Below are 72,089 nucleotides of genomic sequence, written 5' to 3' on the forward strand. Positions count from 1 at the left end.
AATCTGTACTAAGTACTTCTTTTTTTAGGTTTGAGACGGCCAATGTTGTAGGGACCCTACTTTTGTTCATACATGGTTTAAACTAGTCTTTAAATGGTTTATGTGAATTTGGTATTTGTGAATAGTTAGGGATAAGTAGTTAAGTTTGGGATTAGCATTCTAGTACTTTATGTATTGCTCAAAGAAAAAATTATCCGCTGCGAATACTGCATATTGCTATATGCATGTTAGGTGCATTGCATCCTTAATTGTCATGAGTGGGGGCAGATAACCTTGTGTTGCATATCCCAACACTTCATAGTTCATCCGATCCTAAGCGGAATCTGGGGGCGTCACAGTGAAGGGAGAAATATAACAAAAGAAGTGAGGGAGTTGAGGTTTTTAAGCATAATGTTGTGAATATAAGAAAAACAATTATTCTTAAGCCGGTGTATAGAGCACACCTAGTAAAGTACTTATTTTGACATTGTTTTATGAGGATTTTCCTTTTGTTCATGACGTGTTTTGCACACCTTATGCGCCTCGCAGACCTGTAAGTAGAAAGAGGAAGAACAGCTCGAGGTTGTGGCGAGTATAGCCTCCAATGCCTAAATCAGTTCTTTTGTATCCTCCTTTGAGATTTGCCTCAATAGGAGAGTTAGAGGGAGGGAGGGAGAGAGAGAGAGAGAGAGAGAGAGTGTGTGTGTGTGTGTGTGTGTGTGTGTGTGTACCTTCTTTTCTTTTTCCCTATTTGTATCTTGTTTGGAGGTGAGCTTTCCTACTCTGGGTAATCTGACAGCACCCCTCCTCTTTAAGGAAGCATCTTGCAGCATTTAATGCGGTAATCCTCATGGACTTCTTGATCAGCATGACTTAACACAAGCATGTCCCGTGAGAGGGTACATCATCACATTTAATGTTATAACCCTCCTAAGTCTGAGGTATGGCGGGCCACTCCGACCTGCCTTGGTCTCTGATTGAGCCAGTTCAAAATGTGTTGGCCAACTTTGACTCTATTTCTTTCCCTTGACTGTACCTTGCTGGGGCACGACCGAAAGACCACCCTGGTTTTTTTATTTCTCCCTCGATGGGCCGATCCTCACCTTTGAAAGAGAGGCTCGTTAGGCCTACCACCTATCCGCCCCTTTTGTATATAGGGCATCTAACAGCGGGTCAATTGGTCTGATAGGGCTAGGCCCTCTATCTAGGGTGGGAATTGGGCCTAACAATTTTAATAAACAAAAATAATGAATGAAACCAAGAGGATTTGAAGTACTCCCTACTGTGGTGCACAATAGAAAAATACATTTACTATTAGGTTGAGTTATCATTCTTATTATATGTATATTGTATTAACTATTCTTTAATTTGTAAAACTAATTTATCACAAAAATTGAATGGGAATTTAAAATGTATACATAACCCTATATAGAAGTAAACGCTTGGGTTGTAATGGGCCTTCATCTATTAATCTTCCGCAAATTTATCTTTTTGTCAAAAGTTTAAATATTATTTTTAGCTTTTAGTTGTATTTGTTTTTTTTCATCAGTAATAGAAGTGAGTATTTAAAGTAATTGGTATATTGATTTGAAAAATATAGATCTATAAGTCTTTAATCTATTGTAGGAGGATATGAATGCAATACCTGTAAACATCATTTATCAAAGTATTAGCAAAAATCATCAGCTTTTTGTTTGCCTCATGTACTCTAGCTCACAAGAGTAAGATGTTCAAGACATTTTTATATGGGAAATACTCTAGCCACAAATGGATTATACAAAAACAATCCTACAAACTGATATGGCTTGATGTGATTCATCAGATTATAAAGTTACTTTTATTGTAAAGTAGATCTAAAGGATCAAATGTAACCACATCAGTTTGTGGGATTACTTTTGTGTAATTCGTTCTTTTGAGATAGTCTACCAAGTGGAATTCGTTAAATCTCATCTATTATTTCCAAATTTAGTGGGATAATATGATAAGTACTAAGATGGTAATTGTTGGGATTTGAAAATGATAAATGCTTGAAATGGAAAAATTAATTGTAATGTATATAAATATTATATAGTCCAGCTCATTATATATTGAGGTCTACCATAAGGCAAAGAGAAGAGGCAAAATAGAGTCTGAAATGAATAGATTTGATATTACATTAAGCTGGGATGTGAAACAAAAGCGACAGGGTAGCAGCTGAAAAAGGTGGGAAGTGACTTGAAGTAAGGAGGCAGCTATACAAGGCAACAAGCAACGAGATAGAGAATGAGATATCTACTCAAATAAGGCATCTAAACTTCATCTTTAACCTATCTTTTCCATCATTTTCACCATTGCAACTAAGAGTATAGTGAATCCATTAAAGCTTGTATAAACATCAAATATAGTGAGTTTCCCCTTACCATTAAGTTCAAAAGCAATTGTTAGAATTTGAAGAAACTCATCCCATAAATTAATCTAAATGCATGTTTGGGACTTCGGTGGTAACGTGGCTTTTAGCTTTAGGGATTTTTAAGTAATATTAAAAATTTATTTACTATTTGGTAACCATATCTCTAAAAAAATTTCAAACATGTTACATTTATTTGAAAACAATATTAAAATGTATTTTCTAAAATAGAAATGATAAACATGGTTATTTTATCTTTTAAAGATCATGACAATATCTTTGATAGAAATCAAATCTTATAATCAAATAACCACGAAAATAGTCTAATAGCATTTTTAGTAAGTATAATGAAAAAAAAAAATCCCTTTAGATGCATAAGTGAAATAACAATACAATTACACTCAATATTCATAGCATTTTTCTCTGTGATAACATTGAAGGCAAAAATTATTTCAAAGTTGAATGGGTATTTCCATCCATTGTCAATCTTCTTTAAAATCTAAACTATGTTTTCCATTATTCAAAAGCACATTTGAGGAAAACATCAAAATGATGCTTTTTTGAAATGTAATTTTATGTCTTTTTAAGATTAAAAAGTATTTTAATATGTAACAATCAAGCAACCTAATTTTATCATCAAAAAGTTTTTGAGACTATTCAAACACTTGCAATCTCTAACGCAACCCCAAACAGGGGCATAAGAAATGTAGATAACTTTTACTTTATCCTTGCCCCCATTGCCTTTATACCAAACACTCAGGTATCGATGAAATGAGATGAGATGAGATGAGAGTTTAATAAAATATTGTTAGAATATCATTTATTTTTATTTTTTTTTTTTAAATTTCAAAATTTTGAATTTTTTATTATATTTTTGAAAAAATATAATAAAAAATTATAATAATGAGATGAGATAAGATGGCTTGTGGAAACAGACAAGGCCTTAATATTAGAAGTGATCTTGAAAGTAGTGACAAATATATATGTTTTTTTTCTTCCAAAGCTCGAAAATGGCTCAATCCGCTACCTTCCAGTGCCCTAAGCTCACACATGCCGCTCCACTACATTCACGAGCCACCAATCTTTTGGAACCCAAGAAAAGTGACACCAAAAAATTAGCACATGTGGCTCACACAGCCTAAGCCGCATGTGAAATCCATACGCCATCACATTGAGACGTGTCTTTTGTTACACGATAGCTGGAAGAAGGGACTGAAGTCTGAAAGGGTCAAAGTGATGAGTTAGGGCTGAGTTTGTAGCAAAAGTGACTTGTGTGGGTTAAAGAAGACCGTTGATCTTGTAAAGGGTGGAGATGGTGCCAACGCATTAAGAGAAAAAGACAAGCTTCTGAAGGATGCATCTAGAAGATATAGTTTGTTGCTTTTCTTTATAGGTCTGTATGTAGCTAATTTCCTATTGATTAATATTCAAGGGCATGTAAGTAATTTCACAAGAGTTTGTTAGAGATGTCAGATACTTGTGATGTTGGTAGGACCTATTTTCATTTTATGCAAATTGTTAATGAAATATCCTTCTTCTTCCTCTTGACTTCTCTTGAGGTTCCCCACCCTCAAAGCTAGGCAATTTCATCTTAATTTCATGTTGAGTGTTACAAAGTGGTATCAAGAGCCTTCAAGTCCTCAATCCAACACTGATGGCTGAAGGTACTCGTTTCACACAATTACAAGAAGGAATTTAATTCCTTAAAGAAATCCACAGAATCCCAATTTAAACATACAGACAACCAATTTAAATCTATTGAAGCTGAGCTGATAGCCATGCGAAGACAATTTGAGGTGGTTTGCCAACGGATGGTTGTGTTGACCCTGGAGCTGCAAAAGAAAAATAGTCAGCAAACACATGGAGAAACTTCATCAGGTAACCATACTCACACTAAGTTACCCTTGGTGCCAATGGGTGACGTGGTGGCTCTCTCTGTTAGATTGGATTTTCCAATCTTCACTGGTGAAGACCCTAATGGGTGGTTGTACAAGGTATCACAATTTTTCTCTTTCCATAACACTTTGCTCCAACATAAGTTATGGTTGGTTTCTTTTCATATTGAGGGGAAGGCACTCACATGGTTTCAGGACCTTGATGAGTCAGGAGTATTGGTGGATTGGGATACTTTTGTGAAGGCCTTATTAATTCGCTTTGGACCTAGTTGCTACAATGACTCAATGGAAACATTAACTAGGCTAAAGCAAACAGGGTCTGTAGAAGATTATAAGACCTAGTTTGAAAACCTTTCCAGTAGATTACGGGTACTATCTGAAAACTGCAAGTTAAGTTGTTTCCTCAACGAACTTCAAGATGAAATCAGTCTCCCAGTACGCATGTTTAACCCACATAACCTACTTACTGCCTATAGCCTCGCCAAAATACAAGAAGAAACTGTTAACCTCACTAAGAAACCCTTCAAATGGCCAGTTACCCTTACCCTTGAACCTGGATTACTAAAAAATCTCAACCACCCCCCTGACCTCCCAAAACAGCCACAAAAGACCCTACCAGTCCAGAAAAGTAACCAACACCAAATGAGAGATGGAAGAGAAAAATGCCTATGCTATTATTGTGAAGCCAAGTGGAGCCTAGGCCACAAATGTCGAAAACCAAAGTTGTACCTAATTGAAGAAATATATGAGTCTCCTATAACTGAAAAATCCTATTGAGGTAGAAGAGGTAGTGAATGAGTCTGAGGTGTTGTTCGTGGATATTGGAAACTGAAAGGAAAAACTTGAGATATCATTGCATGCCCTCACATGATTATTGAATCCTAGAACTATGAGGGTTAGGGCTAGGATTGGAAGCTTTTGGGTTATGGTACTTGTTGACACAAGTAGCACACATAATTTTCTATACCCAGGAGTGCTACAAAAGACCCGACTCACAATAGATGGGGATGTGAATGTGTAGTTGAATGTGGCTAATGGAGATTTGGTGGCCAGTGAAGGATGGGTTTCTAAGGTGCCTTAGGTCCTCCAAGGCATACACATTGGGCCAGAAGCTTATATCCTAAGCTTGGCTAGATGTGACATGGTTCTAGGGGTTGCTTAGTTGCAAACACTAGGACCCATTTTATGGAATTTTCAGGAATTGACCATGTAGTTTCTGTTAGCAGGACAAAATGTGACATTAAAGGGTATGACTAACTCAAAATTAATAGAAGAAGGGAAAATACCTGATAGCACAGTCTGGAGAATAAAGGTGTAGTTTTGCATCTGTTGGAATGCATTAGGGCAGGAAATGACCAGCTACCATTTGAAAACATACAAACCATTCTCCAAGACTCCATCAGTTTTAGGATGTATTTTCAGAACCCAAAACCCTCCCTCCCCGCAGGTCACATGATCACTCAATTGTCTTACATCCTGGAACTAAACCCATCTCGGTTAGACCCTATCGTTATCCTTTTTTTTTTCATAAGGATGAGATTGAGAAAATAGTAAATGAGCTACTAGCATCAAGTGTTATCCAACCAAGCCAAAGCCCATACTCCTCACCTGTTTTGTTAATAAGGAAAGCTAATGGGTCATGGAGGCTTTTTGCATGTGTACTTATGAGGGCCACTATGAGTTTTTAGTCATGCCCTTCGACTTGACTAATACTCCCTCTACATTTCAAAGTTTAATGAATGTTGTTTTTAAACAATATCTAAGCAAATTTATCCTTGTGTGTTTTGATGATATATTAGTCTACAGCAAAACAGAGGAAGAGCTCCTCTTGCACCTAACAGTGACTTTGGAGATCCTAAAGGAGCACCAGCTTTTTACAAAGAGCTCCAAGTGCAGTTTTGAAAGTCAAGAAGTGGCCTATTTAGGGCATGTCATATTTGCCAAGGTGTCAAGGCTGACCCTAAGAAGCTAAGAGCCATGGTTGAGTGGCTAAGGCCCTCTAATCTCAAGTCATTGAGGAGCTTTTTGGGGCTTACGGGCTATTGCCGTAGATTCATCAAGGGGTATGGGGGTATTGCAGCCCCTTAATTGACCTATTAAGGAATGAAGGATTTCAATGGAACCCAGGTGCAAAAATGGCATTCCTACAGTTGAAGGAAGCAGTGATGAACCCCCCTGTGCTAGCACTTCCAAAATTTTCCCTACAATTCTACATTGAATGTGATGCATCGGGAAGGGTAGTGGGTGCAGTCTTATTGCAGCAAGGTCACCTCATTGCCTTCTACAATCAAGCTCTAAAGGGTAAGGCTTTACTACTATCTATGTATGAGAATGGTTGTTTGCCTTAGTATCGGCTGTAAAAAGGTGGAGACCCTACTTACTAGGAGCTTGGTTTGTAGTAAAAACTGACCAACAGAGCTTAAAGTTCTTCCTGGACCAAAGGGTGAGTACGCCTATGCAACAAAGGTGGATTTCTAAGTTGTTAGGCTATGACTTCCTAGTGGAGTATAAAAGGGGCAAGGATAATAAGATGGTTGATGCATTATCAAGGAGATTTGAAGAAGGAGTTACAAAACCTGTGGTTCTTACTATGATCTCTGTCCTTACTTTGGAGTTAATGGATGAGCTCAAACAACTGTGCTAGAGTGACACAGAAGTTCAAGAACTACTAAAGAAACTGAGTAAAGGGGAACTAGGACCCCAGTACAACAGCAGGTAGGGGTTGCTCTATTATAGGCACAGGTTGTATATAGCCAACTCTAAGCCCTTCAAACTCAAGCTATTGGATGCACTTCACAATAACCCTACAGGGGGCATTCTGGTTTTAGATAAAATCATGCACCAAGTGAGGAGAGAATTTTTTTGGCATAAACTCAAGTCTGATGTGAAGGAATACATTTGAAGTTGTGATGTGTGCCAGCGTGTGAAACCTGACAACTCCCTACCCAGTGGGCTCTTGCAACCCCTTGCAATACCCTATAAACCATGGACCAACATCACTATGGACTTTATAGAGAGTCTACCTACTTCTCAGAGATACAATTGTATATGGGTAATGGTTGATCGAATGACAAAGTTCAACCATTTCATTCTCCTCTCCCACCCCTACATAGCAACCACCTTAGCACAACTCTTCATCAAACATATATTCAGACACCATGGACTTCCACAATCTATTGTGTCAAATAGGGACAAAATCTCTACTAGTAGATTTTGGGTAGAGTTGTTTAAGCGGCAAGGAGTCAAGCTGGCATATAGTACAACCTATCACCCACAGATAGACGGCTAGTTTGAGGCTGTTAACAAGGCCAGGGAAAATTATTTACGCTGCTTTGTGGGATATCGACCTAAGGACTGGGCTGTGTGGAATCGTGGATCCCTATGGCCGAATGGTGGTACAACACCACCAAGCATGCCTCTACCCAACTCACGCCCTTTGAAGCCCTATATGGCTACCCCCACCCCAAGTTAGTGAACTACCTGTCGGGAGCATCTTCTGTAGAGGCCATTGACTCCTATCTTCGATCCTGTGACCGGATCATGCAATTGTTGTGCCAAAACTTGCAAAAGGCCCAAAATAGGATGAAAATGTATGCTGATTTAAGGAGAAACAAGAGAACTCTAGATATTGGAGATTGGGTTTATGTTAAATTACAACTATATTGGCAGAAGTCTTTGGCCCAACGGAGGAACTTGAACCTATCGCCCAACTTCTATAGGTCGTTTCAAGTGATTGGGCGTGTAGAAGAGGTGGCTTACGGAGTGGATCTACTCGAATCAACCTAGATCCACCCCGTATTTCACATTTTGTTGCTGAAGAAGAGGCTGGGTCACAACATCATAGCACAGCTCCCACCAGTGGATGCACTAGGAATCCTGAGTCTTGAACTCGAAGCAGTGCTCGACAGGAGGGTGAAAAAGAAAGGGGCTTTTCCCGTAACAGAGGTCCAAGTTCGTTGGCAAGGGTAGAGGGATGAAGATGCAACATGGGAGATTTTTCACAAGCTGCGAAACACTTACCCACACCTTGTGGGAAAGGTGTTTTGAATCGAAGGGGCTCTTTTACACAACGGCTGGAAGAAGGGGCTGAAGTTTGTGTTGCACGACGGCTTGAAGAAGGGACTGAAGTCTGAAAGGGTCAAAGTGATGAGTTAGGGCCGAGTTTGTAGCAGAAGTGACTTGCATGGGTTAAAGAAGACCATTGATCTCGTGAAGGGTGGAGATGGTGCCAACGCATTAAGAGAAAAGACAAGGTTCTGAAGGATGCATCTAGAAGATATAGTTTGTTGTTTTTCTTTATTAGTTTGTACGTAGCTAATTTCCTATTGGTTAAAACTCAAGGGCCTGTAAATAATTTCACAAGAGTTTGTTAGACGCGTCAGATACTTGTGATGTTGGTAGGAGCTATTTTCATTTTATGCAAATTGTTAATGAAATATCCTTCTTCTTCCTCTTGATTTCTCTAGAGGTTCTCCACCCTCGAAACTTCTTCATATATGTTTGGCTCCAGAAGGCTCAGCCGCGTCAAACCTCTCTATTCCACCACTATGCACACCCGCTCCCCTACTTCCCATCCGTCTCAAGATCATCAAGTTAAGGAAGTAGAATTCTCCATCAACTAACTCAATAGAGTCAAAACGGCAAAATAAAGCGCACCCGAACTGCCATAGATCCTAGCCGTGACAATGCAGTCCACCAGTTAGACTGCTCAAAAACTACAAATGGTGACTATCCCTTAGTGGGGATGGGTAGGGGTCAATCATATTCTATTCGTCTCATAGCTTTTTTTTTCTTTTTTTAATAGTGATAGGGTCAATTTGTAACCTTTCTTTATTAACATACATATATATGTTCACCCTTACAAGAGACTGGCTCACGTTTCCTGAATGTAGTCCTAGATCATGAAGCAGACCAACTAAACAGCCCCTTTAAATGATCAAATCAACTTCAACAAACGGCTTCTTAACCCTTTTAATTATTATTATTTCTACAAAGCCAACAAAGCTACATAATCAGAGGAATAACATAGCACGAGAGTTAAGCTCATAGGAATGTAACAAGGTAACCAGGAAACTTGACATTGAAATTGCAAGTGTGGATATAATTACGGTCATGTTAAGTGACAAACAATATGTTCTTAAAAAATGTGGCAAAAAAAAAAAAAAAAACACTACATTCCTCGTTCTTTCTACCACAGTCGCAAAGCATTTGCCAGAGAGGAGTGGATCTGGGCTTAATTCTTGATGCTGACTAAATAAATAGCACTTGCCTCTTTACTCTCTCAGTAGCCCTGCCCTTATTACATGAACATTGAAGTATCCTCATCCCACGATATCTTCAACAGTCATATTGGCTCCCCTCATAATCCAAATCAATCGAATATTAACATGAATTTATTGATCTGACATTCGGATCATCTCAGCTTGTATTAACCATGCAAGTGCATCCAGCATGTACTCGCTCACAAATGATTCTCCTGGGAATGCCTTCTGTGGTCCCTATCTGCATAACCAACCCGGCTCATCCTATGTCCATCATCTATATAGTCATGGTGATAACTCGGCATATAGTCATGCCGCTTCTTCCCCTCCAATTGCCTGTCCCGTGGGCTGCCAGCTTTTCTCTTACGGCTGCTCAACATAGGTGAAGCATCATCCAACATCTCTCCCTCTTCTGCATTCTCTCCTTCCAATCCCCTCGACAATTGCCCCTTCAAGTGGTTTCCAACTCCAACATCCTCATGGCCCTTCCCATGATCTAAATTCTCAGATTTTGACCAGCTTTGCCTTCTATCACGTTTGTTTTTCTCATCCTCAGCTGCCAATTCGACCCCATCTTCAAGTTCCCTCTCAATGAGATCCTCCTCATCCATCACATCTTTCTTCCTTGTTATTTCCCCACGAGACTTCCTTCTTTTCTCAAGTGCTGCCTTAACCTTGACCTTATCAATCTTTATAGCTTCTTTAGGCGACTGGCCAAGGGGGCCTTTCCGAAGGTCCACACTTCGACCAACCAAACTGCCAGACTTTCGTGAGACACCCTCATCCCTCCACTCTCCTGGTTCAGCAGTCTCATTTCTCCCACCGTTCCTTTCTTGGTCTTCACTACCAGCTCTCTCTATTCCCACCTTGGATCTATTCGGTACTTCTCTCATGTTCTCCTTTAAGGGAAAATTATCAAAATGTTGATCATCTTTAGTTTCTACATCCACCATGTGCTCAGTAATAACACTATCCATCTCTGCACTCCCATTTTCATTACTTCGATATTGAGTGCTTCTTGCTGGCATGCCATGATTGTCAGCAAACGAATAATCAGGCGCTAGATGAGATGAAATTTGCTTCGAAGCCTGTTCCTCATTCACATATGGAGGTTTTGCCGGGGCCTGATGACTCAGCCCACTGCCAACACTTCCTTCCACTTCACTCCCTTGCGATGGGGGCACCCTGTTTTGCTCATAGAGTTCCAGCATTTGATTACTAACTTCTGCAAGACAAAATAACCAAACTGATTTAAGAAAATATTTAGAGATGGACACAAAAGGACAGCCTGCAATTTGAACGACAATACCCATGGCACAACATTCAATGTATGGCACCTTGTGGCTGAGATAACATCTATCAGGTGACAGAAGCCATTCCTGTCACTCTTTCCATACTGGTATAAAGGAATGATATATAGAACAGCTAGAATCATCTGATTTTCACTACTCAAAGGTCAAATTCTACCAGAAAACAACAGAAAGCATTTGGCTCACAAGAAGATTCAGGCTGTCCATTTGGTCCAAATAATATATCTAAATACCAAATGAAGGGAAGTAGACCAACCCTCCAATTGCCGAGGGGTGACATCAAATTCTTGCCACCAGACCTTCTCACCATCCGATGGAAGCTTCACTTTGAGGAACTTGGCAGCAAGGAAAATGGCACCTGCTGCAATGTGATGAGGCTTGAATTGCAGGCAGAGCGATGTTCTCAGACTGCAAGCCATTTTCCAGTATTTAGCAAGGGAAGTGAAACCATTGATCTGGAAGCATTACAACTTTGAAGAAAAACCAACACTGGGTCATACCCGTCATTAACAAAGTTCCACGCAACTTGCGCTAGGGCATTCTGAGCAACCTTAAATTTCTTTATCGCTTCAACAAGGGGCTTATATGGGTGGTGAACATTGAGGTCAAAACCCAAAGTGGCAAGTACGACCCGTTCCCCCAATAAAATTAGCTCTTTTTGTTGTTCATATACTTCCTGCACAATAGATGGGGATCAATGAGACTATTACAAGAAAAATAATTTAAATACCATAAACAAAGAAAAGCAAAGGAAAAAATTGAAATGGGGTAGGGATATAGTTTACCCATGGTACAGCTGTTGATGAGAAAGTAGGGTAGCTGAGTAAGTATCTATTAGTAAAGGAGAATAACGGGAAGAAATACTGATAAATGACTGTATTATGGAACCTAAGCAATATTGTCTGCTGGGTGAAATAATTATCAAACCAAAAAATTCCTTTACAAGTGGACAGCAAGCACAGACTCATGCTCTCCACCACGAGTAAGTACTGATTCATCCTTCCAAAATCAAATTAGTAGGTTTACCACTGGTTTAGATGGGTGGGTATTTCTGTGACTCTGTCATCGTGAGAAAAAAGATAGGGGATAGAACTTCTATTTAAATGTGAGAGTGGGAGAAGGAGAGAGGATGAACACAAGAAGTACTGGAAGTAACAACTCAACTAGGGAAACATCAATCTGAGGTACAATACAACTAACTGACGTAAGCACCATCAGTAAGTGAACACCTTCTGTTTGATCCTCTGGGCTGCAGCAGGATCTTTTTTGTGTATTATCTCATAAGAAACGAGAATAACATCCTTGAGCGGACGAGGGGTTTCTTCTACCTTCCCAGCGAGGAACATACACACAGTTGCAATTGTCTGCCAAGCATATTTATAAAGTTAGCCACAAAACTGAAAGCAATCACTTTAACTGAACTCTATAATTTCTTAATTCATCCGCTCACACCTAAAGTTACTCTATCAAAAAATCCATAGGGGAAGGAGCCAGGCAAGAAAACATTTAAGGGTCATCAGAATCAAAACATGAATATTCAATATTGATCTGCACAACTTACCTCAACACAAAAAATATTCATTATGCAATTGCCAGGCATAAGTTAATGCAATTCTTATGAGACTAATGGTTCTTCGGACTTTAACAAGTTTTCTCCAATTTGTAGCCCACCACTTTGGATCTTCATAAAGAAGACGGGAAGGAAAAAAAGAAAAAGAAACCGGAAAAAGAAAAGAAAAAAACAACCTTTAGTTTACTTATAAAAAAACAACCTTTAGTTTAGATCACTGAGACCAAAGGAGAGAGAGACTGACAAGAAGAAAGACTATTATTTATAGCAGCTACAGAATTTCAATTTTTACAAGATGAAAAAAACTATATGCAAGTCTCCTTATTGACACGTCACACATCCAACACCCTGCTGATGTGGAAGTCTTTCACATAAACCACCATAATGTTTTTTTTTTTTGGATAGGTAATAAGAGATTTTATAAACCACCATAAAAAATTATTGGTGTTTTGACTTTTTTTTTTTATTAGTAAATGGATCCATTGCAAGTAGTAGTGTGTTTACACACCAGCTTGTATGTAGCAGAACTCTTACAAGAAAATGTGTGTATGAGTATATATATTTATATTTGCACAAAATCCATGTCATTATTATCAGATTACTATGCAGTTAGTTTTGTTCGATCCAACATTAGACCAAACAATTCTCACACGTGCCTCCCTCTATTTACTTTAGAAACACACTACAAACTAAGTTTATATCTTTCTATTGTCAGACAGACAGTCATCTACTGAGTTATGGTTGATGGAAAATTATAGGTAAAATATTTGTCTATAAGATGCCCAGTCCGTCTTCGATTAGAACCAAAGGCGATTCACAATGATTCTTAGGCACAAACAATTTACCCTAGGGGTTGGCTCAAGTGTTGGCTCAAGTGGTAAGAGCCTTGGCCTTAGTGGCATGCTCCCTCTAGATCTAAGGTTCAAACCCTTGGGTGCAAACAATTTCTAGCGGCAATCATATTGGGGGAATTTCCCTTTAAATTACCAAGGTGCACTTGCGGGAAACTTCTTGCCGAGGGCTTGTGCACCCTCAAGATTAGTCGGGACTTTGTTCTGGACACCCGGTGCCAATAGAAAAAAGATTCTTAGGAAAACACAATTAAGCACAAACAAATATTCCTGCAGCCCCCCTGTATCCAATACAAAAACAACACCAAATTCCACAACCATGCTTGAAAAATCTTAAAACTGTATCATCAGATATTAAGCATGTTAAATCCTTCATATGATAACCTCGCACAAAGGCATGAACACAAGAGATAGACTTCACACAATAAGGAAACCCCGAAATGCCCAATTAATCAGTTGTATGATTGCGTTTCACCTATGTAACATCTCACATTTCTACTAGGCAAAGTTGAATAAGTAGCATTTATTTGCAGAAAGGTTAATGTCCCAAAATCAAAGAAAATATATCTGGTTTACACATCAATGATATATCTAGCATATGTGCACGTGTGTTGCACAATTTGTTCAAAAAGCTTTGATATCCGCATCACACTTTATGCCATTTACTCGTGTGATTCGTCACTCATACAAGAACCAAATTAAATAAAGACTAATGCATGACAAACTAAAAAACTTTAGATGGCTTAATTGCAAATATAATATCCAAAACAAGTGTAAAACAACCTACCCTTCTGTCATTCTTGGCATGCGATTGACGAAGGAAAAACCGATGACAAAATATTATTGCTGTGGCAATGGTTACCTGGGGCCTGCATTGAGAAGTTCAGTCATCATGTTATTCTGGGCATGTTCTAGTGAACAACACACTAGCATTTGTATTTGGGTTGTTTTTGTAGTTAAATATTTTACCAACAGATCTATCAATATAATAACTTCTATTAGTCTTATAACAACTTTTCACCGTTGATTACAGTTATTGAATTTCCACAATGCGCACACGGTTCGCTTTGTTTCCAAAGAAAAAAAAAAAAAAAGCAGTCTTTGACAATTAAATAATTTGGTGTTTCAGTCCACATTATGTCTTTTGGTAGGTAGCGGACTTCTACAAGTAGTCTTAAGTTTACAAAAAAATCAGAAAATGAGTTACAATGAACAATGCCTAGTAAAGTGTCCAATCATACAACAATCATAAATGCGAAGGCAGATGTAATTAAGCTCACAATCATTAAAAGTTTAATAATTACACTCTTCACCATGTTCACATGATGCAAAGTAGGACTTTATTCCAAATCTAGCAGTCAGCATTATGACAAATCCTACGACATCATATCCCTTGGCACTGCAAAACGTATAGCACATAATCTAATGTCTCAGCTATTTTAAGTAATAACAGATATGAAACCCCCCACAATGAAGCTCGTCAGGTTATCACACTTTCTCTTTCTGTTCCTCTTCATTTGTCTTTCCTCTCAATGCTAATAGAGTTATTTCAGCTTTCTAGAATGTGATTAGGAGTCCCTTTTGTATACTTCCTGTGTACATGGGCGTTGACTAGTTTCTTTCAATCAATAAATTTCTTACTTATCAAAAAAAAAAACAGATGAAAATACATATCTACGGTTAACCCAAATGCAACAAACAATCATAGTGGTGTTTGCTGTGAGATTTTCACCTATGGTTAGCCTTTAAAAAGAGGTCAACCCCTATGCTTTTATTACTCCCTCAATCCCAAAATGATTGTCGTGATTTCCTTTTAGGGATGTCCCGAATGAGAGTCAACACTTTCAAAGCATTTACTCCTGCAACCGCTTGTAATACCATTGGGCATCTTAGCAAGATCATATATTCTTTAATTGACCATGCTGCCATTTCAGTCCCAGACAATGAATGTAGGGTTAAGTACCTTCTTGTCATGACACCCCTAGGGATTAACAAAATCTCTGTAGATAGACACTGTAATCAGAATCTAGATATGTGATTCGCACAACACGGAAACCAATAACAAAACTATGGTTGGCGATGTAAGCAATATTAGAGGGTTGGCGAATATTTTGGGATGTGGGGTCTCTTCGTTGCCATTGAAGTACCTTGGTCTTCCGTTGAGGGCTTCTTTCAAAGCTAAGACAATTTGGGAGGTGGTGCTGGAAAAATTTGAGCGTAGGTTGGCCGGGTGGAAAAGGTTGTATCTCTCTAAAGGGGGGCGGATCACACTTATCAAGAGTACCTTATCCAACCTCCCCACATATTACTTATCTTTATTTCCCCTCCCCACTAGTATTGCATCTAGAATAGAGAAGTTCCAACTTGATTTTTTGTGGAGTGGGCTAGGAGACGAGTTTAAATTTCACTTAGTAGGGTGGGAAAATATATGTTCTCCTTTGAGAGACGGCGGATTGGGGGTCCAGAATGTGAGGGCTTTCAATAAGGCATTATTAGGAAAATGGTTGTGGCGTTATAACCATGAGAGGGGAGATTTATGGAAAGGAGTGATTGACATTAAGTATGGAAGTGAAAGGGGGGGTCGGTGTTCTAAAGAGGGTAGGGGGACATATGGAGTTGGGCTATGGAAGTATATACGGAAAGGTTGGTGCTCTTTTGCTAGTAATATTCGGTTGCATTTGGGGGATGGTAGTAGGATTAGTTTTTGGCAAGGCGTGTGGGTGGGAGACATGGCCTTGAAGGATGCTTATCCCACGATTTTCAGAATTGCACAGGAAAAAGAAGCTATGGTGGCTAACTTGCGGGTAATTAATCAAGGTTCACAGGAGTGGAACATCAACCTTACTCGGGATGCACATGATTGGGAAGTGACTATTCTGGTGGAATTTCTAAACTAGTTGTACAACACTTCTACTGCTGCCACAATGGAAGATATGATGGAATGGCAACCCTCTAGGAAAGGGAAATTCTCGGTATGCTCTTTTTATGACTCTAAAAGCACAATTTCCCTTGGAAGAACATATGGAGGACTAAAGTACCTACAAAGGCCACATTTTTTGTCTGGACAGCAGCTTTAGGGAAGATTATGACCATTGAGAATCTTAGATGACGTGGCCTTATTATCATGGACTGGTGCTGTTTGTGCAGAAATAGTGGTGAAATGGCGGACCATCTACTTTTACATTGTGAGTTTGCTCGAGATATCTGGAATTACTTTCTCAGCAAAATGGGTATAGCATGGGTGATGTCGGGTAGGGTGGTTGAACTTTTAGCAAGCTGGAGAGGGATCACAGGGACACCACAGATTGCAGCCGTGTGGAAGATGGCCCCTATATGTATTCTCTGGTGTATTTGGAATGAAAGAAACGAGAGACTTTTTGAGGATCATGAACGTTCCTTGGAAGAGTTTAGGAGTTTTTTCTAAAGACTTTGTTTTTGTCGGCCATTGCTCTTGATTTGAATGGTCTCAGCTTCCATGACTTCCTTGTAACTATTTCTAGTTCTTAAATAGGTGTATTCACATATATACTTCCAGTGTGCCTAGGCTATGCCTACCTTTATATCAATAAAATAACTTATTAATTATCAAAAAAAAAGTTTTACACCATAATTACCTTACGGGATCTTCACCATACATAACAAAAGAAATAAGAAAAATAAAAGTGGGAAATACTAACTATATATAAACAATTATATAATTTGATCCCACTTGAAAATGGAAAATATGCTGCATAGAGTATATTTGTGTTAAAAGATACCGTCTGCTTATACAAATGCCGATCTATCAAATTTGTTTTTTGGGCCTTTTTTAGTCTCACTTAATTTAATATAATGTTGCATTCAGCCACCAATATTATTTAAAAAAAATTAAAATATATTCTCTGCAACATGGAAAAATATTTTGCAAGAATTAGAAATATATTTGATAAGTATAGACTCACACTTTTAGCCTCATGCCCAAATCCTGCAAAAATGTGCAGTACGACTTGCGTAAATATGTTTCTTTCTTCAGGTCAATCCCATCCCTTCTTGATGGGGAATGTTCTTCAATTTCCTTTCTTGACAGATACCAACGACCCACTTCCTCTTGCCTGTCTTGAGAATTTCTTGAAGACCCACCATCAGATGTGCCATGATACGATGACTCCCCAGGTAAAATTCCAGCCATCTGTATCTCTATAAAGTACAAAAAAATGGACAAAGATGCTTCTACTGCAGCAAGAAAATGTCCTTTCCTGCACATGAAAGAGAGAGATCAGTAACAAATTAAAGAACACCTGAATATTATTTAATAAAATTACCACAAATGCTACTACTTGCAAATAAAATTGTAAAATCGCCATGAATACGAATTTTAGAAATTAGTGACACTGAAATCATTTACAGAAAATAGTAAACTGGAGCCTGTCATGACTTTTCCATCATGCTAATCCAATATCCTCCATGAATCCATCCCCAATTTGACAACTATAGTCTTTCAGTACTAAAAGATTCGATTGCAACAAAGAATTTATGAAAAGCTCAGAGTCAATGATATATCCCTTTTCATAACCCCTAAAACGAATTAATCCATTGATAGTAATGTGAGGCAAGCCTCAAGCATGCCACAATTTGAGCTTTTTTTTTATGGGTAATCAAGATGTTTTATTCATAAGATAATAGGTGTAGCCCAAGTGCAAAGGACGTCTACATAATTCAACATAAAATTGTGTTGCATATTTAGGTTCAATTATATCTACCAAAAGAAACAAGGTGTATAACATAATGATATAATTTTTTTTTGATAGGTTATAACACAATGACATAATATTGGTGAAAAATAATAGGCATCAATTAGAGAACGACATACTTAAAACCGAATTGAAAATAAATGAGCTCTGTGGAGAGTGCTATTTCAGAGTAACATAAGCAGCTGTGGCTTTTACAGCATACTCCATCAGAATAACTTGTTGCCAACCTATTCCAAAAAAAGTATATAAAAAAGACGGAACCTAATGTCTATTACCAACTCATGAAGCTTAAGACGATAGAAATCAAAACTCGCGAGACAAAATACCGAAAAATATAGAAAGAATGAAAGAACAAGAAACTTTTGAAAAACATCGAGAACTTACCACCTAAACTATTCAATAAGGCACAGAACTAAAATCAGGATTTCAACGTCAAAGAAGGGGGGATTATTTGAACTGATCAATACAGTCACGAATTCAAAACAACGTACAGGGCAAAGACAAAATTAATTTGCAATTTCTCATGTTTTCCAAAAAAAAAAAAAAGATAAAAGAAACACATCCAGACCTAGTTAACGCAATCCTAGCCTAATTCCCAAGAGAATCCTCCACGGGAACCAACGCGAAACTTAAATTCGAAGCAAAACGCGTAAAAATCCGCTTCTTTGTGAATTGAAGGGGTACTAAAGGGGATTTCTCTTTCCTTTCTAAACGAAAAAGGAGAGAAGGAAGAGAAACATAATCAAAATACTTTTAGAACAAAAAGGAGAGAAGTAGAGAGAAAGGGCGGCCACCTGGTTAGATGGTGAAGGCGGCGTTGCTGCCGCCGCTGGTGCGTCTTGGCTGCTTGATGTTGCCGACGCTGCTGCAGATCGCTTATCGCGTTGAGGGCTTCTTTTCTTCTTCTTTTTTTTTCTTCTTTTTTTATTTTTGGGGGGCTTTCCTTTGCTTTATGGGCGTCCTGCAATTTTTGGGAGGTGAGTCAGGTGGCTGTTGCTGGCGGACCAAAGTCTTGTTTTTGCACTGGTAATTTGCTTGTAGTTTATTTTTATTTTTATTTTTTACCCTTTTCTTTTTCTTTTTAAATTTTTATTTTTATATGTCATGAATAAAAAAAAGTTGCTCTTTCGAATGGGATATATCTAATAATCTTTCTTCTAACTTTTTTGATTGATTCCTTAAGTTGGCGATTCTTTATTAATGAACTTTAATTGCTTTGTAGAAGAATTATGGTTTTTATTTAATAAAACGAGTCACAAAAGGCCATCGTTTGTTTTCACAACTCTTCTTAACTTATCACATCTCATCTCATCTTATTTTATCAAATTTTCATATAAAATAAAATAAATAATTCTAACTTTTTAAATTTCTAAACTTATATCATCTTATTTTCAAAAATAAACAAGGTAGAACTTTTTGGGACACTTGAAATATCTCAAAATTTATTAATAATAATAAAATAATTTGAATTAATATGTTTTATTGAATTTTAAAAGATGAGAGAGAGAAAAGTAAATAAGATTGTTATAAAATTAAAATTTTGTTTGAATGTAATTTTTTAATATTATTTTTATTTTAAAATTTTAAAAAGTTATATTGATTTTTGTATTTAATTTTAAGTTTCTAAAAATTGTATTAGTTTTTATATTTGGATAATAAATAGTTGAAAAAGTTGAATAATTAAAATTAAAAAATATTTTATATTTAAGTGATATTTAAGAAATAAATTACGAAAATTTTAAATCTCATATATGTGTCCAAACGTCTCTCTAGGATTCATGTTTGAATTCTAAATCCTAGACTATAATAAAGATAGATAAATAAAGTGAATTTTACAATATTTATAGATGTTTATATTACGATTTCAACTAATATTAATTGTATAATATTTACATATTTTACGACTGTACATATTATTACTGTTTAATCAAAGTACTATCTCTTGAAAGAAACCAAAGAGCCAAAAGTTGTATAGGAAAGCCAATGGGCATTGAGTACATGATTGGAGGATATTTCTGAATCCCCCCCACATTGAAAGTTGATATTTTTAAAATTAAAAAGAATGGAAAGTAAAAAGGATAATGAACAGAAAAGTCGGTCTCGTTTTACTTGGCATCAAGTCAGGAAGGTGCCCCACCATTCCGGTGATCTGTTTCAGAAAAATTCAATGATAGATTGTCGTCAAGTGTGTTTTGTAAGATCTCAGTTGAGACAAATATCTTACAACGCCAGACCCCGAATTTTCATAAAGATAATTATTTGAAATGAAATGAATTGAATTTTTTTTTATGAATAATAATTAATTAAAATAATAAAATAAATTTTATAAAATCTATTTAATATAAGTTTAGATGTATTTAAATGTTAAGATAAATTTAGATATATTTATAAAAAATTAAAAAAATTTATAAATCTTACGTATAAAAATGTATTAAGTTGAAAAATATTATAAATTTTACGTTTTAAAAAATTTTGAATTGAAATAAGTTTAATAATTTAAGAATTAGATATTTAAATTTTAAATTTAATTTAAAATTAAACTGAAATTCCAATTGAATCCAACAAAAGATAATAGAACTGCGACATGTGGCATACAGGGGGTGGGGTGGGTTGTTAGGTGGCATGTGGGAGGTGTTAGGTGGTTGTTTATGATATTCGATCGAGTCTACGATTGAAAATTAAGTTTTTCTATTAGATTCTATATTTATTTATTTATTTTAAGTCGTGGAGTACATAATTATTATATAATTTTTAAAAATAAAAAATAAAATATCTAAATAAAAAAATTAATTTTTTAATAGTAAATCCTACTTTTTTTAAAAATAATTTTGTGGTGCTTGCACGCTTCACGGCTATACATAAAATTATTCTTTTTTAAAAAAGAGTGCGTAACACTTACACACTCTATAACTGTAAATATAATTTTTCATATTTTCCTATTCCGTTATCCCACTTGTATATTATGATCCAACTAGATACATCAAATCACTATTAGATCGTTGAGGATTAATTTTCTTACTCCATCAATATGTGATTCATGGAAATTAATATTCTAAGACATCTCTAAAACCTTGATCTATGCATCATTTTGATGTCGAGATCTTAAGATAGGATGAAATGAAAAATCTATAAATAATAATAAAATAATTTAAGTTAAAATGTTTTATAAAATTTTAAAAAGGATACTGCTGCTTAGTCCCATGAGTTTGCATTCTCAAACGAGAAAATATACTTACAACCGTGAATTGCGTAACCGCCGCGTAATCGCTTTGAAAAAAATGAATAAAACATGGGACCCACATGAAAAAAATTAATTTTTTAATAGTGGACCCCACTCTTTTTCAAAGTGATTACGCGGCGGTTACGCACTTCACGGTTGTGTGTAGAATTACTCTTCTCAAACTTACCACTAATGCAATTATACTTTTTTTCTTTTTATTTCAAACATTTTTTTAAAAATAAAAAAATATATCACTTTACTAATAATCAATTCCTTAACAATTAAGAAAAAAATAAAATAAAATACCCGAGTTTTATCTTTGAAGAAACAAATTCATGGACCATATATCATTTTCCCTTTTTGTAGACGAGGCTTTCCCCCTTTTTTGTTGTTTTATATAACGTATTCTCATCATCAGTTCAGTGCATTATAATTGTAGGGTGTCTTGTATCATTAGATACCTTACAAAATTGTCATTTTTTTTTTTTATATATATGTTTCATCATGAAATTAGAGCAAACAACCATTGAAAAATACACATAATCACCAAAAGAAAATGACTTGTCGCTATCTTGGAATGCATAATGTTTTTAAACTTACATCGACATAAAAGCCACTTTGAGTGCATTATCCGAGTCCCTTTTAGGACCCTTTTAAGGGCACATCGCCAACTACACGACCTTGAGAGAAATATAAAGTGACCAAGAAAAGCCATTTTGAGTGCATAATGTCCACATGGCTGTCGCAAAGAGTTATGAGCTTTGACAAATCACATTTCAAGCCTCAATTTGATTTAGTTGTTTGCTCAAAAATAATTAAGAAAACGTCGATCAAAATTGAAAGTTTCAGCAAAGGACAGACAAACTTCAAACATCCCTTCTGAAGTACACACTCCACAACTGAACTGGCAAGTGATTGATCAATTTTCCCCCTTTGAAAGGCCGGCCTCGAAGGAGGCCTCGAAAATTTGAGGTTTCAAAACTCAATAACCTTGCTGAGAAAAGGTGACAATAGCGCTTAGTAGCCTTTGTTTCCACGAATCCTAGCTCTCATATCAACCTGGTAAAAAACGAATACATATATAGTGCGTTAATAAACATGCATGACTGATTTCATATTACAAAAATAAAGGTAATTACCTAATAAATTACTGATAGTATCAATGGACATAATGAAAGTCAACTACAGATTTATTCGAGTAATACTACATACAGTCGTGGAGTGCGCAAGTGCCGTTCAACCGTTTTGAAAAAAAGTAGGATTCACTATTATTTATTTTTTATTTTTATGTGGGTTCCGTATTTACTCACTTTTTTCAAATCGATTGTGCGGCGATCACACACTCCACGACTGCAACTATCATTTCTCCTCCTTTAAATGACAAATGATACTAAACAGGTGTGCCGCCCGAACAGAAAAACCATGGTCAATATGGAAGGGGGGGCGCGGGGAATCAAAATGAAAGAGGACAATTTCTATACTTGAGAGCAAACTGTGAGCTGTTTTAAAATATATAACTGGAAAAATAAAAATGCCTTTCAAGGTTGCAACGTGATAAAGATCAATTGCTCAGAAACAATAACTCCTTCCCCAATTCTAATGACCAATACAATAGGTGCTAACCCATTTATAAAATGATTTAAGTATGCACCTACTAAAATGTATTCTCATATTTTATTCGCTTCGTAGTGGGATTAAAAGAACAATTTGAAAAACCCCAGAGAGAGAGAGAGAGAGGAAAGAAAAGGTTGGGAAAAATGAGGGGGAGGGGGTGTTACACATTTACCAATCAAAAGACAACGGAAAGAAAAGGTAGGTACGTAAAAAGAGAAACAACTACAAAAATTGGAAAATAAATATGAAGAATGAAGAGCGAGAGAGAGAGAGGAAAAAAAACATGCCTGGCCCCTCTTGCAATTGAAATATGTTTCCCTAAGTCCCACACACTCACTTGCTATCGATGGGCTCTTCTCTCCAGCACATTCCCTATATGATCGCTTTTCAACCTATAGTCAATGCACATATCAGATCAAACAATTTATATACATATTCCATGTACTTCATGAACATTCTCAAATCCTCATTAGAAGAATTCGGGCATGAAATTAAAGACCTTAACGCAATCTGATTCACTCAGGCACTTCACCAGTTCCATTGCTAGGCCTTTGCAAGATTTGGACATTTTGCCCTCCTATCACACCAATGACTTCTCCAGAAGTAGTTTTAAGCCCCTCTTTTACGGCTTCAGCAAAAGATTCAAACCGAGCTCACTGGTTTCACACAAGACAATACAAATTGATCAAGATAATCGAAATCGATCAAACTCAAGAATTTGGAATTGGAAAAGCCTAAGGCCATTCAACCAACCACCTAGGCAAAACCTGCAATCATTGATATCCCAACATTGATAAATATGGAATCAGGATTGTTGTATCATGTATAAACATGTTATGAAGTATGACAAGAGCATCTGTTGCAATCCAAAATTTAACTTCCCCTCATGAAAATAGAATTGAAACTCATGCACCACTGAATGCATCATCCAAATGCCAATGCTAAACTTTGGTCAAAAAAGTATTCCAAAATTTTAACTACCAAATCATAAAAATCTGAGTTCCTCTTTAGACAGGATGTGGTGTTAATAGAACACCCTCCAATAAGAGGTTTATATGTCACCCTCCCTTTACGCTACAGACCGCAAAGCAGCAGGTCAAGTCTATGTTTCTGTCAGATCCCCCATTTTCGTCCCTCTTTCAGCCTCCAAACCTCCCATTTCTGTTCCCTCCATCGCCCTCTCACCCATTTTTGCCAAAATCTCCCTCTGTTGTGAAGCATTGCTGCAACTCAATTTGGATTCGGTCTCTAAGAGGTGGCTGGTATGTCTCTCTCCATTTGGTCTCTCTCATTCTCACTCCGCCTTGAGCTAGTCTCTCGTTCTCACCACACCAGAAACTCATTGACAAAGAGAAATCATGGAACTGCACCATCACCAAGCCATTTAAGGACAAAATGCGGAAAAAAAAAATGCAAGGCAGCTCAGGTAGTTTACTTCTTGGTCTTCATTGGATCCCAAATGCAAAGTGAGACTAGCCTCGTTTGGTTACGCAATTCAGATGAGATGAGATGAGATGAGATGAGATGTTTTGTTAAAAGTTGAATAAAATATTGTTATAATATAAATTTTTAATATTATTTTTGTTTTGAGATTTGAAAAAGTTGAATTGTTTATTATATTTTGTGTGGGAGTTTGAGAAAATTATAATGATTATATGAGATGAAATGGTTTGGTTTTGTGTAACCAAACCAGCCCTTAATTCTTGGACTAGAAGGTTTCCCAAGGTTTATTCTTGACGCAGGTCAAGAAATTGACTTGGGGTCACCTAAGCCATTATATTGTACAACTCCACGGGCCTTATGTCTAGGTTTGCAATATGGGGTCACCCAAAGCAAGTTGGATGAAGATTGTTCCGGGTTTCCTCAAAAGATTGTGCTAGGACTTGGCATAGGTCTTATGTCTAGTTTTGCGGGGACACAATCTCTGAGGTAGAAATGGGAGACCGAAAGAAATCGACAGAGATGCGAGGGAAACGGAATGGGGCAAAAATGGTTTAGGTTGTGTGAAACATAGACATGCTTTGCTGCTTCTCAGTTCACAGTAAAAATAATGGGAGTCAGCCTCATATTGTGTGAAAACCCTAACTACACCACATCTGCTGCCCAGGTTTTCTTTGATAAGATACGGTGCAAGTGCCTCACACAGCATCAACAATCTTACCTATAAAAAAATATACATTAAAGAACCTATTAGGCTCATACCGAGAGAGAGAGAGAGAGAGAGAGAGAGAGAGAGAGAGAAACACACAAAAAGGAGCAAATCTCCAAAAAATGCTTATAAAGAGAGAAGAAATCTGTAAAAAACTTATCAACATTGAGGTATGATGTGAAGACTAAATATCATGCATATGACCCATAAATTCATTCATCAAATTGCAAGCAACACAATATCATTGCAAGACTAAGTAGCATGAAAATTTGGTATAATCATTAACATTAAAATAAAATAAAATAAAATAAAGGGCAATGGACTTTGAGAGAGAGAGAGCAAGAGAGTGAAGAGGGAGAAGGGAGGGAAGGTAGGAGGTAGGAAGCTATAGCTCATGGCTGATTGAAATGACATCATTAACAAATTAGTCTTCATTCAGGCATTTTTCCGAACATTTAGAACACATAACAAAACCCTTTTTAACCACAATATGCACTTATAAACACAATTAAATTTCACATTCCGAACATGAAATGGCATCATACTTTGTAAATTCACTTGAATACGGTCCAGTTCACCCAAGAATAAATTAGAAAAGAGAACCAATGAATATTCTTTTCATAAAATTATCGGAGGTTATTTCAAGGAAGCAAACATGATATAACACAAAATAGAGAACAAAACTTTAAAGCGGGAGCTGTAGCAATGATTTGCCAATCCAAGATTATTACGAGAAGTATGATCATCACCAAGAGTTTTGTGGGGATGGGGCACGTTTAATAGTCTACATGAGGTTGATAGGAAATGAAAACCGCATCAGAGTTCAAAAGCCCTTCCCTCCGTATCTTCAGTTAATTTTGGACAGATATTCTTTTCTCGTCTTTTGTAGATTCATTGAGTTCTTGTTCTCCCTCATTTCCTTAATTCGGTACTATTCTTAGTAACTCCAGATGTAAGTGGATTGCACCCCTAGAACTCTTAAATAAACTTCGGTATTATTAATTATCAAAAAAGAACTCCCCAGACCACGCATGTAAAACAATGATAGAAACCAAAACTCGCAAGATAAATACGCTGATAATAAACAAAGAGGAAAAACAAAGAAACTTTTAAAAAACCCTGGAGAACTCACCACCTAACCCATCAGTAGGGCAAAGAACTGAAATGTGAATCTCAATATCAAAGAAGGGGGAACTTATTGCAACTGATTGATATGATCATTAATTCTGAACAACCTATGCTACAAAGACAAATTTAATTTGCAATTTTTCATGTTCTCAGAAATAGAAGAACATAAAAGAAACACACCCAGACCTAAATAATGCAATCGTTTCCTAATCCCCAAGGAAATCCGCAATCCTCCACCGAAACCGACGCGAAACTTAATTTGAAGCAAAACACGTAAAAATCCGCTTCTTTGAGAACAGAACGGGTACTAATTTCTGAAATCGAGAAAAATCAAAATCAAGAGTGATTAAAGGGGATTTGTCTTTACTTTCAGAATGAAAAATGAGAGAAGGAAGAGAAACATAATCAAATAACTTTAAGAACAAATAGGACTAAGGAGTGAAGAAGAGGGAAAGGGCGCCCACCTGGTTAGGCGGTGAGGGCGGTGCTGCTGCGTCTTGGCTGCTTGATCTTGCCAACGCTGCTGCTGTTTGATTATGGCGTTGAGGCCCCTTTTTTTCGAAGGGGGGGTTTTGCTTTATGGGCGTCCTGCAATTTTCGGAGTGACTGTTGATGGCGGACCGAAGCTCTGTTTTTGTACTGGTAGATCTTGTTTGTAGTTTCTTTTTTTAAAAAAAAAAACTGTGACAAAAATAAAATTAAGGCCCCGTTTGGATAAAGAGATAGTCTCATCTTATCTCATCTTATCTTTTCTCATTTCATCTTAACATCCCAACATTACTCAACCAGAACATAGTACTCATAATAAACATTGTTTGGAAAGGAGAAGTTTTCGCTCTTTATAAGGTTCCATCGGGGCATTGCAGTGGCATTTCAACCAGAAAATAGTACTAATAAACATAATTTTTTAAGCAGTTGTTAGGTTTCAAACAAAACATTGGAGGGAGAAAGTTTTAGAAATATTACAAACACACTCATATAATTCTGATTAATAATTATAACACTAGACTGTAGATCAAAAGCTCCTCATTACTCCTCATTGCCTATAATAATTATGACTTCTCATCTTTGAAGGTTCACCGAATGCTAATCCAACATCCTCCATGAATCCCTCCCCAATTTGACAACTATAGTCCTTTGGTACTACAATGATTCAATTGCAAGAAACAATTTATGGAAAGCTCAGAGTCAATGATAAATATCCCTTTTCATAGACCCCTAAAACGAATTAATCCATTGATAGTAATTTGAGGCAAGCCTCAAGCATGCCACAATTTGAGCTTTTTTTTATGGGCAATCAAGATGTTTTATTCATAAGATAATAGGTGCAGCCCAAGTGCAAAGGACGTCTACATAATTCAACATAAAATTGTGTTGCATATTTAGGTTCAATTATATCTACCAAAAGAAACAAGGTGTATAACACAGTGATATAATTTTTATTATAGGTTATAACACAATGACAGAATATTGGTGAAAAATAATAGGCATCAATTAGAGAACGACATACTTAAAACCGAATTGACAATAAATGAGCTCTGTGGAGAGTGCTAGTTCAGAGTAACATGAGTAGCTGTGTCTTTTATAGCATACTCCATCAAAATAACTTGTTGCCAACCTATTCCAAAAAAAGTATATAAAAAAGACGGAAACGAATGTCTATTACCAACTCATGACGCTTAAAACGATAGAAATCAAAACTCGCGAGACAAAAATACCGAAAAATATAGAAAGAATGAAAGAACAAGAAACGTTTGAAAACCATCGAGAACTTACCACCTAAACTATTCAATAAGGCACGGAACTAAAATCGTGATTTCAACGTCAAAGAAGGGGGGATTATTTGAATTGATCAATACAGTCACAAATTCAAAACAACGTACAGGGCAAAGACAAAATTAATTTGCAATTTCTCATGTTTTCCAAAAAAGAAAAAGATAAAAGAAACACATCCAGACCTAGTTAACGCAATCCTAGCCTAATTCCCAATAGAATCCTCCACGGGAACCAACGCGAAACTTAAATTCGAAGCAAAACGCGTAAAAATCCGCTTCTTTGTGAACTGAAGGGGTACTAATTTCCGAAATCTAGAAAAATGGAGATCAAGAGCGATTAAAGGGGATTTCTCTTTCCTTTCTAAATGAAAAAGGAGAGAAGGAAGAGAAACATAATCAAAATACTTTTAGAACAAAAAGGAGAGAAGCAGACGGAAAGGGCGCCCACCTATGGTGAGGGTGGTGTTGCTGTTGCTGCTGCTGCTGGTGCGTCTCGGCTGCTTGATGTTGCCGATGCTGCTGTTGATTGCTGATCGCTTATCGCGTTGAGTTCTGTTTTTTCGTTTGATTCCCTAAGTTGGCGATGGTTTTTATGAATGAACCTTATTTGCTTTGGAAAAGAAGGAAAACTCTGGTTGCAATCGGCTGGGGGAAGCGCCGCACAGTCGGTGTCTATGTGGAAAAATGAAACGATTCGTTTCATTCATTTTAATCAAAACAGTGCTTTCGTCTTCCTCCCTCGTTTCTATTTTTCCCTTCTCCTCCCGGGTTTCCCTTCTCCTTCGCTGAGTTTCCTTCCTCCCACGTAGCCTTACAAATATTAGGGACTTTTTCTTCCTCCCTCGTTTCGATTTGTAAAGGAAACAACATCGTTACCACGCTGCCGACTCAAAGGGTCTGACCCAAGACCCAATTACAAGCTATCAAGAAACGAAATCCATCTACAAAATGTCGGGCTGTCCTTGAAGCTTTTTTCCTTCACATTCCTGGCAAAGCCGCAACTCTTTTCTTGAAGCTTTTCTGGGAATTCAGAAATAGTTGTCAACTTCAAAACCCAAAAGCCAAAACAAAAACCATGGATTTGGTTTATTTGGGTCAATAGTACTGACCCATTAGGGCCGAAATTGCGAGATTGAAGATGATAGAATTAACATCTCAATGAAGGACATTCTGAAATGGGATTCATTAGTTTGTCGAACCTTCAATGAAAGCACAAAAAAAAATGTGGCCATGGAGGACAAAATTGCTCCCGGAGAAAGTGCTTGTGAGGCAACCTATTCTTGTTCTTGTAATGGTAAGCCTAGTAGTGCGATTTGGTTCGAAAGTAATGAGGAAAAGTCTAAGGACATCGATTTCTCAAGTAGTAGCCAATCCGTAGACTCTGAAGAGCAGATAACTCGGTTACACATGAAGAGAAGCTCCAAGAAGACGAAGAGAAGCCCACTCGATTTGCCAACCCTCTTTCTTTTATTCTTTTCCCTTTTCGTGATTTAAAAAAAAAAAAAAGAGAGAAGCCAGGCGTAGAGCATGCTAATCGATCCCAACAGCACGAAGCAACCCAAGAAGAAAAGGAACCCAGAGGAGAGGAGGCAGTGGTGACCACCATGCTGGTGGTCCTTAAAGTTCCATTTGCACTAGCACCTCACGCTCATGTTGCAGCAGTTACCACTTGCACCCCGGCCATCGGCCATTAGCCCCGCCGCCACAACTGGCCGCGTCGTTGCCATCATCGTCGAACTCAAACCACCCATACCGGATACACCCAAGACAACCTCCTCGTCTCCAAACTCCCTTAAACCAAGACGACATCACTCGATTGCACAATCACCTGCATCTGAATAGACTCACTCAGCTTTTTTTTTTTTTTAATTAATATCAGCTGCCACGTTATCATCCGACTGCACGCCGACTGTTGTTGGCGACTGTATGTAGCGGGATTGGGAAAAGAATTATGATTTTTATTCAGACTTGTTTGGATTTGGAAATTGTTTTATCTTATCTCATTCTATTATATCTCATTATTATAATTTTTTAAAATTTTTACATAAAATATAATAAATAATTTAATTTTTTTAAATTATAATTTAATTTTTTAAAATTTTAAAATAATAATAATATTAAAAAATAATATTTTAATAATATTTTTTTTTTAACTTTTATCTAAAATTATCCCACCTCTCAATCCAAACCAGCACTTAATAAAACGGGCTAAGAGCGCAAGGCCAATTACAAAGAGGGTTGGAATGTGCCAAGGCATAGGAAAGAGAGAACTTAATTACCTTGGCTTGCAGCTAGAAGATCCATAAGATAAAATGGAAGATTTTCAACAACTACTTCTCTCGTATCATAATCTGATTCTTTTGCATATAAATAGACAGATTACATGGCATGCTCGAGGTTTACGAGAAAGTATTGGGCTAGCTAGAGATTGAATAGATACAATTCATCTCTCTTTCTTTATTAAGAACACATAAGAGGTTAAAAGTGTTAAGATAAATATAAATGATTAAATTTATATCTTTCTATTAATTTAAGCTTTTATCACAAGTAGAAATTTTACATGATACCAAAGATTGTAACAGATTCTTAAAGGCCTACCAACATTGACCGGAAAATCAAGATGACAAACATTTAGGGTGAGTTTGGTTGTCAAACTCATCTCAACTCATCATTATAATTTTTTCAAATCTCAATACAAAATATAATAAACAATTCAACTTTTTCAAATCTTAAAATAATAATAATATTAAAAAATAATATTCTAACAATATTTTATCATCTCAACTTAACTCAACTCACTTCAACTCAACTCACTTCAACATCCAAACACATCCTTAGAGGCGTAACTATGAAGACCCCCAAGTGCATATTTGGAATTATAGTGGGAAATATAGCTTATAGGTTTGGAGTTTATAGCTTATAATTTAAGTAATAAATTCTATTATTAAAATTTATTTACGGTTTGATAATCATATGTTTAAAACACTTTCAAACACGTTATGTTTGTTTGCAAACAAATTTTAAAAGTTCTTTTTGAGGTAAAAATGATGATTATTTGAATTTTTAAAATTATGAACATATCCTTGAAAAATTGAAAGTTGTAATTATCTAAAAATTGTATGAGTATTTTTGTCCATTGTCAATCTTTTTAAAATTTGAATTACGTTCCGTATTATTCGGAAAAGCACGTTGGGAGAAAAGCATCAAAATGATGATTTTCCTCAAACATACTTTATAACTTATTTGAGATTAAAAGTACTTTAATATGTAACACTCAAACAACCTAATTTTTCTATTAAAGAGTTTTTAAATCTATTTAAACACTTTTTAAGACTCCTATTGCAACCCTAAGCAGGCTCTAATAATTGGAAGTAAAAAATTTCTATCACAAAGTTGACAAATAAATCTTGCTAAAAGCAGTGTTACAAACAATCCCAACATATTGAATAGAATAATTTTATTTTAAGGTATTTATTGCATACATCATCCACGTGATATAATTATTGTAACACCCGGGATCAGCACCAAGCTGCTTTCTAAAATTTTTGAATTTATACGTATGGAAAGCTAGTTGATTTGTCAAATATTTATATGGGCCGATAATTATTTTTCAAGAGACAAGTTGGAATATTGCAGAGTTTGGGTTGAGGCCCAAAACTTAGGGAAGAGTCCATTTATTTATTTTTACTTACTACCATCCTTGGACCTAAAATTTTGAAATTGACTCTACTAGATCACCCAAGGGCCCACACCCGTTTTTATTAAAAAAAAAAAACTCCCCACCTTTACACGCCTCTTTCCGTTAGTCATAAGAATGCACGTCTTTAATATATTTATCCACTCCCTTGCACATGCATGTCTCCCTCATCCCTCTAGGGTTTGATTTGGTTTTTCTTTGACTATATATACGTTCCTAACCCTTCATGCATGAAGAAAACCCAAGAATAGGGTTACCGTCTCCTTCCCTCATCCTCCATCGTACAGAACCTCAGACACCCCAAACTGCCAACGCAACCCAGCCTCACGAAGACCCATGCCACAACACCTGATGAGTCCACGTCCAGCAATCAACCGTAGCCTATCTTCACCATGGAAACTGCCCAAAGCCAGCTTCAACTCCTCCACTGTGATGCACTGCAGTTGCACCACACTAGAACAAGTTTAAACCACTATGAAGCCCTCTAGTAACCATTACACATACACCACTACAAACCTACAACGGAAGCAACCATGCCGCAGCGCCTGAAACAGCCGTATCCTTCCTTTTTACCCTTAAAAACAGCCCAACCAGTAGCCACCATCACCAACTTCCGTTGAAAGCGAAAACTGGAGCTGCTCTGCTTTGAAGCCATGGAGACAGAGCATCATCACCCAAACCAAGAGCCATGCCCTACCACAGTTGGGCAGCGACGCCGCCGTCAGCAACAACAGATGACTCCGGAGATCAAGCCTCCACCGCCCAGTGATGTCTAGCGCCACCATCCGAAGCCTCCATGCACACGGCATAGTGCGTAAACTCCATCTCCATCTCTCTATCTCTCGCTCATCACTCACTCACACACTTTCTCTCTCTCAGTGCTCCACCGTGATCACAACCGTTCGCCTAGCCCCTTGCTCCCCTACATGTTTTTCATAGTTTTCAAACAGATACATTCTTGTTGCCTTTCCGTAAGGTTTATAGGGAATTTTTTGGAAATTATGACTTTGCCATCTTAGTTTTAAAAACAAGGTTTTAAAAATGGGTTGTTTTATTTTGGGTCACATGGACTTGTTTTCTACGGGGCCTTTTAATTTTTGAGTATTTTAGGTTAAGTTATTTTGAAGTTAAATGCTTTTTTGTTGGGCTTGAGTTCTAAATTATTTTTGGCCGTGTAATTTTTTATTACAGCGACTTTTCATTGTTTTAAGTGGGTTGGGTTCGTTTTCTTAAACGGACTGGGGTTTGTGTTGAAATTAGATAAGCATATTAAGTAAATGTTGATAGATTTGGAAAATGATGGCATTTTATGATTATGAGAATTTTAGGTTTTGAAGAATTAAAAATAGGACAATTTTTTAAAATATCGGAATATGTGTTCGGTTTTAAATTTAAGGAAATTACATTATTATTTTTAGGTGATGACTTATATTCGTTCGACATTGTTGAAGAAAATTTATGAAAAGCTAAGAAGTTCAGGTAAGCGGGGTTCCTATACTAAATTTTGCATAAAAAAAAATGAAATAAGATTGATTTTGAAAATACACGCATGTTTGTTTTGAAAAGAAATTTGAAAACAACTATAGATATGTGTTCTGTATATGCATGAATGCTATATAAGAGAAAGTATTTTCTGTCATGACTGGTGTAGATATGAGTTAATTTTGTGCATTCTGTTTCTGATCTATGCAAAAAGAGCAAATATGAAATTTATGAAAAAATTGTGCATATGATGTGAAAATATTCTGAAACTGTTTTTGAATATGTGAAAAAATCTGAATTTGTTCGGTAGTCTATTTGGATATATTGTGACATTCGAAAACCTTGGCAAAAGATTCTAATTCTGTATTTTGATTAAGTCTGATTATGATGTTCTGTTCGATTTTCGTTACGGCCCAGTCACAAGTGATAATAGTAGCACACGACTCAACTACGGGTTATAATAGTGAATACGGCCCAACCACGAGTGATAATAGTGGATACAATCCAACCACAAGTTATAATAATGAATACGACCCTTCCATGAGTTATAATAGTGGTTTATAACTCTACTACAGAGGTTAAACATGATACGGCCCAACCACGGGTTATAATAGTGGATACGACCCTTTTACGTGTTATAATTATGGTTTATAACCCTACTACGAAGGTTAAAGTATTTGTCCCGATGTGATACTTTGATTGATGAAGATGAGGTCTCAGATTTTGATATGCCAACGAATTTTTGAATAAAAATGTTTTCTGAAAGTTTCGCACTGATATTTTGGTAACATGTTTTGATTTTGCACTTGGAAAGTAAATGTTTCTGATTCTGCATATTGAAAGTAAATATTTTGTTTTACATTCTGAATTCTGAAAATGCTCATATTTACATACTAGTATATATTCTCTGCTTACTGAGTTGTTAATAACTCATACTTTATTTTCACAATATTTTTTAGATGATTTTGGATATTTCAGCTGAGGATCAAAATTATGAAGCATTGAGTGAGATGATTTATAAATAATGGATTAAGTATAGAAAGCTTTCGATGAGTATTGGCGATTTTTATTAAAAGAATTTATTGTATTCTGATGACTTGACATTTTGGAAACTTGATTATATTGAAAAAATTAGTTAGAATCAAAATTTCTATATAATATTGGGAATTTTGGAGTCTATAATTATATTGTTGAAATGTGAGTTTAAGTGTTAGGTAGTAACTCTCCAACTCCTACGGGATCAGGGCGTTACAATTATAATTCGGAAGATAAATTTCTAAAATATCTAAGTGAGCAAGTTAATAGATTGATGCAAGGTTTTTCTTATAACGTAGGAGTTTTATGTAGGTAGGGAATGGACAAAAAATTTGAATTTGAAAATATAAATGTATCCCAAGGTCTGCTTCTATCGCTAACTAAAATACTCAGAGAGGATGAAAGTCTAGCCACTTCGATTAAGGTGGAATACCAATTTAGTTAAAAAGATATGATTTAGTGAGGATGAGTCAATGACATAGATGAAGTTCTAAGATGGATAAATCTATTTTCAAGCCCTTTTTTTTATAGGAAAAACTTTCATTAAAGAATATCAGCATTAGATTAAACTCTCAACCCAAATGATTGGAGCAATTACATTAGGGAAAGATCCCCACCACAAGCTAATATCACTAACAATCCAAGCGTGCCTCGCAAGTTTATATTCAGCTTCATTGCAATTTCGTCCAACATGTCTTACTTCACAACTCTGGAAGCAATGCATAAGTTCCTTAGTATCCTTAATGACATTACCAACTAAGGCCATAGGAGGTGCAGATTTTTGCAATTCTTCAACTAATGTTGAAGCATCACTCTCAATAATGAGATGATGAATTCCCATATGCATGCTCAATTGCAAAGCCCTGAAGATTGCCAGCATCTCAACCCCTGTAGGATCACTTACTTTTGTCTCCTTTTTACTAATTGCCATTAGAACTTCACCTTTACAGTCCCTCAAGACAGCACCTATACTAGCACTATGTTGGTTCTGAAAAATAACCCTATCAACGTTTAATTTGAACACTCTTGGAGGAGGGTGCTCCCATCTGTAGTGGTGCCTCACCACTTTGAGAGGTTGACCTTGCATCTCCTTGTAGGCCTTCTGAATTGCCAAAGCATGACTAATTGCATGTTCATGTGTATACACTTGTCTTCAAATGTGTCTGAATTGCGTATATACCAGCAGCTCCATGAGATCAAGAAGAAAAGCTCCAGTTTATCCTTCTGGTTCAATCCACTTATGCATTCTGCAATATCTCCTTATGTTGGTAAACCTGGTGGTAGAACAAAAGGAAGGTATTTTTCCCATTCCTCGCTTAATGAAGGGCAGAGACAGGGCATGAGCCACATCCTCTACTACATTTGTACAAAACAGACTTGAGTCTTCATTTAACACCTGTTTCTGCATTAAATTGTACTTCGTAGGTAAGACTTCTATGCAAGCTTTCCAGGCAAATATCTTAGTCTTGTTTAGCATTTTCACGTTCCATAAATCTTTCCAAAGTTTATGTAGAGCCATGTTCCTCGAGCCCTCACCCTTCTGTCTATTTTTCTTAGCCTCTCTAAACACTGGATAAGCATTTTTGATAGTAAAGTGACCATTTGGTTCATGAGCCCAGATGATCTTGTCTTCAGGATTGCTTTGACTAAGGATTATTTTTAGGACTTCATTAGTTGCTTGTACAGGTAGTAGGGTTCTTACCTTCTCAATATCCCACCAGTGAAAGTGAGGATCAATTAAGCTGTCAACTGTTATAGCAGCATCACAAACTTCTACAAAAGGCACATGGCTGGCTAGATTAGATGCCAGGTATCCAATTGTCCTTCCAGACCTTAATGGATTGACATGAACCAACTATCCATTGGCATCCCAGAGCCAAGTAATTTTTTGTCGCCCATATACCTTTCCATACAAAACTAGTAGTATGGCCTAGCTTGGATTCCAGAAAAGATGTTTTTGAGAAATATCTTGCTTTAAACACCTGGTGTAGCAAGGTAGTAGATTCTTGCATAATTCTCCAACCCTGCTTGGCTAAGAGAGCATCATTAAAGGTCCTTAGGTCCTTAAATCTCATTCCTCCAACCTGCTTATGGTCACACATTTTTGCCAAACTCAGCCAATGAATTTTGTGTTCCTCTTTCCTCTTCCCCACCAAAAACATTCCACCATTTGCTCTAGTTCGTGGCATAAACTTCTAGGTAATTTAAAGCAATTCATCGAGTATGTTGGCATTGAAAGGGTAACACCTTTAATGAGTACCTCCTTCCCACCATGTGAAAGCATTTTCTCCTTCCAACTTTGCAGTTTTGTCCAAACTTTGTGTTTGATGTCAGAAAAAGCCCTTGTTTTAGCTCTACCAACTAGAAGGGGTAATCCCAAATACTTCTCATGCTGTTGGAGCTGTTGCACACCCCACAACTCCATTAATTCCTTCTGTTTCACAAAGTTCACATTTTTACTAAAGATCTTAGTAGTTTTATCAGTGTTCACCTTCTACCTTGAAGCCTCTTCATATTTGCTAAGTAGCTGCTGGATGTGATGGTTTTTTGCACAAGTAGCTTTACAGAAAAATATACTGTCATCAGCAAACAACAAGTGAGAAATTTTTGGTGCCCCTCTGCAAACCTTGATGCCAGCTACATTTTGAAGCTTCAGCTTGTTTCAATAGGGAAATTAAGCCCTCAGTGCATAACAAGAAAAATGTATAGGGACAAGGGGTCTCCTTGCCTTATCCCTCAAGAAGGAATTATTGATCCCTTAGACTCCCCATTTATTAAAACTGAAAATGACACTGTTTTAATACACATCATCACCAACTGAATCCATTGAGTATGAAAGCCCATTCTACCCATCACAGCTTCCATATAGTCCCATTCAACTCTTTCATAGGTCTTACTTATATCAAGTTTGATGGACATGTACCTTTCCTTTCCTTGCCTCTTGTTCCTTAGGAAGTGAATCATCTCATATGCCACCAATACATTGTCACTAATTAGTCTGCCAGGAACAAAAGTACTTTGGGAGCTAGAGACAACATCATTGAGAATAAGTTTGAGTCTATTAGCAAGCACTTTTGAAATTAGTTTATACACCACATTACAAAGGCTAATGGGCCTAAATTCAGTGATTTTTTTCAGGCCTCTTTTTCTTTGGGATTAGAGAGATGAGGGTGTGATTAAGGGAAGGAGGAAGTGTACCACTTTGTAGAGCTTGCAAGATTGCATCTATAACAACATCACCAACAATATGCCAATATTGTTGGAAGAACAAGGGTGACATGCCATCAGGTCCAAGGGCCTTCATGGGATGCATTTGATCCAAGGCAGCTTTCACTTATTCCCTTTTTAATTCTCTCAAAAGATCTTGATTCATCTCTTCAGTAACCCTACTTTCCATATCATTAAGGAAGTCCATACTACTCGACTAATGTGTGTAGAAGTAAAGAGGTCCTGAAAGTAAGACAGAATCACCGGGTCCCTACCTTCATCCCCCTGCCAGACCTCATCTTCATCCTTCAAGCCATTAATCCAATTTTTTGTTTTTCTTTGAGAAGCCTTCTGGTGGAAAAACCTGGTATTCTGATCTCCCTCCATCAACCAGAGTGCTTTAGCTCTTTGTTTCCATAGTATCTCTTCTCTCTCGAGCCAACATTGCAGGTTATGCCTAGCCTCTTGATGAGTATCCAGGCTAGCATAAAATGGGTCAATATTTTGCACATGTTGCAAGTGTTCTCGAGCTTGTTTGATTTTCTTTTGGACATTGCCTATTCCAACCTATGAGAGTAGGCTTTAATTCTATGGGTAATTTTGGACATAGGCAGTCCAATATTTCTCCCATTCCATGAGTCTGCAACAACTCCTTCACAGGTATCATCTTCAGTCCACGTAGCTTCAAACCGAAATAGCTTCTTCTTCCTTGGCTTCCTCTCATTATTGGTACTGAGAATTATTGGTAGATGGTCTGAATAAGCTGCCAGACCATGCACCACATGAGCCTTGGGGAACAAAGCAAGCCAACTCTGGGATGCCAGGTACTTATCAATTCTTTCACTGATACTATTTTGCAATCCCTTTTATTACACCATATGAATTGAGGTCCCTCAAATCCCAGATCAAACAGTGAACATTCATCAATAAGTTGTCTGAATCCCTCATTTGTCTCTCAGGTCTCTCTCTACCTCCCTTTTTTTCCTATTAACATAAGATCTCATTAAAATCTCCACAGACTATCCATACTTTATAATCCAATCCCTTCAATGACTTTACTAGATTCCAAGTCCCACTCCTAAGTTTAGTTTCAGGATTACCATACACACTAGTGAAGTGCCACTCCCTATTATTATCCTCATCATGAACCATGGCATCAATATGGTTCTTTGAGTAGCTTCTAATACCCACTTGGGCCTCTCTCTGCCGCAAGAGTGCTAAGCCACCATTTCTTCCATCATAACTAACTGCAAAACAATTGTCAAAGCCCAATTTCAATCTAATGCATTCCATCTTCTTTACTTCTAATTTAGTTTCCAGCAAGAACACTATCATAGGAGCTTCCTTCCTAACCAAGTGGGTTGCTAAGCCCACAAGAGTTTCAACTTAAAATTCTCATGGTTGTTGGCAGGGCTGATCAACAACCTCCACAATTTGTGCTTGTTATTCAAAGGCATTGCGTACTCCCCTTCTCTGGACCTTTCTTCTCTTCTGGCTGTCCAATTGCTCATGTTCAGGTAACTTTCTTTTTACCTTCTGCCTCAACTGGACTATGTTAATGGTATCTGAGGTTGAGGGGGTGATCATGCTGCGTTGCCTATTTGTTTTGGGTGTCATGGGCCTTGTTGGTTGGGCTATACCAGCCCCTGAAACTTCCTCTCCTGAGGGGGCCCATCCACATGGCTCGCATGTGCCTGTGGCTGCTGCATATTCTCACTTGACTTCCCATGTAGGTTCTCACCAAAGGTGGACTCCCTTTGATCTGCTATCTCGAGGTTGTTGAGGAAATCCAGCCCTATTTTGCTCACATTTCCCTCTGCTACTATCTTTGACTTCCCAAGCATGACATCTCTTTTTGGGATAGCCTTCTGAGATCCCGGTATTTCGCATTAACTCTTGGATTTATCCTTGTCCTCCGCCATAACATCAGCAACCCTCCCCTCTCCTTTGTCCAGCGAGGAGTTTCGATCAACAAGCTCCTTCTGAGGCTTGTAATCCCTTTTCTGTCCCATAGCACTACCAACACGCATCCATGGTCCAAATGGCAGGTTTTCTTCCTTCAGTAACTCATCGTGAGGTTGCTTTAGTTTGCATTTCTTATGGTGGTGACCCAACGTGCCACACACATAACAAAAGTTTGGCATTCTCTCATAAGCAAACCGAATCCAGCATGATCCAAAAGGTCCTAGGTTGATCATCTTACCACGCATAAGTCGCTGAGTAATATCCAGTCAAACTCTCACACGCATGTATTCGCCCCATGCAATCTCACCATGGTCAACATCCACTTCCTCTACAACACCAATTGCACCACCTATCAACCTGCCTACACGTTCATTCATGGCCAAAAGAGGCATATCCAGTAGTCTAATCCAGAAATAGGCTTCTCTTATTCAGATTTTAGAAACTTGCATGTCGCCTGCGATCTCTTTCAAAAGAATCAGGTTCCTATCAAAGGAACATAGCCCCTCATAGATAACATGTAGCTTGTCTCATTTATCTTTGAATTCGGCTAACAATAAGTTCGACCCCAACTCCTTGAACACAAGTTTTCGTACTGTTGCCATATCTTCCTCATTGTGTTTTTTAAAGGCCTCCCGATTATAATATTTCTTAGTAAAAAGAGAAACCACCAAACATTTGTCTCTACGTGCCACATTTGATTCAATATCTTGTGCCTCCACCACCAGCGCATCTCTCTCCCTTCGGAAAGAGGGAGGTTCTAGTACATTGCTTCCAAATCATCTGCCATTTCCAAAATAGCATAGAAACCTGTACGAAGACAAGGAAAGGAGTTAATAAAAGGACCCTAGTGTCTAACTTATTTCTATTTTCAAGCCTTTTTATTAACACACAAACCACACCATTGATATAGAAGCCTATCACATCATCTTATGAAAAAGTTTTTTGATTTCTTTAGCTCGTTTAAACTAATATGGAATAATATTAAAAATGCAGTTTTCTCTGTTAAAAGTGCTTATAATGACTTTCAAATAAAGATCCAGTCCTTTTAAAAAAAGTAAAATTCTCCCCTTCCATTAGATTCACACTCTCGTTAAAACTCTCTCCCTTCTCTCTAAACTCTCCAAACAACCGATTTTGGCTTGAGGGGGTGGGAGCTTTGGCTCCTCCCCCCTTCCTTCACCTTTGTCCTTTTTCCTTTCCGTTTGTGCTTTGTTTTTTTTGTTTTATTTTTCAGGCCGAATAAGGGAGAATAATTGATTTGGGACTTTCTAGAGAACAAAAGACTACAAGCACCCTATCATGGTGTTCTCCATCCGCCAATCTACAAGACCACCAAATGTGGCGCCAAATGGAGTGGCGCTTAGCCCACACACTCGGGTTGAAGGTTGGCGCGTGTCTCTCACGTGCCACCACGTGAGCATTCTGTCGACGCCAGGCACGGCGTTTTTGGGGCTTGCGACTCCAGGACTTTCCAGATCTATCGTCGGTCTTCCTCCCAGCGAGGTAGATTTGTTGTTTTTTTCAGTTTGTTGGTAGATCCGATTTTTCCTGTTCTTCTATGTATTTTGCAGTTTCTGTTGTTTTTTTTTTTTACGCAAAGATAGTAAAGAATAGGCTATTGGACTTGGTGTACATAGCAGTAGAGTCCCGTTCCTCCTTTGGGAGGAGTCAAAGAGATAGTAATCCTCATTTTGGGGAGGATGAAGATAGTTCTTCTCTTCTTTGGAAGAGGGGACATTTAGTTTTGTCTTTACAGAATGTTCTTTTCTGTTAGGAGAGAGTTTATAGAAGTTAAGACAATACCCGTCACAAAGAAATTTGTGTGTGGGGTGCCCTAGGGCAGATGTATTAGTTTGGCTTGAAGTCTAGGTTTTTCACTGTATTGATGAGGCACAGTTGTAACTTCGAATTTATTAAATGAAATGAAGTCTATTTCTAAAAAAAGAAGTAATAACTAGTCCTTTAAAAAAAAGTAATAACTAGTGTGTGTGTGTGTGTATGTGTGTATATATATATATATATATATATATATATATATATATATTGGAGTAATGTTAGATATATTCATAGGTTGTGCAAGTGTTTGAAAAAAAATATGGTCTATCATTAAAAAATTAATTTTTTTTATGTAGGTATCATATTTACTCACTTTTTTCAAAAGGAATGTCTAACTCTTACATACTCTATAACTGTAAATATTATTTCTATCATTTCTCTATTGAAAATTATTGGAGTTATTGCTTTCTAAGATCTTATGACACCTTTATATAACAAACATATATATCCTTTCATATTAGGAAAATCTTACAAATGATTCATTACGCACTTATCCCGTTATGAGGATGTATCATTACCTTTAAAGACTAAAGTGAACTCATCTTAGATGAATTCATCATCCAAACGAAACCTTAATAAAAAAGTTTTTCTCCCTTTCCAAAAGTCAGTCCATTGATATGGGCTAAAACAAATTTGCATTGTCTTAAACTTTCTATAGTCATCAACCTTTTAAATACAATAAATTTTTTTTTATAGATTTTATAAAAATAAGTTTACAAATTAATTTGATTTGACGTACGTTAAATTGTAAAATTAGTTTTATTATAAAAGAAATCTAACGAATTACATAAAATCATGTCAGTATGTCGCCTATCTCTTTCTAAATTAAAATCTTACATTTTTTCATTGTTCTTGATGGTTAGATTTAATTTGATTATCACGTTAAATGAAACGAGGATAAACACGATAATTCACAAATATAACTGGGTTGAAAAATAAGTTTAAAAAATAATATATATCTATTACTATATATAAAAGCGGAGTCATATGATTCCGATGTGGCATTCTACCTGTTGATGTCATGTTTCATAGCCCGAGTAGTACCGTGAGGCCCAAGCTCCACGTTACTTGCAACTAAGAAGGAAAAGAGGCTCCTGTGACTCTTGGGATCACTCTGATGCCTAAGTCAGTGAAAGATTCTATGTAAAAGAGCACATAAATACAGAATAATGGTAAGAGTTATCGGACAGAGAGTGAGCGAGGCTCTCGTAGAAGGGATCCCTTTATTTATACCTGGTGCGTCAGGTGTCAGACCTGCCACCACTCATTTTCCTGTCGCCTCAGTGTGTCAGTCTACAGCCTAGCGGGAGATCATGCCGTGTCAGTTGTGCTAGGTCTGTCCCGCAACCACCTCCCTCCCATGATAGTGCGTTAGATCGCAGGCGAGCCATCCTTCGTACGTGAGACGTGATGTTGTGTGCCAGGTTTTCTGACATAGGCATTCATCGCGGTGTGCCTTGGGTCTGTCGAATCTGTGATTGGGCACGTGCTGCCGTCCGTGTGTAATTGGGCATCTTGTCCGGTGCTTTGTGATAGAGCTCGATAATTTTTCGAGTCTCGGGACGTCTCCTTGGCACCTCTGAGCTTGGTGTCCGCAGGAAATCCCAGGTTGGTTCACGCTTGTTACCCGATCCATGTTCTCGGGGTCTCCAGCTTCCTCCCTTGGGCCTGAGATTCCATAGCTCGGCCCTCTTGGGCTTGGGCCCTTCTGTGATTGGGCCCTTCTGGGATGTTACCAAGTCCCGGGACGTTCTCCTTGGCACCTCCGAGCTTGGTGTCGGCAGGCAATCCCGAGTTGGTTCACGCTCGTTACTCGATTCGTGGTCTTGGGGTCTCCAGCTTCCTCCCTTGGGCCTGAGGTTCCATAGCTCGGCCTTCTTGGGCTTAGGCCCTTCTGGGATGTGCCCTTCCTCACACTACCCATAAAAGTGGGCTATTGTTGGCAATAATTAGAATAAAAAAATATAATCTTGAAGTGTTATGTTTATGAAACGGTAATTATCTTAAAAGTAATGTTTCATTATAAATTATTGTAATTATTAAGTTTCATTTTTTTTTCTTACATATAAAGATATAAGTCAATTCAAAACTCTACCCAAATGTACCATTTCAACCTTTATATTGTTTCATATGACTTTAATGTGATATTCTATCCAAAAAATTAGACTATTGTTGGCAATAATTGGAATAAAAAATAAAATCTTGAAGTGTTATGTTTATGAAGTGGTAATAAATTTAAAATCAATGTTTCATTATGAACTGTTATAACTTCTAGGTTTCATTTTTTCTTTTTTTTTTAGATACAAAGATATAAATCGATTCTAAACTCTACCTAAAGGCACTAATTCAATTTTTATATTATTTTGTCAAAATAAATAACCCTATAAACCATTTTGAATTTCTCTACTATAAAACTTTGTCTTTCTCTAGATTTCTCTCCCTTATATACAACATACATAATGATCTGCGCATCACGTGAGTTATAAACTCATATATATATATATATATATTATGCGGTAATTTTTTAAGATTAATGATATATACAAATCTTAAATATATAAATTTTATACATATTTTTATAAGAAAGACCCACCGTTAACTCTTTTTTAAAGTGTAGAAAACTCTTTTTTTTATGAGGTATACTTTTTTGCAAAATAACTTGTGCATTTTAAACTTATCATTACTTATTTTAATATATATAAAAGAAGAGTTTATTATTCATCATTCTATATACATTATATCACATTTATTTTTATTTTTAATTTAAATTTTATTAAATTAATTAAATAAGTGTGATGTGTAGTACTTTAAATTTTGTACAAAACAATAGAGCTACAAAAAGAACCTTTTGATGCCGAAATATTATTGGGAGAAGTTACTATTTATAGCAGCTATTTTTGTACACATTATGTGTCAAAATCTACACCACATATTTGTTAAATTTAAAATTAGAGATGGATGAGAGAGATGATGAGAGAGAGCGGAAACGAGAGAGAGAGAGCAGACATGAGATAGAGAGCAAAGATGAGAGAGAGAGAGAGAGCGGAGATGAGAGAGAGATCGAGATGAACAGAGAGGACAGAGAGAGCGGAGATGAGAGAGAGAGAGAGTAGAGATGAGAGATCGAGATGAGAGAGAGAGCAGAGATGATGAGAGAGAGAGAGAGGAGAGAGATGCTGGTGAGAGAGATGAGAGAGAAGCCGCTGCATTTGAAGAAAAAAAAAGAAGAAGGAAAAAGTGGATGAGAGGCATCTACGTAGTGTGTGCATTGTGTGCACCACTACAATAGATACTTTCTTGCACTTATCTTTGAAAAAATCTTCTCAATAGCCTACTGTTGACGGAAACCCTAACACACCTAATGTTTTGGGTTAAAAAAAAAAAAAAAAGACTACTATATAAAATGTGTTGAGAGTGCAATATAAAGTAAATTGTTGTATAGTATAACTCTTTATCTTTAATGCCTCTAAAGAGGGAACAAAATCTCCTGTTGTACGTCCAAACGTTCTTCCCCCGTTTCAACCGCGGCGCCCTCCTTTGTCTCTGTCTCTCTCTCACACACACACACACACAACACAAGCTCGCGAGCGCACACCCTCCTTCTCACTACAAAAAGAAGCGCACCTGGCGCGCGCTCTCTCTCTCTCTCTCTCTCAGACTTCCCGTTCTACTCTTGCTTCCATGCCCCCGTCTCCAGAACTTGAAACCCACATTCCATTTGAAGGCGGTGTTCAAGCGTTTGTCTGGTGCAGGGGATAAATAGGTGGATATGGATACGGAGTCCCGGGCCATCACCAGAGAGTCTCGACTGGTATTTCCCTATTTTCTCTCGTTTTCATATTTACTGGCTACGTTTTGTAACAACTTTAGGGCTCTCTCTGTGTATTTTATCGTGCTTGGTTGATGTGGAAATGTGGTCCAAGAAACGACGCTCATGAAGGGCTGTCAAGGAATTTGCTCCTTCTGTTTTATTTATTTTTCACCTTTTCTCCCTTTTACTGGTCGTCTAATTTTTCTTAGTAAAGGTTTGGTATGCACCCAAAAAGAAAGGAAAAGAACAGAAAGTCTGTGGGTTGAAAGAAAACATTATATGTTAGGCTCTGTTTGCGCCTTCGCTATACTTCGGCTTCTGTTGGAATGGGGATTTTCTATTTGCAGAAAAAGGTCGTTTAAATGCTAGGCTCAGTTGAGTGCAGGTGTAAATTGATTGATTTAGATTTATAAATATGAACGTTTTTTGCTTCGATGGAAAATATTGGCTGGCTACCTCTTGTTACGTTATATCTTCCACTTCCTAGGTTTTTTTTTTTTTTTTTGACATAAACTTCCTAGAGTTTTTGCTTATTTTTAAGGTAAATTTGGAAGTGCTTTGCTGCTCATCATCCCCACACACTACAAGCAAATTTTTTTTTAATTTTTTATTATTCTTAAACTTATTGAATTTTTCTACTCATCATTTATATAAACACACATTTGGGAAGAGAAAAAAATAAAAAAAAATGTGGTGTGTGAGAATGATAAATAGAAATTTTCAATTTGGTCACATTTCTCTTGTGCTATACCCGACTTTGTATCAGGAGACGTTTCGGTGAGATATGGAATTCTCAAAATTCTAAAAAATTTTCTTTCTTGTAATTTTATTCCCAAACATTACTCAAACACAAAACGTTCTTCAATTTCAAATATTTAACTTTTTCATCTAATTATTACCTCATCATTATCCAAGCACAAAAGTCAATATAACTTTTACAAACTTAAAACAAAACCCAAATATCATTACAAAATTTTCAATCTTCAAGACAAAAATAATATTCAAATAATCTTTTAATTTTATAATATTTTTATTCAACTTTTTCTCTCTCATTTTTCAAAACCCAATAAAATATCTGAACTTAAACTATTTCACTACTATTCACATAATTCTGAGATACTCTAAGTTTCCAAACGAGCCCTCAATCCCTGTATTTCTTATTTTTGAGAAATAAAAGCTGGTGGTTTAATCTATTTAGAAATAGGTCATTGTCAAATTTTGCGTCTATTAATATTAATGGAAAACACGTGGTTCAATCACAAATTGTCACATAGCCATTATAATCTTTAAAAAAATAAATATTTTTAAAACTAATTTTTATTATAAAAAACAGTTTTTATCATTAAAAAATAGAAAAATAAAAACAAAAACTGAAGGATAGCCACCGGTGGTGGCAGCCACCACCGGTGGCTGTCCTTCAGTGTTTTTTTTTTAAAATTTAAATTTTCTATTTTTAATTATAAAAATTGTATTCTATTATAAAAATTATTTTTTAAAAAAAATTGATTTATTTAAAAAAAAATTATAGTGGAATGTAGCAATTTGTGATTGGGCCATGTGTTTCTCATTAATGTTGATAGATAGAAAAGTTGATGAATGGACCTATTTTAAATAGTTGAAACCACAAGGTGTTTTTTCTTAAAAAAGAAAAGCACAGGGAGTTGATCCGAAGTCAGGTATAACACAAGGGGTGTGTGTGACCAAATTTACCTATTTTTAATCCAAGTAAAAAGAAAATTTAAGTAATAACAAGAGAGGAAAAAAAACTACGAGAAATTGGTTGTGAGAGCTGTTTATTCTGTTGTTAGTTAAACTCTAAAGTCACCAATATACTTAATGGTTCACTGATAATGTTCTCCTTTGTTGTACTGATTTATTTGGCCTTTTTACACTCACATCTCTAACTGTACAGAGACGGGCAAAAAGTTAATATGTCATTTTTGTTATCTTCTGTTCTTTTTTTTTTCTTTTTTTAATTTTCCTGTTATTTTCCGCATTTTCTCCTTATTATGGACGTTTCTCCTCAGTCGACATTTTGAAGTTAATTGATTTTTCATAATGTTTCTGTTTTTAGTTGGACATGTTATGAAGATAGCCCTTTAAATAGTGAAAGCCAAATCCTCCTCTTTTTTACTTCTTATAAAAAAATAAAAAAATAGTCAAAGGCAAATCTGAACTATAGGGTAATTTGTTGATTTACAGCTCCATTCTCAGTTGTTGAATATATTTTTTCCGTAGAAGTTATGGAGAAGTTTGAAAAAGTTGGATGAATAGTGCATGATCAGGAGTATATGCATTATCAAGTGCTATTGTTTTCAATACTTTGTAGTTAAGGTAATTTATTACCATTCTGTTATTTTGTCTAATTGTTAACTGTTGACGTGTCTGTTACTTGCAGAAATTTTATAAGACTACTCTATGTTTAGCATACCAGAGTTTTGGTGTTGTATATGGTGACTTAAGTACAGCACCAATCTTTGTATACAAAAGCACATTCTCTGGGAGGTTGAGACTTCATGAGGAAGATGATGAAATTTTTGGGGTGCTTTCTATGGTTTTGTGGACTTTAGCTATAAGCCCTCTCTGCAAGTACATTATATTTGTATTAGGAGCAGATGATAGCGGTGAAGGTGCTCTTAAAGATCTGTGGTACCTTGTATCACCTTATGTTATCTCAATAACTGTATACATACTTTACTTGGGTTCCTCAAAACATTCTCATTGGTGCAGGTGGAACCTTTGCTCTGTATTCATTACTCTGTAGGCACACAAAGGTTGGCCTTTTGGGTTCGTCCCATGCGTCAAATGATGACATGCCTGCTCACAACTCTGGATTTTCCTCCATGGAAACAAAGGCTAGCTCTTTTCTAAAGGATTTCTTTGATAAGCACCATAGCTCTCGTATTCTACTGCTGTTAGTTGTACTGTTAAGTACTAGCATGGCTATTGGTGAAGGTGTTCTGACTCCGCCAATGTCTGGTATTTTTCTCTCTTTGATAGATAGTTTGCTTTTGATCGTTTAAGCAATAGAGGCCAAATCCTGAATTGGTTATTTGTACTGCACAACAAGTTAGATGTCACTTCCCTGTCATTTATTTAAAATAGCATCAGTCTTTAATACCATTTTGTAAATAAGTCACTGGCATTATGTTTTTGGTATTTTGTTTGTTAATATGGTTCCTTTCTGTGGCTATTACTGAGTTGGATAACGGATTCGTTTTTTGTTCTGCTTTTCCAGTCCTTTCAGCTGTTTATGCCATCAAAATCAAGGCCACAGGTCTTCATGACAGTAAGTGTAATGAGTGTTCCTGTTTGCTTTTCTGGTGGAGGTAATATGGTATTTCTTGTTTCTTCATTTCAAATCAATTAAATTCCATCCACTTGAAGACAGCATGCCTAAATCCATTTTTCTGGTTCTTAGAAGAAATCTCATAAAGTTTGCAATATCTTAAACCAGGACGAGATTTTTATTTATTTTAAGTCTCTTTGGATAAGATTTGGATGCTCACATATTAGTAATTGATATTTTCTATTTGAACTTTTCCTATTATGTTTTCTGTTCTGCAGATTATATTGTACTTGTTGCTTGTGTGATTTTGGTTGGATTGTTTGCTCTTCAGCATTGTGGGACACAGAGGGTCGGGTTTCTTTTTGCTCCTATCCTTATTGCTTGTCTCTTGTGCATTAGTGTGGTTGGTATATACAACATCATACACTGGAACCCCACATGTTGTCAATGCTCTGTCACCGTACTATATATATAATTTTTTTAAAAAGGCTGGAAAAGATGGATGGAGTTCTCTTGGAGGCATTGTCCTATGCATTGCAGGTTTATTGGTTTTCGCTTTCACTCAACTGTTGTTTATTAAAGGTTTGTTTTTTTGAATTAACTGAAACCATTCCTTATTTCAGGTGTAGAGGCCATGTTTGCTAATCTTGGCCATTTCTCTCAGCTTCCTATCAGGGTATGTTTTTCTCTCCATTTTGTACATATTTATGCTAGTTTGTTAACCAGCGTCGAATCAGATGCTATAATCTGTTCAGATATCGTTTGCGAGGTTCAAACTGCACATTTTCTATACGAATGTTTCTTGTATTTTGTTATGCTAGGTAGTATTGATAGTTTCTCTCCCATACCCATTTCTTCTAATTTAAGCAAATCAGTTATCGGTTTCTGATCATGGTTTCTGCTAAACACCATAATCATATATCTTTTGTACGGGCAGATTGCATTTGCCTTTGGTGTTTACCCTTGTTTGATTCTGGCTTATATGGGTGAGGCAGCTTACCTCTCCAAGAACAAGGAGGATCTTCAGAAAAGTTTCTACAAGGCTATCCCGGGTAAGATCAAACACTTGTGTATACATTTATTACATTTATTTCTTAGATACTAGAATCGTACTTATTGCTAGTTGAATGCATGAAGTTTGTTATGTCTTCATTGAAATGATGCCACAAGCTGTTCTAATGGAAGACAGTTTTGTATTTATTCTATATTTCACCTATATGCTATGCTCATATACTTTCTGTTAATGATTTGCATGGTAGTTTCATTATTTTTATTTTTCTTCCTTTGATCTGTAATTAGGCAGTACAGTAGTTTAAATTTGTAAAAGTTTGCACCTTGATTTTTCTTACCATATCAGATCATTAGTTCTAAGGTACTTATTTCTGTTTGGGACTACTTAAGATGCTCATGGAAATATTTGGAGATTGGATATAAACTTGTCAAAGTGGTTTCTTAGTCAATCTAGATAGTTCTTATTATTATCAAAATGGGTCAAAGATTATAGGATATTTATGAAACTTTACTTTAAAGCATCTCAGAATGTGGTCTATAGGCCATTAATATTTCTTTGATAATGAGGTCATTTCTTGTTTCACCTTCAGTGTGACCAAATAGGAGATGTTTGATGGTGCTGACTGTTGCATGGTCTAATTTAAGGTTCAAGTAACCTGTGGTTTCCTCAGCTAACCAGAGATGAAGGTTCAGTCTCCAATCTCCATGGAGAAACTAATGGGCTGGATCTTCTCCAAAACATAGTGAATAGAGACTTGGGAGGATTGAGAGGGTTCTTGCATGCCATTATGCTCCTGCCCTTTTTTCCCTCCCCTACCGACGTTGACCAGAAGCACCAAGGTCCATTGCATTTGATAGTACTAAATGACATGGAGCCTCTATTATTTATGAAAACCATCATGCACTTATATGTGTAAGGCTTTATTTACATGTTCATACTTGAACCAAGGCTGTGAATGTCCTGGATGATTTTATAGGAAGTTCTTCCTTCCCTATGTTCACTTTCAAGATACATAATTGAACTCTTAGGGCTTGGTTCTTGTTGTAATGGCCTTGGTCTCGGGGGCATGGATGCCCCTTGGCCACCAAAAGATTTTGAAATTTTTTTCTCTTTTAGTAGAAGGATGTGTAAAAGAAAGAGAAAAAAAGAAGGGTAACGTTCAGTTTAGGAGAAGAGCAGCCCCATGTCTCTCTAAGAGAAGAAGCACAATGTGCTTCTCCTTGTTTCCCTTTTAATCAAGAATTTTTAAAGACTTTTTTTTTTATATATATAAATGTATCGAAATTAATGTTTTTTTCAACTTCTAGGCTATTGTAAAAGGGATTGGGGAGATCTTTGTGGCAAATGAAAAGTAGATATTTTAATTTTTCCGAATTCCAAGTATGTTCTATTCCCTACAAATCATGTCCTTTGATTCATGTAAACTTAAAATTCTTGATTTAGTTTATTCCGTTGTGCATATGGTTAAATTATGTTGCATTGTTCATGTCATTTTCAATATTTTTTATTTTGAGAATTTAGGTTGAACAATATGAGGGAGGAAATGTAACGTCCCAATGGAAGATCTAAACCATATGGCCTATACTCCAAAAAGGACTAGTCAATGGTACAATTGGAGCCCCATTAGAACCTTATAAAGATCAAGAACTTTTCCTTCCCAAATAATGTGAGATCTCATTCACCACCTACTCTTATCCTTATCATATGGGGTATCACAATCTTCTCCCCTTAAATTCCCGACTTCCTCGTCTGTCTGTCCGTTGTAGATGACATGACTCAAGTCTCACATTCCTGGTTGAGATAGGCTCTGATACCATTTGTAACGCTGTAACACCCCCTTCCTGTAGGATAGAGATATTACTAACATTCATAACATAATGCCCGTTGAAGAGATTCAAATACATGAAAAATGCCTCATTTAAAAAAGACGTCAACTAAATTGAACCTAACTGTCTTCGAATCATGAAACTAAAAGCATAAGGTAAAAATATAAACTAAATTAATTCGTGTAAATAACACTTATTCCTTTCTAAGTCTTTACACTAGATCCATTCTTGGTCCTCTAGCTCTGCGTCCTCACACTTATCATCTGTGACAGTTAAACATAAAAGAAAACAGAGAAACAAATAAAAATGAGTCAAATACTCAGTAAATAACACATCATACTGTAAAATATAACCTTGCTTAGCATAGACTTAATTTTTGAAAGACTCTTCATACATACATCATCACAGATTTACAATCATATTGTAACATAACTTAATTTTTGAAAAACTAGCTTTACGTACATATATCGTCATAGATTCACATATCATATCTATTCATCATTAACATGAGCAGAATCATACATAATCATGGCAACCATGTAACGTGAATGCATAAATGACTGACTTCATGCATTTTCTAACAAATATACATGACTTGTTTATCTTGTCTTTCACTTATCATATGGTGACCCACGCTTACGTCCGTGGCACCGCATAACTTAACTGGTGGTGAACACACTTAAGGCCATGTTTTCCTTAACATATGGTGAACCACGCTTAGGTCTATGGCACCGCTTATCATAACTAGTGGTGAACACGCTTAGGTCTGTGTCACCAACATAACTTGTTATGAACACGCTTTGGTCCGTGTCATCCTTAAACATAACTTGTGATGAACATGTCACCAACATAACTTGTTATGAACACGCTTAGGTCCGTGTCATCCTTAAACATAACTTGAGATGAACACGCTTAGGTCCGTGTCATCCTTAAACATAACTTTAACTTGTTATGAACACGCTTAGGTCCGTGCCATCCTTGAACATAACTTGAGATAAACACGCTTAGGTCCGTGTCATCCTTAAACATAACTTGTGATGAACACGCTATAAACATTTCATGGAGTGAAACAAGTTTAGGTCCATGTTTCACTTAACATATGGTGAACCACGCTTAGGTCTGTGGCACCGCTTATCATAACTTGTGGTGAACATGCTTAAGTCCGTGTCACCCTTAACATCTTATCTTTCTTAATGCATGAGAAGTTTGTTGGACTTCATGAATTTTTCTAGGATGTCATATACATGTACATAGCATAACATGACTTGACATGACATAATGTGATCTGAACATAACATTCTATTTTGTATATGATCTGAGAACTACATGAACATTACATGACTTACATGGTCTAAATACTTCATGACATTACATTGCATGGCATACGTGTGATTTTCATGACATACCACACATCAAATCGCAATCCATAATTGCATAACATACATCAACTCACTTACACGCATATCATTATAATTCATTGAAGATCATGAAAGAGATCTAACACGTGCAATTATATGATCATACTAATTACCTCTTAGCGTTGCTTCCACAATCTCACATCGTAGCTCGTGACCTCTACGAGGCACTAATCGTCACTAACTTTCCTAGAAAGATGTCTCTTAGCATTCTAAATGCTTAAAATCATATATAGAGATAATTTAATTACACTAAGATTAATACATAATAATATTGTTCAAAACTCATAACATATTCCTTGACTTTTATTTAAAAATATAACTTAATAATTTTATAAAAATCCAGTTAAAAGTCGATTGGAATATTAACTAAATAATAGGTTAAAAAATAGTTTAAAAAAAGATACTTTAAAATTATGCTTTAAATTCCTTAAATATTTCTGGTAAAAAATAAGTCTATGCCTCATATATTTATTCAATTAAAAGCTAAGCCCATTAAAACAACGTACCAGAGTGTTTTATGAAAAATAAACCCAGCCCAACCTACTATATCATATAAAACACGTCCAATAAGACTCAGGTTAATAGGAGGGCATTTTGGGAAAACAAGCATAACTGGGTAGGGGCATTTTGGGAAGGTTGAAGGTAAAGGAAATAAAAGAAACACAGGCTTACTGGGAAGACAACAGGTTGTGCAACTGGGACTCACTGAGAGAGGTGGTTGGGTGCGAAGGTGGCTCTGGGTGTTTGAGGGTGGCCGGCGACGTAGTAGCGGCTCCTCTGTTAGGGTGGTGAGAGAGAGAGAGAGAGAGAGCTTAAACTCAATTACCGAGAGGGAGGAAGGGTGAGTGATACGGCAGTGGGTTACCTGAGGGAGTGGGTGTGACGAGACTAGGATGGTTGGCAGTTTATGGCACCGCGGGCGGTACTCCGACGACCTGGGGTGATCGGCGGTGGCTAGGCAGAGTGCTAAGTTGTGCAAGAGTGAGTTCTTCCTCCAGATATTTTTGTGTGTTTAATTCAGAGGGTTTCGTGGGATTTTATAGACGATGGGGAGGGGAGTGGCGTGGCCGCATGAGTCCTCAGGAGATATGCTAGTGTTCAAAGTTGGCTACACTTAGGAAACTATTCCTACGAGGATACAAACACTGAGAGGCTTTTTGAAGAGTTTGAATTGGAGTTAGTTTCAAACTAGGAACCTATTCCAATATGGGAGCCTAATGGATGACTATACGAAGATTTTGATAGGGAAAGACTTACTGTTTTAATTTATCTATTAGCATATTTCCTAAAATAATGATAAAAAAATAATACTAATTTTAAGCCTAGTATGTTACAAACTCACCAATGGAAGACCCAAACCATATGACCTATACTCCAAAATGACTAGTCAATGATACAATTGGAGCCCTACTAAAACCTTATAAAGAGCAAAAACTTTTCCTTCCCAAATAATGTGAGATCTCATTTACCACCTACCCTTATCTTTATTATATGGGAGATCTTCAATTGTATCATTGACTAGTTTTTTTGGAGTATATGCCATGTGGTTTGGGTCTTCCATTAGGGTGTTACAATAAAAAACTTTAAATTTAAAAACTTAGGTTGAACAATATGAGCGAATAAAAAACTTTAGACTATAAACATTGTTACGAAGCTTCAAATAAAATAAACGGAGCAAGCTTTTTCAGTTATGAATATTGTTAAGACAAGTTTTCAAAACACAATGAAGGATGACTTTTTTGAGACATTATTTGGTAATCTAAATTGAGAAGGAAATTGATGGAAGATTTAGGGTAGGTTTGGGGGTTGAGATGAGAATTTTGTGTTTTGTTTTGAAGTTTAAAATATTAAGTTTTAATATTATTATTGTTTTGGGATTTGAAAAAGGTGTATTGGAATTTGAAAAAGTTGAATTGTTTATTATATTTTGTATGGAGATTTGAAAAAGGTGTAATGATGAGATGAGATAAGATGAGAATTTTGTGTTTTGTTTTAGCCCCCAAACCTGCCCTTAATAGGGATGTGATGGTTGATTACTTTATTTGCTGAAAGAAAGTCGAGTTCAATTCCATAAATAATATTTTTTTAGAACTTTTTAATTTACATTTTTTATAGGTAACTTTTGAGTGTACATGTAAAGTCCCAGCCAACCAATTATAGTTTTATATACACTTTTAAATTATCTTTTAATTTTGTTCTATACTAATTTTAATATATAGTTCGTCTCCCCCATACCAGAATCCTGGTTTCGTCTACTTGGGGGTAGGCTTCCCCTAAGTCTAAGGTTCGAACCTTGGTGCAAGCAATACTTAAGGGACACATTCCATTGGTGAAAAGCCTTCGATGTTTATGATCTGATCTATGTGATGTGGGTTGTTGCATGGGGTCTAGGGTTTAGCCAGGTAAAAGATATGCTGTGTTTGCACGGTCTCCAGGGTTCCTCGCCATAAGAAAAAGATATATGACTGGCTTTTCACATTGGGCCCACTTGGCTTAATTTGTATAATTGTAACCTAAATGATATTTGGCTGAGGGAAGTTCTGAAGGCTGAATGGCCAAGATTGGTTGATTTTATTTGTGAGAAAGTTGAACTTTTCATTATCATAGTTTTATCTAGAGCTTAAAAAAGAGGGTCCAGAGACATATTTACAAAAGATGCCAAATCTATACCAGAAGAAGAGGGTGCCCGCGGGGGTGGGGTGGGGGGTTGAGAGCAGAAGAGGGACAGGGAGAGAGAGATTAGGGTTGTCTATAATTAGTATTGTGGGCTACTGAAAGTTACATTAAGGCTTATTGGTTGAACAGTGTTAATGAAGAATTAAAATGCAGCTGGTGTAAAACTTGGGCGGGATCTACTAAAAGGCTTTAGTTTAATGTGGGGGAACAGATTCGGAAAAGATGTTGTTTTATTTATTGTGTACGATGAGGGGGTTTAAATTTTATTGTGGCATAAACGAATGGTAAGTGGAGTTCTCTCTGTTTGGAGTGCTGTTCTCTCTTTTTTTGGTGTCTATCTCTTTTTTTGGTGTCTATTGTGGTTTGTGGTGATGGTGGTGGTTTAATTATAGCTGATACTGCAGGTGAAGGGAGTGGGGAGAGGAACCGAGAGATGTCAAGATAAGCCATACACGTTTCAGCTAAACTGAGTTTCATCCACTTGTAGTCTTTGCTAGTTGGTATGTAATGGGGAAATGGGATGATGGTGTTTTGAGTACAGCAAATTTCTTAGTTTGACGTATATTTCTTAATTTGTGGTTATTTGCTCATTGATCCAAATTTATTGATTTCTTTCTAGATTTTTAGTTTGGTCATAGTAACATTTACTCTGGGGTAATCTCATTTTATTTTCTCCTCTCTTCATCCAGAGGTTGTTTTCTGGCCAGTTCTTACCATTGCAACTCTTGCCACTGCAGTGGGAAGTCAGGCAGTAATTTCTGCAACCTTTTCAATTATCAGCCAGTGTAGGGCATTGAGGTGCTTCCTGCGTGTTAAGATCATACACACATCAAACCAAATACATGAGCAGATCTACATACCAGAAGTCAACTGGATCTTGATGATTATGTGCCTATCTGTCACAATTGGTTTTAGAGACAGACATGATAGGCAAATGCATATGGTATGTTATAGACAAACATTTCCATGCATTCCAACATGCACCCACATACTTTTACGTAAAGACACACACTTCTATTTCTTTTTCCTACAATTTTGTACTTATTTCCATCACATTCATCATTTTTTACCTGTTTTATTTTTTGTACCAGGCCTTGCTGTCGTCACAGTAATGTTCATTACAACCTGCTTAATGTTTCTGGTAATCATTATGATCTGGAAGTGTAATGTTTTGGTAGCAGCTGCTTTCCTAATTTTTTTTGGATCCTTGGAGTTGTTCTATTTCTCTGCTTGCCTTGCCAAATTCACGATGGGGGTTGGCTTTCACTTACTTTCTCCTTCCTAATTTTTTCTGTGATGTCCATCTGGCATTATGGAACTTTGAAGAAATATTCATTTGAATTGGAGAACAAGGTATGCTTGAATACACTTCTAAGCATGGCACAAACACTTGGAATAAACCGTGTTCCTGGGATCGGCCTAATCTACTCTGACGTGATCTCTGGGGTTCCACCAATGTTTGGTCATTTTGTCACCAACTTTCCTGCTTTTCATCAGATTCTCGTATTTGTGACACTTCAGACCTGTGCAGTGCCAAAAGTTCTCCTGCCAGAGAACAATTCCTTGTCAGTCGCTTTGGCCCACCGGAGTACCATATCTTTCGTTGTATTGTCAGGTATGGATATGAGGATGCAAAGAAAGATAGTTATGCTTTTGAGAGACGATTAATGGAAACCATGGCAGAATTTCTGCTGCGCAACTGTGAATGGCAGTGAGGCCACTGTTGAGACCTCAGGTAGATGGAGGTCATGTGCTATCTGAGAATGGAGCTGGCTCTAGCCAGAGTGAAGTGTGATTTTGTGGTGTGAGATGTAGCCAGGAACTGGAGAAGTTAGAGGCAGCAAAGGAAGCAGGTCTGGCTTATATGATGGATAATACTAGTGTCATAGCCAGTGACGCATCCTCATATATGAAAAAGTTTGTCATCGACATTGTGTATGCGTTCTTGAGACGGAACTGTCGATGTCCAGCAATTGCTCTTGGGGTGCCCCGCACACCTCTTTGATTGAAGTTGGAATGGTTTATCGTGTATAGTTTCTCGGCAAACTGGGATCGCATATTTTATGAAGCACAGTGTGAACTGAGAAAAGGGGGAGAGGAGGGGGGAGAAAGAGAAATATATTAGGCATGATGTGGTAACTCTGAGGAGGCCAAACAGTGTCTGCAGCAAATTGAAAATGACTAGGTTTATGTAACCAAATGCGCAGTGTATATAATTTGTTCTAAATTGTTACCGGTGGTTCATGTAATGAAACTTGTTTTGGTTCAGGATTACTTTCATTCTGTATTTTGGGCAAGTGGGGTTAAAAATATAATGACAACAGGTCTTGTTTTGTTTGGTTTTTTCTTCAAGGCAATTGGTGTCAAAGGGATTTGAGGACCCCATGAAAGGGTGCCAAGGAGTTTGTGCTGGAGATACTAAAATATCCAATTTAAACTCACAAAGCGACCCCCCAAAAGTCATGCAGAACAGCACAAAAGCTAATCACATTTAGCCCCGGTTTGGATTAGAAACTCATATCAACTCATTATTACAACTTTCTCAAATTTTCACACAATATATTATAAACAATTTAACTTTTTCTAATCTCAAAACAATAATAATATTCTAACAATATTTTATTCAATTCATCTAAAATCATATCAATAATCCAAAACAAGGTGGGATGAAGTGCAGCCATATGCTTTTTTATTAAACTCCAATTACAATCAATATGTACCATTCCAAACCAATAAAGCTTTGAATACCGAAAGTATAAAAGAAAAATAATTATCTCAAACATCAAAAGAATTGCTCTTCCTCCCTAAATAGCAAAGAAAGTAGAAAGAAACACTCAAAAGTACTGTTTGTGAATGGGATCATAAGACTCATGGTGGAGAGAGTTAAACAATGGTAGAGTTGTCAGGCTTGGAGTGAGTTGGAGAGGATGAGGGGTAAAATTTAGCTGTGCCTGCACTTCCTGGTGGCGGAGTTGGTACCCCATAAACCTGAGCATTTGTACGGACGTCTTTTCTCCCTTTGGCTCTTCCCAAGAAGTAACACCCGAAACCAAGCAGTAGGCAGAAGAAAATAAAAGGCAGCGAAATCACCACCACCATACCCATTTTTTCTCCGAGGATGATTGAGAGAGAGAGAGAGAGAGAGAGAGAGAGAGGTTTGTTAAGTGCACTTTGGGGAAGAGAGAGGACTAGGAGGGGGAGTAAATAGAGGTGTTTCGGTCCTCGGATTCTCTGCAAGAAGAGGAAGGCCAGGTTGTAAGATGCTTTGCCAATGCCAACGGTACAGTGGGCTTAACGTTCAAGTTTCTAACGGTCACAAAGGACAAAACGTTCATTTTGTAATCCTCTCCACGTGGACTGTCTGTCATAATTAAAGGGCAAATTCTGCGGTCTAGATTGAAGAGAATGATGAGGTTCAACTGAAAGTAATCCGATCGACTGGCTACCATTCAAACCAACGCATTGGCCATGGGGATAAGAATTGAGATCATATCTCCGGATGTTTTAATAGAATTTTCAAATAAATCTAAATATTCTAAAAAATTGTGACCAATCAACTTAATCCATCCAGATTTTTGCTCTTTTTTTTATATAGAAATCATTTCATCTCATCATTACAACTTTTTTAAATTATTACATACAATATTATAAATAATTTAACATTTTTAAATATCAAAATAATAATAATATTAAAAATAATATTATAATAATATTTTATTCAATTTTTAACTAAAATTATCTCATCTTAGCGAGCCATTGCCAAATCTAAAATTTGGCTAGAATCTTAATTTTTGGCTATAATATCAATTTTTGACTATGTGAGTCCACATTAGACTAGTCATTATAAAGTTAAAATAATAATATAATATTATATATATATATATTTTTGCAAATATAATTTATATATTTTTTAAATCTTCATGCTTTGTAGAAATAATGTGTTTACTCTATCAATCAGTAGAAATAATATGCATATCATGCATGTTTTACCATTCAAAGAGAGAGGGAAATGATTAAATAATTAAATATTGATTTCCATTGTGAATAGTAGTTAGCCATATTTGAAGAGAACTTAATATTTACTATTCATCAAGTCTTAAGCTTCGGACTATTGGCTAGTCCAATATGAAGGCTTTTTCTCACATCTAGTTAAAGTTTAGACTTACATTAACATTTGAGTAGTCCATTACCAATGCTCTTACTATCTAAACAAGACTTAAACTTGTTGAAAAATGTGACCATTGTCTGAGAGTGTGGTGTCTTCTATACATGATGATGGGCTTAACACTTCTGATCTACAAGTGTGGATTCTTCTTGCTTCTCAGTTTGAAATCCCTCAAGTCAGATGGTTTTACTTTATAGCCCTTCTATCCGGCTGCCTATGCTGCATACTATTGCTGTTTTATTTTTTATTTTTTATTTTTATTAAATTAATTAAATTCTTTTACTTATCATCCGTACATCACATGTATGTTAAACAAGTTCCCTAGCTACCTGTTTTCTACACCTTAATCTAAACAGCAGGTCATGGTAGGTAGCTACGATCGACCACCTAATTTCTTTCCTCAAAACACCCTATTTCCCAATCTCAGATTTGTGGCAAGGAAGTCAACAAGCTTCGGAATGTTTCCATAGGATTGATTTTTTTTTTCCTTTTTTTTTTTTTTTTATATAATTTTTATTTTTAAATTGAGCGAGTATTCTAAAAAAAATATTCAAACAAAGAACAATACGGTGAATATCTCATAATATCTATAAATAATAGTAAAATTATTTTTAAATAGTAATGAAATAATTTGAGTTAAAATATTTTATTAGGCTTTGAAAAAAAAGAGAAAAAAAAGTTGAATAAACACGTTATAAAGTTAAAAAATTGTTTAAATATAATTTTTATTTTAAAATTTAAAAAAGTTGTATTGTTTTTGCCTTTTTATATTTTATTTAGAAGTTTGGAAAAATTATATTAAGATTCATGTTTGAATAATAATTAGGTAATGATTAGATAAAAAATCTGAAAATTTGAAATTCTTAAATATTTTGTATTTAAATAATATTTAGAAAAAAAAATCTAAAAATTCGTTTTTTACACAAACAAGACCTTAGTCTTTTTATGATTTGAAGCTCAATCTATGAGTGCCAGTTTCTTTTTCCTTCCATTAGAACCAGAAAGAATTTTTGGCTCCAAGCTTGAGATCTTGGGCTCTCTTTGTTTTAATCAGTTTCATCTCAGCTTGATTCTGATCAAGTCTTCAACTAACCTTAAAAAGGGAGCAAGTACTCAATCTATCGTTGAGCGAGCTCTTCTATTCATCATTTTTATATCATATTTGATTTTTTATTTATTTGATTTATATATTTTATTTTTGTTAAACTAAATAAATTTTTTTTATTTATCATCTATACACTATATATTTGATAAGAAAAAAAATAAAAATAAAAATATATATGATATATGATATGTTAGAATGCACAGCGAAAAAGTACTTCAAACTCAGCTTATAGAATTGCTCTACAAGTTTTTCCAGATTGATAAATTCCAAGCGTTTCCTCTTAGTGGCGAAAGTGTACTACGTAGTATAAAACTAGAGTAATACTTAATAAATCCACAGTCTAAGTATTTTATCAAGAGAGAACAAAAAGAGAAAGAGCCTTTTTCGTATTTTAGATGGTGCCAAAAACACAATTGAGGAGGACTATACATAGTCTTCCTATGCACGACTGGCCTTAAAGGCCAGCCTTCAGTTCTGATGAAACGTTACAGCCATGCGTTACAAGCAGACGTTGGAGGGGGTCAGCCCCACTTGGGCGCCCCTCCATCTAACATGATATAAGAATGAGAAGTATAATTTTTTTTACTGGGCAGTTTTCTGAGGATCCTGTCGGTGCCAGGTGCGAGTACACCAAGCAAGTACATTGCCTATTGCGACATTAACAAGTTAACTAAGGGCTCGTTTGTTTTTAGAGATGAGATGAGATTAAAGTTAAAAAGTTGAATAAAGTATTGTTAGAATATATTTTTTAATATTATTTTTATTTTAGGATTTGAAAAAATTAAATTGTTTATTTTATTTTATATTAAAAGTTGAGAAAGTTATAATGATTAGATGAGATAAGATAAAATATTTTGTGAAAACAAACGAGTCCTAAGCAATAATAATACTTTGGGTTTTGAATTGTTGACCATGTTAAGGCCGAACATCTTTTACTTTGAAGTGGTCTTGATAAACTTTGTTGATTTTGGAATCCTACTTTCACTGCGCCAACCCATCCTATGTGTTATTTAAAAAGATGCATTGATTTGAGGTGGTCTTGGCCTGAGATGAGAAGATTGCAGAAACTGTTGAAAAAATATCCATAATAAAAGACATGTAAACGTTTTCTAAATCAGAGAATAAGAATAAATTAGTATTGAGTCACGGTGTGATCGACACATTTTTTTATAGTAGATTAGGCTTCGTTTGGTTCCTCAAATACTCTCAACTCATCATTACAACATTTTCAAATCCGATACAAAATATAATAAACAATTCAATTTTTTCAAATCTCAAAATAATAATAGTATTAAAAAATAATATTCTAACAATATTTTATCATCTCAACTCAACTCAACTCAACTCACTTCAACATCCAAACACAACCTATGTCTCCTCTATATCTTAACATGCACTAAGTTTCTTAATAATCTATTCACAAAATACAATAATATTGGTTCCGTTAATCTTTTTTTCGGTGCACACAAAAGAAAATTCTCAAACTCGATAAAAAATAGTCAAATCTCAAATAAAGAAATATACAAAATGAGAAGAAAGTGTTTTTTTAATTTTTTAGATAATTTGGAGTGAGTAAATTTATGGGTGAGATGAGTTGAGATGAGTTAATATAAAAGTTAAAAGTTAAATAAAATATTATTATAATATTATTTTTTAATATTATTATTATTTTATGATTTAAATTATTTATTATATTTTATATAAAAAATTAAAAAAATTAAAAAAATTAAATTAAATGAGTTGAGACAACTTTCGTATCCAAACCTGACAAGAGATGATAATTGACAATTGTGTTGGTTCTAGTTTGGGTCTCCAGTCACAACTCTCCGCGGGTCCAAATCCTTTTCTCGCCGTTTTATTTTTCTCTTTTCACATAAAAAAAAAATATATATATATATATTATATGCTATACTTTTATTACGATTAGATACTACTATATTAATGTAATATTGCGTATAGAAAAATACTATTCATAATTCTTATATCACATATTATATATAATTTTTTAATTTTAATTTTTTTTTCTCTTATTAAATATGTGATGTATGAATAATGAGTAGAAATACTTAATTAGTTTATAAAGAATAAAACTAAATTTAAAAAAAATAAAAAAATAAAAAAAATATAGTGTGGTGTATATAGATAATGATTAACGAATCTCATTGTACATAACGCTCATATCAACCTTTTTTTTTTTTTTTTAACGAAAAAGAAAAATGCTATATATTACAATCTCGAGTGTCAGCTGGACAATTGCCACTTTTTTTTATTTTTATTTTTTCAAATTTTGATTTTAATTGTTTTAAATTCTTAAGGTTTAATTTAGGCCTAGTTTAAATAGTGAATTGAGATGAAATGAGTTGAGATAATTTATAAATAGTAATGAAATATTTGACTTGGGATGAGTTGAGTTAGAAATTGTTTAAATTGAAATGTTTTAGAGCATGTTCAAAATTGAGTTTGAAAACTTAAAAAATGCTTTTAACTATTTAAAAACTCTTTTAAAGAAAAAAAAAATGATATGTTTAGTAAATTTATAAAAAATGTTTTAACCACCTAAAAAAACTGAAAGTCTACTTTTTTAAAAAACATCAAATTGAAGTTTTTATAGAAAAGCCCAGACAGATAACTATATATTTAAAAAAAAATTAATGTAACTAATTTTAAAAGTGCTTTAGATACATGTTTATCAAATAATAAACAACTTTTGAAGTATAAAACTTATTATCTAAGTTATAAGCTATAAGTCCTAAAGTTATAAGTTATATTTCTCACCACAATCTCAAATATGCATTTAAACTTTAATGAAATTTTGGGAAAAGAGAGAAAAAGTTAAATAACAATATTATAAAGTAAAAATATTGTTAGAATATAATTTTTTAATCTAATTTTTATTTTAGAATTTGAAAAAGTTAAATTCTTTTTTATGTTTTGTTTGAAAGTTTAGAAAAGTTGTAATAATTAAGTAATTATTAAATAAAAAAATTAAATATTTAAAATTAAAAAATATTTGTATTCGTAATATTTAGATATTGAGATGAGATGAGATAGAAGTATCTTTCCATCTAAACCAAGCTAGTGTGGACGTGTCTTTTATTATTAGAGAAATGATATTTACAGTAGTGAGTGTGCAAGCGCCGTGCTGTTACTTTGAAAAAAGTGAATAAATATGAGACCTACATGAAAAGAAATTAATTTTTTATGAATGAATCTCACTCTTTTTCAAAGCGACTGCATAGCGTTTACGTATTTTATGACTGTACATAGCATTACTCTATTAATCGAAAATTGATGTATCATCTATTTATTGGACGGTGTAAGATAGGGATTTACACAACGTCATGATTGAGGCTAAATTCACACATCAATCCCTAAATTTTGTTATTTGAAAAACAAGACTTATCTAATGCGCGCTTGACGAACAACACAATAACAATACGATGTTAAAAGAGTGGGATGTGAGTGTATCATATGCGCGCATTGCAACTTGGGATAGTATGGCTTGAGTTAGTAACTTTAAAGAAATGATATTTGTAGTTATAGAATGTGTAAGTTCTGTATACTTCTTTTAAGAAAAATGAGTAAATATGGATCTTATATAAAAAAAATTAATTTTTTAATTTTGGACCTCACTCATTTTTAAAAAGAGTGCACGATACTTGCACAATCCATAATTATATCTAACATTACTTGTAACTTTACTCTTCTTATACAACAATGCTTGGTGTTAGATTCATAAGACATTAGAAAAATTCTCTAGCCGATCGAGAGCCACTCACCTATTCATAGAATTAGGATTTTGTTTCAATCGGTATAAACATTATTTTAAATGGATAGGAAAAAAACTAAAATTATCTAATACTATTTTTATTTTTTTTATAAAATTTCTTATTGGAATAAAAATTATTATAATTTTCTTCGAGTTTTCATGCTCTAATATCGACTAACTGATTGTTGTTTGAACATCTTTATTAATGTATACAAGAAATATATTTTACTTTTATAGCGACAAAGAGTTCAATTTAGTGCAAGCAAAGTGCTCGGGCCCTAGCGAGCGAGGAAAAGTGCTCAGCCCACAGAGGGGAGAGCAAAAGTGCTTGGTATCCCTAGGGCAGAGCAAAGTGCTTAGTACCCCTTGTAACACCCTACCAAATCATGCCAAGAGACTATAAAAATCATGGAGTCTTGACCATGTTAATGGATTTAGTATACGAGGCACGTAGAGCCATAAGATGAGTTAAGTAACGTTAATCATCTTTTAGTTAAAGAATTCTTAAAAAGCATTTTTTAATCTCTAGGAAAAGGTCAAGAAATAACTCACTACCTTGGTGGGCTTAAGGATAAAACCCATAACATTATGAGGCCCTTAGCTGAAAGGGAAGTAGGCCCAAATATGAATGGGCCAATGCCCAACATGAAGCCGAAAGACTAGGCCCAACCAAATGGACTAAGGCCCAATTTAAAAAGCCCTATCCAAAGCCAGACTAGCCCAAACTACCAAACTTGGGCCAAAAGAAAGAAAGTCATCCTAGGGGCACATTTAAAAAATATTTGAAAATAAAAAAACTAAAAAAATGGGTACAATTATACTAGGGGCATATTTGGAATGCACATATGGAAGTAATCCCACCATTGTCCATTTATATTAGAGCTTGAGCTATTGTGTGAGGGACATGATCTTTGATGCGTTGCATTTTGGGTGGTGGCATTTGTTAATGCACACCTCTTCTTGCATCATTCTTTCGCATTTAATATGTTCCCTTCTTTAGGGACCTCTCTTGTTTTCCTTGCCCCTATGTATCAGTTGCCTCTCTCTTGCTTTTCTTGCATTGCGCTTGCATGGGTTTAGCTTGTTTGGGCTCACGACGTTGGTAGGCCTATCACTACTCACAACAAGTACCAACATTAACACACAAATCTAAAAGGAAGAGTCATGCCAATACTACCCATTGCAAGAGACTTGACTCATCTTCTTTCCCTTTAGAGAGAGAGAGAGACTCTTCCTCTCTTACATTGTCCAACGGTGGATGTTAATTTGCCACCATCGACCCACAACCACCATACAAGTGCCTCACTACCAGAACCAACATCCGCCAATCCCCGGCCTGAACTTCCAATAAGCCTTGTTTGTTTTCACCAATTTGCGAGACTCATGAGTCGATATCCATGCTAGCACTCTGACTCCCTTCGTCCATTATCTGATGAGTATATCTCACCCTTAAGAAAAATGGGACTAATCTTCTATTTTGCCAGGTGCATATGGACATTTGATACTCCCCCTATCCTATAGAGCATATAACTTGATCAATAATTCACCTGAAACTAATTAATGACTAAACTACTACTACACCAATTGCCACAACACAATACATGAATACTTGCTATTCTCACCCTTCCAATTGTGGTAGTAGGACACTACACAAGCTAAAATTGCTTTTCATGCAATGATTTTGTTGTTACCACCAATCAAGGTGTGGCTCTTCTTATAGAATTTGAGCTTAAAGACTATTCGATCAAGAAAAATTATATTCTCAAACCGGTGTGTATAGCACACCTAGTAAAGTGCCTACGTACATTGCATAATTTGACTTTGGATATAAATTTTAAAATTTGAGTCTTACAAATCAAATATTACTATTTTTTTTTTTAAGAAATACTCTTCATTAATTAAAAACCTCAAATGAGGGAGAGAATACAAGGAGGACAATTTTCCATATCAATAATGTCCTCATAAACTTCTAGAGCATTTTTAGCAAGTAAATCAGCAGCTACATTAACTCCTCTTCTAATGTGAGTTGCTTCCCAAAACTCTAGCTATGAAAGAACATGTTTTGTGTCCCAAATAATAGCTTCAAGTTGTGGTTAGAATCAACATAATGATCAATGTTTCTAATAACTATTAAAGCATCTCCTTCAAGAATAATCTTTCTGATTCCAATCTCCAAAACAAATTTAACTACTTGAAGAGCCAGCCCCATAGGACTCAGCCAAATGAGGATCTTGAACAAAATTTTTCTGCATCCTTTTTGTAGCAATAACCTACCCTTCATTCTCTTACTAGTATCCCAATGCCCACCTTGCCAGTAGTCCTGCTAATAGTTGTATCCCAGTTCACTTTGTAAACCCCAACAGGAGGAAGTTCCCATCTAGTAATGTTGGCATTCAAACTTGCCTCATCCCTGCTCTCCGACTTACTAGCAGCTTGAAATTCGAGGGTTGCCTATTTTTGCTTGAACCATAACTTCTGTTGGATGAGTAAAAGATCATTTGAAGAGAAATGTATTCCTTCTTTGTCATATCTTCTTAGCTGTTGTGACAATCTTCTCCATTAGCTCTTGGTTGAACAATTCAAAAATAGTGGCAAGCAACTCCAAAAATTTGACAACAGAAAATCCACACTTCTGAAGCTTTTATGCACACATGCACCACACATCCTTTGCAGCAAAGCATTCCCATATTGCATGAATACCTGTCTCCTCTTCTTGTCGACAAATAGGACATAAGGTGATTCAACAACCCTCCTCTTGAACAAATTTAGGTTTGTTGGCAGAGAATCCATTTATGCTCTCCATATGAAAACCTTAGTTGCATTAGGAATATTTAGCTTCCAAATTAGATACCAGACTTGCTTATCAGAGTTAGAGTTTGAACCTTGCCCTTTCTATCTTTCTATCAATTCCTTCTGTAAATAGTAAGCACTTTTAACTATAAAAAGGCCATTCATACTGCATCTCCACACTAACTTGTCTGGACAATTGGAAATACTTACATGCATTTGTTGAATCAATTCCATTTCCCTACTTGAAAAACAATTTTTGATCAATGTAACATTCCAACATTTTGTGTCCAAGTCAATAAGAGCTACTACCTTTGCATTAGGGTCCAACACAGCAAGCATACTTTGGATTTTGAAAGAAGATGGTTGGGGAATCCAACAATCCTTCCAAATTCTCACTTGTTCAACATTACCAATCCTCCGTAGAGATTCCTCTTCCACCAGATTCTTTGCTGCAAACAAACTCCTCCAAATAAATGATCGGTTAGCACCCAATTTAGCTTCAAGAAATGAGGCTGTAGGGAAATATTTTAGTTTGAAAACTCTACTAGCTAAAGCCGCTGGGTTTTGCATAATCCTCCATTCTTGTTTTGCAAGTAGTGCCAAGTTGAAGCTCTCCAGATCCCTAAAACCCAATTCTCCTACTAATTTGGCCTTCCCCCACTTGATTCCAAGAACCTAATGAATCTTCCTTTCATTTTGCTGTTGTCTCCACCAAAATTGCCTCATCACTTGGTTAATTTTATTTAGAAGGGATCTAGAGAGTTTAAACACACCCATGCAATAAGGGGGAAAGGCTTGGATCACTGCCTTTTAAAAGAATCTCCTTACAAGCTTTGGACATAAGCTTAGTTTTCCAGTTACTGACCCTACTCCTTACTCTATCTAGTATACTAGTGAAAGCTTGATAACGAGATCTGCCAATGAGAGTAGGTGGCCCCAAATATTTTTCATAGGAAGATGAGGATCTTTCCCCCAACAATACTCAAAATGATCCCCCTAATTTCTCTGGTTGTGTTTCTGCTAAAGTGAATAGAGGTCTTGTTCTTATTAAATCTTTGGCCCGAAACTTTTTCATAACAATCCAGAAATCCTATCATACTGCTCCATTCCAAAGGATTAGCTCTGCAAAATAATAAGATATCATCTACAAAGAACAAGTGATAATGAAAATTTACCCTCGAATAATTGATATTCCTGTGATAGCTTTGGACACCTCAACATGGTTGAGTAGGGCACTCAATGCCTCAGAACATAAGACAAAAATGTAGGGTGACAATTGATCACCCTACCTTAACCCTCTAGAAGCTTTGAAGTGAGCCTGATAAGAACCATTGAGCATAATTGAATAAGAAACCGAGTTTAAACATCTCATGATTAGGCCAATCCATTTTTGGTTGAACCCCAATTTAGTCATAACAGTTTGAAGAACCTCTCATTGCATCCTGTCATAAGTCTTGCTCATGTCTAGTCTCAATGCCATGTAACCTGTCTTACCCTTCAGCCTTGAATTCATTAAATACATGGCTTCATAAGCCACCATAACATTGTCAAGAATCAACCTTCTTGGGATAAAGGCACTTTGAGTAGGAGATATGATTTCAAGCATAATATTCTTCAATTGATTTGCCAAAACCTTAGATATGATCTTGTAAATCACATTACAAAGAAAGATTGGCCTATAGATTTGCTTAGGGTTCTTCTTCTTTGGAATTAACACAATATAAGTATCATTAATGAAACTCAAATCTCCACCTTCATTGTTAAGAGATTCAAGAACAGCACTACAAACATCCTGGCCAACAATATGCCAATGTACCTGATAAAAGCTAGTAGTGAACCCATCTAGTCCAGAGGAGCTCATAGGATTCATCTGAAAAACAACATCCTTAATGTCTTCTGCCACAAACTCTTTGGTTAATCTTCTATTCATTTCTCCTGTAACTTTAGAAATTAGTGAGTTAAGACATTCAGTTATACTAGTAGGATTTGAGGAAGAAAAAAGATATTGATAGATCTTTTGAAATAACCCTGAGATCTCTGTAGCAAAAGTGACCAAAGATCCATCCTCCCTTTCAATCTTGCTAATTTTATTGGTTTTTCTTCTATGGTTTGAACACATATGGAAATACTTAGTGTTTATGTCACCCTCTTGCAACCATCTCTGATTGGCTCTCTGCTTCCATCTTATATTCTCTTCTTCCAACAAACAGTCAACTTCCTTCTGTGTTTTTTTTAATGGCAGCTACATGCTCACACTTACTGATCTCTTGCATCTTTGAAACCTCCTTTAGTTTATCAAGCATTAATCCCTTGCTCTTACTTGAATACCTCTTATTCCATTGAATGAGAGACTTCTTACAAATTTGCAGGCCATTGGAGATAGACAACAACCTACTGTAGTTATGCCTTTTTTTTTTTTTTAATCCAACTATCTTCAATAATTTTATCACAATCTTCCCTTTTATCCCAACATATTTGAAAAATCTACTACTTTGAACATTGCAATTCTGATTCTAGTTCATTTTCACTAAAATGAGAGAATGCTCTAAGGTCTGTGTAGGCAAGGTAATAATACAAGAAGTCTCATACATTAGAAACAATTTTAGATTGGCAAAGGCTCTAACCAATCTTTCCTTAGTGAACAAATTATCTTCTTGATTGTTACTCCAAGTGTGTTTGTTACCTTGAAAACCAAGGTCACTAAGCCCACATCCATAAACTGCTTCTCGAAACCTCTCAATCTGATGGTAAGGTCTAATTGTAGCGCCCTCTTTTTCATTCTGATGGAGAATCTCATTAAAGTCACCAACACAGAGCCAAGTCTTATCATCTTTTGGCTTTAATTCATTTAGGAGACTCCAACTCTCCTCCCTTTGACCAGTATAAGGAATTCCATAGAAGCCTATTATCAATACTTGCCTGTCATCTTCATCACAAGTTAGAATCATTGAAATATGATGCCTAGAGTATGAGGCCAGACTCATATTACAAGAACTATGCTAGAAAAAAGCTAATCCACCACTGAGACCCCTATTATCCACTGTGAAACTACAATCAAAACCCAATTTTTTCCTTACTAACTCCTCTTTATCTCGTTTGCATTTTGTTCCCATAAAAAAAAAAAAAAATCTAGGCACTTAGTTTTCACCTAAAGGTGAAGTTCTTGAATTGTCCGAAGGTTCCCAAACCCTCGGCAGTTCCAACCCTAGTTTAAGTCTTTTAACCATAGGACAGATTAGATTAGAGCTCATATGTTGAACCCCTCGTTTCCTCCCCTCCTTACAAGCATGTGTGTTAGTAGAATTAGAAACGACTACTTCCTTAACTCCTCTTTCGAGAAGATTTCTTTTGGGGACCAACATTACTATTATTAGAAATTTCCACGTTGGAATACCTTCTTCATCTCAGGACAACTTATCATTTGATGTTCCTTAGATTTAGCAGTCGAGACCACCCAATCAGCTTTGGTTCCTACATTCTCCTCCTTTTCAAAATTATTCAGAATATAAATAGTTTTCATATTCTCATTAATAAAACTTTGTCTATCTATACCCGTGATTTTAGCAAATTCATGAAGAGAATTAAGGAAAGAGGAGTCCTTGACACTATCACTCTTTTGAAATTTAGAAATTCCATCATTTACTGCCATAAAATAAGAGGAATTAGTGGTTGAATTACCAGGATTATCTTTTGAAATATCCTCAGTCTATGCCACAAAATCCTCCCTTTGATTTCCTTCCCCTTCCTTAGTTGCACTATTGTCATCACCGTCGGAGTTTGGTGGCTGCCGATGAACTAAAACTCTTCCTCCCCCGTACTTTCTTGCTCCAAAGAGAGAGGAGTTCATGGGCTATGCTCGAAGCGATGGTCCATATTGCAGAGTGGAGGCATCCACTTCTTTTGGATCAACTTTAAGAAAAGGACACTCCCTACCCTTGTGTTTCACCACTCTACATTGAAATAATGTGGATGATGTGCTCTACATATCGACTTGAGAATAGAATAACTCTTAAATCAAACATTTTTGGCCCACTTTCCTTTTCTTTGTAGCATGATGTAAACTGACATAGAGAAATTTTTTATAACGACCTCTAGCTAGTACTCTTTTTTTGTATCATATGCTATTAATTAACAAGGATAATGCTATGCACATTTTATGCGCATATTGTTATATACTAACATGACAATACCACATTTTCATTGCCACATTGTACATTAAGACTTTTGAATTTTGAGTTTCACAGCCAATATTTCACATCGATTTGGCCACACATCTCCCTCATAGGTCTCAACTTAGATCCATTTTAAATTTCAAGCTTTGAGCTTCTAATCGCTGATACCGTTGGTAGGGTTTCGATTCAAGGTTTAATATAATGTTAATGTTCTTTCCACACGACTTTGCCATAAATTATGGTTTTCGCTCACACATACGACATATTCTTGATGGCGGCCGGTTTAAAAAATATATATGGTGTTTTGATATGGTAAAGAAGAGTCGATGCAGCATAATAGAGATATCATAGATCATGGAGATGGAGATGCAAGTTGCTTAACATTGTATAGAAATTAAAAGTGGAAGGCACAAATACGAATTGTAGCAACTGTAGCCAAATAACAATTGAGTAGCACTTGTATTATTTCTTTTTAAAAACAATTATATTCTCAAGTTGGTGTGTAGAGCATACTTAATAAAATGCTTACATACATAATTTAATTTACAAGATAAATTTTAGAATTTGAATTTTACAATTTAAGTCTTACCATTTAAGTGATAATGGTGGCTGTTGTGATATATTTTTTTAGGAAATATTGGTTGTTACATTTTAGGGCAAAGAAATGAGGGACAATGGATCGAAATGAAACATTTATCTCTAAATTAAGAGAAATATTTTAGCCACAGAAGAATTATACAAAAGTAATCTCATAAATTGATGTGGTTTGATATGCGTCAGACTATAAAATTATTTTTCTATAATATCTTTATGTGTAGAGCACTCTTCTTTGCTAAAATCTTTGAGTTAAAAAAAAAGAGTAATGTTACATGCAATCGTGGAGTCTACAAGCGTCATACAGTCGCTTTGAAAAAGAAGTGATCTGGTCCATTATTACAAAATTAATTTTTTTTTCATGTGAATCTC

At 35.9% G+C, this 72,089-nt stretch overlaps 4 protein-coding genes across 14 annotated transcripts; 1 reads left to right on the forward strand and 3 right to left on the reverse strand.

Annotated features, from left to right (window-relative positions):
* Positions 1 to 9,312: 9,312 nt before the first annotated feature.
* LOC109004738 (cyclin-T1-4-like) lies at positions 9,313 to 18,948 on the reverse strand. 3 transcript variants are annotated; one of them, XM_018983386.2, is made up of 7 exons: positions 18,777 to 18,948; positions 17,194 to 17,487; positions 14,040 to 14,121; positions 12,061 to 12,195; positions 11,332 to 11,507; positions 11,088 to 11,239; positions 9,313 to 10,746 (listed from the first exon to the last, which is right to left on the reverse strand). In XM_018983386.2, exons 2-7 carry the CDS (start codon positions 17,418 to 17,420, stop codon positions 9,722 to 9,724), a joined length of 1,797 nt encoding a protein of 598 aa, XP_018838931.1. In that variant the 5' UTR covers positions 17,421 to 17,487; positions 18,777 to 18,948; the 3' UTR covers positions 9,313 to 9,721. The 3 variants fall into 3 exon arrangements, with proteins under 3 accessions (XP_018838931.1, XP_035545370.1, XP_018838934.1); XM_035689477.1 differs by lacking the exon at positions 18,777 to 18,948 and adding an exon at positions 18,102 to 18,184; XM_018983389.2 differs by lacking the exons at positions 12,061 to 12,195; positions 14,040 to 14,121; positions 17,194 to 17,487; positions 18,777 to 18,948 and adding an exon at positions 11,617 to 12,054.
* A 2,794-nt stretch (positions 18,949 to 21,742) lies between these two features.
* LOC109004741 (cytochrome c oxidase assembly factor 5) lies at positions 21,743 to 28,469 on the reverse strand. 9 transcript variants are annotated; one of them, XM_035689482.1, is made up of 7 exons: positions 28,317 to 28,469; positions 27,604 to 27,711; positions 26,558 to 26,774; positions 26,280 to 26,407; positions 23,316 to 23,472; positions 23,104 to 23,208; positions 21,743 to 22,261 (listed from the first exon to the last, which is right to left on the reverse strand). In XM_035689482.1, the coding sequence occupies exons 5-7, from the start codon at positions 23,382 to 23,384 to the stop codon at positions 22,220 to 22,222; spliced, it is 216 nt and encodes a 71-aa protein (XP_035545375.1). In that variant the 5' UTR covers positions 23,385 to 23,472; positions 26,280 to 26,407; positions 26,558 to 26,774; positions 27,604 to 27,711; positions 28,317 to 28,469; the 3' UTR covers positions 21,743 to 22,219. The 9 variants fall into 9 exon arrangements, with proteins under 9 accessions (XP_035545375.1, XP_035545377.1, XP_035545376.1 ...); XM_035689484.1 differs by lacking the exon at positions 26,280 to 26,407 and having other exon boundaries at positions 26,558 to 26,681; XM_035689483.1 differs by lacking the exon at positions 26,280 to 26,407 and having other exon boundaries at positions 26,558 to 26,721.
* A 16,139-nt stretch (positions 28,470 to 44,608) lies between these two features.
* LOC109004737 (probable potassium transporter 13) lies at positions 44,609 to 57,684 on the forward strand. The gene is given in 15 exon segments (XM_035689068.1): positions 44,609 to 44,901; positions 47,300 to 47,531; positions 47,632 to 47,880; positions 48,140 to 48,190; positions 48,469 to 48,623; positions 48,625 to 48,730; positions 48,814 to 48,866; positions 49,128 to 49,242; positions 55,812 to 56,048; positions 56,051 to 56,065; positions 56,214 to 56,363; positions 56,366 to 56,664; positions 56,667 to 56,823; positions 56,826 to 57,109; positions 57,112 to 57,684. Coding segments are annotated over 15 exon segments (2,190 nt in total). The 5' UTR covers positions 44,609 to 44,859; the 3' UTR covers positions 57,157 to 57,684.
* Positions 57,685 to 57,782: 98 nt separating this feature from the next.
* LOC109019090 lies at positions 57,783 to 58,350 on the reverse strand. The gene has a single exon (XM_019001312.2). The coding sequence runs from the start codon at positions 58,225 to 58,227 to the stop codon at positions 58,006 to 58,008; it is 222 nt and encodes a 73-aa protein (XP_018856857.1). The 5' UTR covers positions 58,228 to 58,350; the 3' UTR covers positions 57,783 to 58,005.
* Between the last annotated feature and the right edge of the window lie 13,739 nt (positions 58,351 to 72,089).

Source organism: Juglans regia, chromosome 4 (assembly GCF_001411555.2).
Source record: "Juglans regia cultivar Chandler chromosome 4, Walnut 2.0, whole genome shotgun sequence".
Taxonomy (NCBI): Eukaryota; Viridiplantae; Streptophyta; class Magnoliopsida; order Fagales; family Juglandaceae; genus Juglans; species Juglans regia.

Excerpts from the sequence above, each read along its gene's own strand:
- LOC109004738 (XM_018983386.2), bottom strand. The coding sequence starts at position 17,420 with ATGGCTGGAATTTTACCTGGGGAGTCATCGTATCATGGCACATCTGAT. Across the intron at positions 14,122-17,193 it reads TTGGGCATGAGGCTAAAAGT|GCCCCAGGTAACCATTGCCA; the intron begins GTGAGTCTATAC and ends TTCTCAATGCAG. Across the intron at positions 11,508-12,060 it reads CCCAGAGGATCAAACAGAAG|GAAGTATATGAACAACAAAA; the intron begins GTGTTCACTTAC and ends TCTATTGTGCAG.
- LOC109019090 (XM_019001312.2), bottom strand. The coding sequence starts at position 58,227 with ATGGGTATGGTGGTGGTGATTTCGCTGCCTTTTATTTTCTTCTGCCTA.
- LOC109004741 (XM_035689486.1), bottom strand. The coding sequence starts at position 23,384 with ATGTCCAAATCTTGCAAAGGCCTAGCAATGGAACTGGTGAAGTGCCTG. Across the intron at positions 23,209-23,315 it reads GTGAATCAGATTGCGTTAAG|GTTGAAAAGCGATCATATAG; the intron begins GTCTTTAATTTC and ends CATTGACTATAG. Across the intron at positions 22,262-23,103 it reads TCAATTGCAAGAGGGGCCAG|GTTGATATGAGAGCTAGGAT; the intron begins GCATGTTTTTTT and ends GTTTTTTACCAG.